We start from the raw sequence: 72,089 nt of genomic DNA, 5'->3' as shown, positions 1-72,089 counted from the left end.
GCGTGCGGGTGCATGTGTGTGTAAATCCAGTCAGTGCGTCATCTTCTTTATCCCTTTGTATTGGGGCTACAGAAGACCTTTCTGATCTAATAAACACCCATGGCCCTTTGTCTGTCTGTTGTTACATGACATTTACACTGGATTTGAAGGGAAAAGGTTGAGGGTATTAAAGATGAGGGGTATATGATGGGGTGTGGTGCAGTCATGTTTGGTATGAGTTTGAGTATAAATATATATATAGCTGGTGGGGTTGCAGTGGTGGAAGAAGTGCTCAGATTTTCAAAAACGATGACATAAGGACCTATAAGGATTATACTTCATCATATGATGGTGTCACACAGCAAAAAGAGACGATCTAGAAGCTCACAATGCGTCGCATTGTGACACATTATGAGCTTAAAGATCTGCTGTTTCTAAGCTTTTTTGCATATATCTAATGCTCATGCTCACAAAAGGTCACATAGTGGCGTAAAATAAAACTCTGGCAAGTCGCTGATTTCCCCCGTGGTAGAGACAAAACAAAAGTGTTTCTGTTGAGATGATGGAGTGCAGTGCTTAATGCATTCTGGCCTGAGTGTCACATGCATTGGTTCTCAGTGTCTGGGAGACAGTGGTTTTGCGTCGTAGTACAACTAATTGAGCTGGATAAGTGTTTGCGGATTGTGCTGCTGCCTGTGTCAGCAATGCCTTGACTGCAGAGCCATGAGAAGCCATTAGGTCCCACTGCTGGTGCACACTACACAGAGCCACAGTAACGCAATACAATGGTGATATACAAACAAACTAACTTGTTAGTTTGTAGATTAGTTGAGCGGTGCTAATCGCTAACTACATCTGGCTTTGTCTGTCTGTCCAATGTCTGTCCGAACTGTCATTGGTCAATTGATGTCTGTTTGTGTGGCCAAAGTCACATTGGCCAAGCTTCACGGGATGCTTAATGAAACTAGAAATGCAGTCCCTCCAGAAACTGAGTGGGCTTGCTGAAAACACGAGGGGGCAAGCTTAACCAATCCTCAGGCTCGCACCACTCCTCCATTGAACTCAATGGACTTTTGGGTTTACAAAAAAGGTTACAGGAAAAGGTCCATTGAACTCATGAAGAACTTTGTGGTATTGCTACTATTTATTAGCAATACAAGCAGTAATATAAATAGTAAGACAGTCACAGAATTGCATTTCCCATAGGAATTCACTGAGAAAAATACAAGCACACATAAGTGTGTAAAAGCCGAACAAGTTGAAGTTTGAACCAAATCTGTAGCTCTAAAAATGTGGAAGAAATAGGGTGGAGTAAAAGTATAATCTCTTCAAAAGTATAATATCTGCCTCTGAGATGTAGAAGTAAAAGTAAAAGTACAAAAAATGTAAAGTACTCCATTAAAGTAAAGTTAACTCGTAAGTACAGTACTTGAGTAAATGTTCTTAGTTACTTTACACCACTGCTTGCAGAGACAACAAGCAGCAGGGTCTGGGAGGATATGAAGTTTCAAAAATCACCCCAAATGAAATGTTGGCTCATTAACATAAATCAGTAGCAGATGACTTTCTGTGGCGAGTTCGACACAAACATCTTCAGAAATCTCCAAAAGGAACGTAAAGCTGCAATCTTAATGAATAAAACATGTTTTACCCAATCTGTATGGCAGAGTTATCTTGTTAATACAATATAATAAATAGCAGTCTCTCTATACTGCCTGAAGCTCAAAGCGAAATATCTCCCCAGGTGGGGACACTGTCCTGGAACAGTGGTTGAAAGTGATAGAGTGGGTTTTTACTGTAATTATGTTTTTATTGTTTACTGTAAATAAGTTTTATTGTTTACTGTAAATATGTTTTATTTCTGATTTCTGACTGTTTCTTTTTTTTTGCATAGTACGGGTATATATTTGTCTGTCATTTTATGTCTCTATGAATTGAGCTTTCTTGGGTTTAAATCCTATTAGTAGATCTCAACTGTACTGCTAATAAAGTATTCAATCAATCAGTCAAGGGTTTGAATTCCAGACACAGGCACAACATCAAAGGGGGCTTGAGCCCCTGCCCTTTTATCCATCTGTAAAAAGTGCCCTCTCCCAGACCATGAATGCAGTTTTTACTATGGTGAAAGAAATGCAAATATCCATGCCATACCTGGCAGCATTCAAGAGAATTGCCTTTTCCAAACTCTCCTGAACTTGAATGCAGCATCTTATGTTGCAAGAATTGCCCTTTCTGTGTAGAAATTCATACTGTACACTTGTACAGCCACATCTCCAGTATTGACTTGATTATAGTTCAGTGTGGTATCAAGCATCGAAAATAGCAGACCTCCAAGCTCACAACACGTCGCAGCGCGGCCCATTGTGAGCTTGGAGGTCTTCTATTTTCGATATTTTCACCAAAAAGCCCTTTTAGAAATTCCAGCCCCTGCCTCTCTAACATTCTCTGCACGTCAATGCCCATGCAGGACATGAAAGGGAGCAGCTTTTAAAAGTTCGTACATCTTATAGGGAGCTCTGACTTACTTCTCCCATTAAGTTATAAAGCTATGCATTCATTACACGCCAGAACCAGAGAGAATCAAATCTCCAGTTGACTGCTTTGTGCTTCATGTCAAACATCCATTCAGGTTTAAGGATAATGGTTTATAATGAACCACAGAGACCAACCGCACACTATACCATTAATCCCCTTCAAGTGCGCCTCAATATCAGGACAACAAACCTTTAAAACGGGTTGAGCTCTCCAAGTCTGGGGAGAAAAACACAGCAGGCTCCCCCTCGCCCTGCCTAGGGAAGAGGAAACCACACACCGGGGCCTGCTTACCACCAGAATATCTCAAGCCAAGAGTTTTTTATTATGTCTGACACGTCTCCAGAGCATGTACATTAGGCCTACTAGAGCTTTTCAAGGTCAGCTGTAGCTAGTATCAGAATCGGCAAGATTCGGCATTGAACATTAATTTGAAGTACAGCCACACAAGTAAAATCCTTTGATTTATCCATGTATAACTCTGACAGTGTTAGTCAGAGTTAAACTGATACTCAGAATGCTGACAAATGATGTATTACACTAGCAGCGGTGGAAGAAGTACTCAGATCTTTTACTTACAGTAAGTAAAAGCGGTAATGCCACAATAAATAAATACTACGGTAGATACAGTAAAAGGAAAGGTCCTGTATTTAAAATGCTACCAGGTACAAAGGTATTGCATCAAAATATGACTTATTTCACATCATATCATTAGATTGTAAAAAGTAATGCATAAATGTGTTCATCAATTAGGTTTCATTTTTATTACTTGGCGTGCTGTTGGTTGGCTTTATAAATATATCGTTTATCAGTTAGTGTACAGTATATTTTGTCATAACAATCTACATAAATCTGCAAAATAACTAGTAACCATAGCTGTTAAATACTTAAAGTTTACAGTTTAGGCCTTTAGCAGACGCTTTTAATCCAAAGCAACGTACAATAAGCAGGTAAAACATCACTATAATAAGCAAGATAATATGTCAGTACATCAACAACAATACAACAAATGCATAGGAATATCAATCTAGAAAAAATAATAACATAGGTAGACCACGCACCCAATCTTCTAAAAAGTTCTAAAAACCTAAAAAAAAAGAGAGAAAAGCTATCTAGCTTCATGTGTGGTCATGGAGGGAAGGGCAGTGTTACAGTAGTGCTACTTGAAGAAAGGTCAATATTTTTCTGAGCTCTAGCAGAGTAGAAATATAAACTATCGTATGAAAAGAATGGAATAATTGTACTCAATTACAGTACTTGAGTAAATGTACTTTGTTACTTTCCATCTATGAGGTAGTGAGGGGACTGGAACATCCTGCTGAACCTTTCACCCTTTCTAGGTTAAGGTTCATTTTTGTCTCACGCTCCCTGGCAAGCTTCTAGCTTCTGTTTCATGGCTGTGTGTTGAATGCTTGTGAAGATAACAATTACAAACACACACACGCACGCACGCACGCACGCACGCACGCACGCACGCACGCACGCACGCACGCACGCACGCACGCACGCACACACACACACACACACACACACACACACACACACACACACACACACACACACACACACACACACACACACACACACACACACACACACACACTCTCACGCAAGCGTGCGCTTGCACCCACACCCAGTGGTGGAAAAAGTACTCAAATGTTTTACTTAAGTAAAAGTATCAATACTGCAATGTAGATATACTCTGTTACAAGTAAAAAGTCCTGAATTGAAAATGTACTTGAGTAAAAGAATGAAAGTATTGGCATCAAAAGATACTTAATGTACCAAAAATAAAAGAACAAAATGTTTGAAAATAGCAGATCTACAAGCTCACAACGCGATGCGACACATTGTGAGCTTGTAGATCAGCTATTTATTTCAAATAGCCACGGTATAAAATAGGGCTAAAGTGGTTCATTTATGTTTTATAATATAATTTATACCTGCAAAGTAACTAGGAACTAAAGTTTTCACATAATTGTATTGTAGTAAAAATACAATATTTGTAGAATATTGTAGTACATTGTATATTGTAGTACAATAAAAGTACAGTATACTTAGTTACTTTACACCACTGCCCACCCCAAATAGGAACATAATTTTTGTTTTACGTTTGCACTGTCACGTTAATCAGGCTATCTCTATCTGTCGTCGTTGTCCTATTATACATCTCTCACTGTTCTGGTCCTCTGACAATTTGCTTGAAAATTCCCAGACCATTGGAATGTGTGTAGTGGTCCAAAATGGGTTGCCACTGTGGAGTGTTTTTACTGTGGGGGTCCCTAGCTGTTTGGGACTCTGAGGGACAAAGAGGAAGAAGAACTATAGGCTGCAGAGTTCCCACCAAGTGAAACATCCTAACGTGGGTCAAGGTTAGTCGAGGTCACGCCTTGGATTGGAGTTGTTGTTGAATTTCCAATGGCTACGCAGTCATTTTGTGGTAAAGCAATCCCATGGCACGGTTCAGCATAAGACCATATGTTTTGTGTTAGCGTAACTGGGTACATGTCTGTCTGTGTGTGTGTGTGTGTGTGTGCGTGTGCGTGTGTGTGTGTGCAGAGAGAGAGAGAGAGAGAGAGAGAGAGAGAGAGAGCAAGTGAAAGAAATAGAGACATATAGAGATATTTTTGGTAAAACAGTATAGTATACTTCTTTGTAAAATTGTAAATGACATTTTATTTAGTACTGTATAACAGTGGCACGTTTAATGTGATAGTTGTTATACTATAGTACATTATTTGTTAAATAATTTATATAATATAGTAAGTGTTTAACCACTTAAAATTGAGGGGCTCCTCACTGGTAGGTGAGTCAGTAGGATACAACAGCAATGACAACATAGGAATTTGTGTGGGCAGGAATTAATTTATATAATGACTAAATTGGGGAGAAAAAGGAGTAAAGGTAACAAAAGAACTTCTTCAATAACCAAAATACAATGATTACAATGTAGAATGACAAACATCTGGCAACACCTTTGAGGACATTCAAATTCAAAATAAGAAAGAAATGGAGAAACGGACTTGAGTTACAACTGCACTTGGACCACCTGAAGTATTGACCCCTGAGGGATTCAGTTCAACAACCTATATAGGTTTTAAGACGCTAAATGAGCAGATATGTCAAACAGCATGCAATAGAATGAAATCATAAAAGAAAGTCCTATTAAGACTGCTATGAGTGTACAGACCTCCACAGTGTGATGGAATGCTGGAGTGTGCCAGTAATGTATTAAAAGAGTGAGACACACCATAAAGAGATGTCCCCCTGACCTGCTGCTCACAAACACACGTACGTACGTACGCACGCACGCGCGCACACACACACACACACACACACACACACACACACACACACACACACACTCTCACTCTGGTACAGTACACTGATGAACACATGTTTGGAACTGAGTCTCTCTCTCTCTCTCTCTCTCTCTCTCTCTCTCTCTCTCTCTGGCTTACTTGAAAACAAGTATTCACAAATTATTATTATTTTGCCTATTAAAGGTAATTTTGTGGTTCTCTGGTTTAGAATAAGTTGATGTATTTTGTTTTGCAGAGAATTATATGGTCAGAAATTCTAAGTTGGCCTTGAATCAATTAAGCCTGTGGTTCACATTTTCATATAAAAAACCCAAAGTGTTATGTATTTGGTGCCAGGGCCCATAAGAGAAGATGTGTTCATAATGTTCAAAACTATTCAAAGTTTTCCACAATTGTTCTAGCTCATAAAGTAGTCGTAGAGGTTAAACTGTTCCTCGTTTTGCTGGGGACCTCCCGGGAAACCCCGCAAGGATCCCTGGGGGTCCACGGACCCCACTTTGAGAACCACTGAATTAGACCACAATTGAGTGTCAGAGTGAATGGAGGCATTCAGCAGCACCTCTTTCACCCTATTAGCCAGAGACAAACACACTTTGTGACACACATACTGACGGATCCAAAGGAATTCTGCTCATCCGACCCATTTACAACATGCAGCCTCAACAAACAGGCTCCCCCCTGGTCATTTTCAAAGACTCTGAGTGCATGGCATGTTTTCACCCAACGAGCAAGTATTTCTGTGGTTTTCACCACAGAAATAATTGGGCTAATGGCTTTTTCCTCACAAACAATTGATTGTTTTTGGGTTATAAATAATTATGTAGGATAAGAAACCATGAATCCACATAGGCCTGTCTACTGCCTAATGTGCCTACATACATTGCCATGCCAGTGTCCATGACCTAGTTTACATAATATATTGAAAAAATAAGTTATGCTGTAAATGTAAATGTACACAATTCAGAAAAAGAAATCAGAAAAAACACACAAGAACCTATCCACTCATCCTTGAACCTTTATCCACACACACCTACGCACGCGCGCGCGCGCGCGCGCGCACGCACGCACGCACGCACGCACGCACGCACGCACGCACGCACGCACGCACGCACGCACGCACGCACGCACGCACACACACACACACACACACACACACACACACACACACACACACACACACACACACACCTCAACATCCAAACATTCATTCATATACAGAACATTCTCGTTTCTATACCAGTATCTTAAAAATGTCTTAAGTCTTATCTATCTATAAATGCGAGAAGTCTCTGCGTGTCTGCGTGTATGTAATCCGCGTATCTCGAGAACCGTTCTTCCCACCGGCTTCAGATTCGGCACGCACGTTCTCCGTCGCGGCGCGGAGTGCAGTGCCCGGCCTCGACCCGACGCGCGTTTTTTCCGAAACGGCGCAAAACGTTCGGAATCTCCTTATGCGGAGCTGATTGTTGACATCAGGCTGTTCCGGAGGAAATCGGCGCAAGCGCTGACTCATTGTGACATCATTTCATAAAAGGCTCTGACATCGCGTACGCAACATGAGTCAACACAAAATGCCATGGTTATGTATCTCCATATATCTCCATATGGGCTACATATATGGGCATATGGGCACTCTACATATATGGGCATATGGGCACTGCTGACTCATATGGGCATAAAGGGGACACAGATATATGGGCATAAATGGACGTATCGGCACAAGGGCTGACTCATACAGAGATCTCCATATATGGGCATATGGGCAGATCTCCATATGGGCTACATATATGGGCATATGGGCAGGGCATATGGGCAATCTGACATCACTTCTGCTGACTCACGGCGCAAAACGTTCGGAATCTCCTTATGCGGAGCTGATTGTTGACATCAGGCTGTTCCGGAGGAAATCGACCCGACGCGCGTTTTTTCCGAAACGGCGCAAAACGTTCGGAATCTCCTTATGCGGAGCTGATTGTTGACATCAGGCTGTTCCGGAGGAAATCGGCGCAAGCGCTGACTCATTGTGACATCATTTCATAAAAGGCTCTGACATCGCGTACGCAACATGAGTCAACACAAAATGCCATGGTTATGTATCTCCATATATGGGCATTCTGACATCACTTCTGCTGACTCATTCTGACATCTCTGGCATTCTGACATCACTTCTGCTGACTCATTCTGACATCACTCCTGTATATAAGACAGGCATCAGTATGACATCACACTGCTGACCATTATAAGTAAGACAGGCATTATCTCAGAGATCAGATGCAAGCAGCTACAGAGGAGAGACCTCATCGCCTTCCCACCTTTGTTCAGGGTAACATGAGGAGAGACCTCATCGCCTTCCCACCTTTGTTCAGGGTAACATGCCTAAAGGAACAAGAGCCCACCGCAAACGCATGCGTGACACACTACAAAATGTACGGAAATGTGAATCACATGAAGCACGAGACGCACGCCTAGCTGCAAATAATGCACGGAACAAACGACATAAATGGACACAGGCAAACAGATGTTCAAAACGGGTCCTATGACAAGGGCGGCCCAGCTTCTAGTCTATCTATAAATGCGAGAAGTCTCTGCGTGTCTGCGTGTATGTAATCCGCGTATCTCGGGAACCGTTCGTCCCACCGGCTTCAGATTCGGCACGCGCGTTCTCCGCCGCGGCGCGGAGTGCAGTGCCCGGCCTCGACCCGACCCGACGCGCGTTTTTTCCGAAACGGCGCGAAACGTTCGGAATCTCCTTATGCGGAGCTGATTGTTGATTGTTGACATCAGGCTGTTCCGGAGGAAATCGGCGCAAGCGCTGACTCATTGTGACATCATTTCATAAAAGGCTCTGACATCGCGTACGCAACATGAGTCAACACAAAATGCCATGGTTATGTATCTCCATATATGGGCATATGGGCAGATCTCCATATGGGCTACATATATGGGCATATGGGCACTGCTGACTCATATGGGCATAAAGGGGACACAGATATATGGGCATAAATGGACGTATCGGCACAAGGGCTGACTCATACAGAGATCTCCATATATGGGCATATGGGCAGATCTCCATATGGGCTACATATATGGGCATATGGGCAGGGCATATGGGCAATCTGACATCACTTCTGCTGACTCACGGCGCAAAATGTTCGGAGGCTGTTCCGGAGGAAATCGACCCGACGCGCGTTTTTTCCGAAATGGCGCAAAACGTTCGGAATCTCCTTATGCGGAGCTGATTGTTGACATCAGGCTGTTCCGGAGGAAATCGGCGCAAGCGCTGACTCATTGTGACATCATTTCATAAAAGGCTCTGACATCGCGTACGCAACATGAGTCAACACAAAATGCCATGGTTATGTATCTCCATATATGGGCATATGGGCAGATCTCCATATGGGCTACACAGATATATGGGCATAAATGGACGTATCGGCACAAGGGCTGACTCATACAGAGATCTCCATATATGGGCATATGGGCAGATCTCCATATGGGCTACATATATGGGCATATGGGCAGGGCATATGGGCAATCTGACATCACTTCTGCTGACTCAAAGACAAACAGTTAAACAGATGGTCTACATATATGGGCATATGGGCATTCTGACATCACTTCTGCCGACTCAAAGACAAACAGGCAAACAGATGGTCGCTGACTCATTGTGACATAAAATGGACGCAATTTCCGTATATGGGCATAAAGGGGACACAGATACAGAGATCTCCATATATGGGCATATGGGCAGATCTCCATATATGGGCAAGAACCGTTCGTCCCACGGGCACGCGCGTTCTCCATATATGGGCATAAAATGAATGCCCCCATATATGGGCATAAAATGGATTGCAGACAGACCTGGCATCCCTAATTTGGGCATGAACTATAAAAATAAGCTACAAGCTTCACAATGTGTCACATTGCGACACTTTGTTAGCTAGTTACTGCTATTTTTGCTATTGGTCTCCCTGCTCAGTGCATGACCCTATCCTAATACTGGTATGGTAGGCTTTGACCATTACTGGGTGACAAATACTGCCTGAAGGTTCAAATGTAGCTTCTCCCGTGAGCAGCCAGGAGAGCTATATCACTGTAGGTCAGTGGTAAAATGACAGTACTTGCACAGGAGACCTGGGTTGGAATCTCAGGCAGGACATGCAAGTTTAATACAGAGTGCAGCTGTAAGTGTTTAAAACATGTATCACGTAGTAGTTCATATACTCTACTTGAAACCTTGTGATGGGGTGACAGTGTACTGTAAAGTGCACCCCCAAAGTCTCTTGCAGAGACAATCTGCTGACGTGAAAGGCACCCGACCAGGCTGACCTAGTGGTGAAATGTGACGCCATGCGGGTGAGAACAGGTTGCCTGCTTCCTCTGTCCGGGCCTGCAGCAGGGGAACATATTGGCTCCTTTAGCTCCATGTCCTATTCTGTCCTCCCCTCCCCTCTGCCTCTCCATGAGTTGCTACCATCAATATCCCCACATCCAGTGCTGATGTGTAGCTACGATTACAGATTAGAGGGAGGGAGAAAAGCTTTTCATTCCCCACTGAACCTAAATCTATCCCACTATCTGAACTGTGGTGCCTGGCAACCATAATGGACGGGTTTTTTAACCCCTGTTTACAAGGACTGAAGAGAGAGCACATCCAAAACAGCTTGTTAGTAGATCCAAACCGACCAAGGGCAGATTTTCTCATTTCCTTTGTGGATATGGGGTTTTGGAGTGAACTTACCGCATTCAGACCTTTGCCCCAGATGCAGGGAACCTCAAAGCGAACAAGAATAAATGCCAGTGGCTAAAGCTCCTCACAATTGCTGTTTAAGTTAATGCCTGGCGATCAATGTGGGATTTAGAATGTCAAGCTGCTGAAGCGTTCTGCTGATTCCCATTAACAGTGATGATGACAACAGCCCATGCATGTACACACATGTGACATGCACCCTGACATGCAATTCCTGGTGAATTCCTCACAATGTTCATGATATGACTTCAAATGCACATACTGTAGACACTATTTTTGCCGGGGGCAAGAAAACATGTAAGCTATAGCATTTCCTTCTCTTTTTTGTAATGGCCTAAGGGGGTAATTTTGGTTCTGATCCGTCATCCATTCCTTTTAGGCCCCAGAGTTGGCAAACAGTTCTGATTGGTTTCTTTATTGCAAGAGATTGTGCTTACTTCTGTTTAGGAATATTATAGGAAATGTATTTGTAATGGGATTGGGTCAGCGCTTGTGCCGGTTCCTCCGGAACAGTCTGATGTCAACAATCAGCTCCGCACACAGATAGGCCGGGCACTGCACTCCGCGCGGCGGCAGGGAGCACGCGTGCCGAATCTGAAGCCGGTGGGACGAACGGTTCTCGAGATACGCGGATTACATACATACACACACACACACGCAGAGACTTCTCGCATTTATTGTTAGATTAGCCTATACTGTATTTGGGACTGCAACATTCTTTTATTGATTGATTGAAGAATTTATTAGCAGTTTGCAATAGAAAAAAGTACATTTTCATTACAGTACAAATCACTGGTACAAGGTCAACTAAAAAGAGATCCTAGAAAGCCGAGGCTTATTTCCACAGGAACCACACTTTAAGTATCTCATATAACATTGAAAGACAGACGGATAGAACCTAGTACTTTATCTAGGATAATATCAGTTTCAAAAGCATAACATCAAATACAAAGGCAGAAAAAAAGGGTGGGGGAGCATGGGGGCTTAGGGTCGTTTCACACTCTAATAAAGAGCCTAACTAATTTCGGTTCGGGAGGGCTCCCCGACCCGAAATTATTTAGCTTCGGGGGGAGTTCATCCATACTTTCTTAACGGCTAGTGCCTTAGTCGCATGTAAATATTGGAGGTCCATGGCATGACGACGTTTGTGGCCGATACATGAGCGTTGCAGGGCGGAAACATATCTGACTGACCCTCGCGCTGCACGCTGAATGACTGGAGGTCCAGTGAGTAGCAGCTCCAGCAGGCAGCAGCACCAGTGACAGGGACACGGGGTCTCTTCTTCTCTCTCTCTCATTCACTCTCACAAACGCTTCGAAAACATTTAATCTACAAGCTCACATTATAGACGTGCCGCGGCCGCCTCATTTGCTGCATGCATATCATCACGCAGTCACAACTCGTCGTGGAAAACCTATCAACACGGAACATTAGCAAAGTTGTGTCTATGCTTTTCTTTTCTCTTTAAAACGGTCGGCGAGTAGCGAGACAGACATGCGCCAAAGCTGTGTGTGTGTGTGTGTGTGTGTGTGTGTGTGTGTGTGTGTGTGTGTGTGTGTGTGTGTGTGTGTGTGTCACGCGCGCGCCTGCCTGCCATCACTCAGAGCGAGACCCAGCTGCTGTCTGTATTCGCTATGAAACACTCAATATACGGCGTCCACAATCATTTGGAAGTCGGCGTGTCTCCCCCCCAAACGTCCGCTGTTTCCATGGAATCACAGCCGAGAATGTGCACTTGAAGCCGGGCTGAATGAATGAGAAGACACCGCTAAAAGTACCGAAATTAAGTCGGGAGGTCACAACATTTTGGCAGCACCGTGGAGCCGACTAAAGTCGGTTGACGCCCCCCCGAACCGGGAGGGGAAACCCATATTAGGGTCTGGACACTGCCGAACCGAAATTAGTTAGGCTCCTTATAACGGTGTGAATCGACCCTTAGTCTATTTACAAGTCACGGGTAGCAGCCGTCTGAAGGTGACTTTTCATACCAAGGAGGCTAGGGATTTGCTCTCCTTTAAAGGGCCAGTTCACCTCTGGGACAACCAGATATAATTTTATTGTTTTTGGGACACGATCAACACAATCCTTATTTTTTGTGTTCAAACTGTGCTTTGAGATATTTTAGTATTTCAGCATGAATGATGATGCATTTTGCATCATATGAGTCATCATGCTGCATCATATGATGCAAAATGCATCATCATTCATGCTGAAATACTAAAATATCTCAAAACACAGATTGAACACAAAAAATAACTCAGGATTGTGTTGATCGTGTCCCAAACAACAATAAAATAAGATCTGGTTGCCCCAGAGGTGAACTGGCCCTTTAAGGCTTGTGGAAGGGCGTTCCACAAGTTGATGGTATAGGAGAACGAGTTAGAGCCTTGTTTAGTGTTAAATCTACGTTGATGATGATTAGTGGAGCTGCCTCTGGTGTTGTGATCGTGAACATCCTTGACCTTTAAGAAGTAGTTTGTCAGGTACATGGGTATCTTGGAGGTGTAGTGTATCTTGTACACAAGGCCCATTGCAAGATGCTGTACTCTGTCAGCTACTTTGAGCCACCCCACGCTTTCGTGGTGATGATCGGTAAGGTGGGTCTGAGGAGGAAGACAAAGCACAACCCTAATTAGTTTGTTATGGGCTGTTTGGAGCTTTAACTTTAAGGCAGCTGGGGCGTCGTGATACCAGACAAGGACTCCGTAATCAATGAGGGGCCCAATAAGAGCACCTCCTAGTGTCTTTCGAGATTTAATATTGATCACCGGTTCAACCCTTTGCAAGAAACAAATTCGTTGGTTGACTTTATTGATTACATTCACAATATCAGCACCTTGACTGTGTCTGACCAGAATGGAAAAGGAATCTTTATTAAATCTGTTTAATAAAGAGTTAGAGATATGGAGACTCCTGATACTGAACGAACACTGTTAGTACAGTACACATAGCAATGAGAACTATCAGAGCTATTTAACACTTCTTTTAACAAAAGAAAAACACTTTACCTACATTTAACCACTTGAACCCCAAGTGTTTAAGGTGGAAATCTCGCTCTTTCGAACTACCGTCATTTCGACAAAGGAGCGCCGGGAGGGTTAGCGACTCACCCCACGGAGGTTAGGTTTAGGGTAAGGGTTAGAGTTGGGTGTCGAACAGATGACACGTAGTAACAGCGAAACGCTCCCGTGTTTAAGAGGGGCGGAACATTCTGGGGGAACACAGCAAGATTTGGTGCTAAAGGAAACATTTCAGACCAACTCCCTGTCCATTTCACTAAGAATAGAGGGTTTAAGTGGTCAACCTTCTTATCGTTTCCTCTCGTCCACCCTGTCCTTGTTTCTCCTGATGCCTGCTTTCCCTCTTCTTCCTGCAGGTCAGGGGCATTTAATCACTTCCAGATGAACTGCACTTGGCTCAAAGATAAATCAGATAAGATTCCCAAGTTGGTTTTGGTGATTATTGCAGTACCTAAGAGCTATTTCCTGGGAGGCGTGGAAGCCTTCTGTGGAAATATTTGTGCAGGCCAAGACTGCGATGCACTGACTCAGTGGGGGGGTATTTCCAGATGGATGGATCCAGGCACAGATAGGGATGGTGGCAGGGTCAGTGGTGGAAAGTAACTAAGTACATTTACTCAAATACTGTACTTAAAGGGGAAGACCACCCATTTTCAATATTGAACTGTGTCATTAATATACCTTAGAGGAGTTGTGTGGAAATAGAAAAAAAGTTCCCCCCCTTCTGTGTTGCCTAGAACTGGAGGATTGATTTTGGGGTTTGTATTGTAAAGTACAACTTGATGACATCACACATTGTACTTTACAATACAAACTAAGGTATATTAATGACATATTTCAATATTGAAAATGGGTGGTCGCCCCCTTTAAGTACTATTTTGAGGTACTTTTACTTTACTCAAGTATGTCTTTTAAAATACTCAATACTTGTACTCTGCTACAGTACATGTCAGAGGCAAATATTGTACATTTTTTACTCCACTGCAATTATTTGAAATCTTTAGGTACTGGTTACTGTATATTTAGATTATTATTAACATACATTAATCAGTGAAGCCCTATTGTATAGCCTAAGTCAAAACGTTTGCATCACAAAAAAGTGCTATTTTCAAATAAGGTTGCAATTGTAATTTTTTACTCTAGTATTAACTATAATTGTGGATGTTTATTTTGATGCCAATAGGCCTACTTTAGTTGCCTACTTTTACACAAGAAGAAGATTTGAATAAAGGACTCGTTTTTAAAACAGTATTTCCGGTATTGCTGGAGTACTTTTTGCCAGAGGATAAGAGAAGGGGACAGAGAGACACAGAGAGGCCTAGACACAGAGAGAGCAATATGCAGTAATAAGTACTGTTTCGTTACATTATGTCTTAACTTGATTCATGATGGGGCAAACAATTTGTTATTCCAATCCTTGATCATGCATTGGGACATTTTATAAAGTGACAGTGGAGTCAACGTTCTGAATTGTGCATGAGACTATCACTATATTGTCCTATTTTGAGCACCTCCTTAGCTGTAACTATTTTCTGGAATATAGTTAGCCTACTGTAAATAAGATTAATGGCAGATAGTAAGACGGAAGTAAAACATGTATTCTATTGATCTGAACCAGGAACATTACATATTGTATGTAATCTCATTTGTGCACTTCAGAGGCAGCCACAATCGTCCAGATACCCACTGATGAACATGATCCGGTTCTCAAGCAATATTTCTGCATTTCACAAAAACCTATGTTTGTTTACACATGCCAGTTGACAAGTGGTGGTGGTAAGAATACAAAACAAATCTCTTTTTTTATCAGGTACGAAATAGCTTACACATGTGCAGCATTTTCTCCTGCCTTATCTCATGACATTCCACTGAGCCCCTGGTTTACAGACCACTTTACAAAAACACAGGTACAGAAGTCAAGGGGCGCTTCTAGGAATTCTTGGCCCCCTGACAGGACATGACACTGGACACATCAATAATGTTTTCCTGGTCTTAGCTACTTCGCTGATTGAAAATAAATTCAAGGGCCATTTGGGGCACTGTTCCAATCTAAGAGAGTGTTATGTCTACCAAATATCAAACCATGTCAAACGTGCCTAGTGAATGCTTATATTTCAAACCTGCCCATAAAGTGGAGATCCTAGCCTAAATAATAATGCCTTAATAATGCCCTCCTCTTCCCAGAAAGCTTGTCAAATTAAACCATTAATTCATTTTCACAAACATAAGATAGGCTACATTATCACCATATTGGAACTGTACCTGACCTGGCAGCAAGCCAGCTTTTGTCACACTGATGGACGCTTCATTGTGCAACATCATTCCCTGTTAAAAGACAGGCAGCGACAGCAAATAAAGGCCTATCAGAATGGTGAGAATATATTATCTGGTTCTTGATTTTCTGACTTATCAACCCACAGTGTCACTCATCTGTCACCTTGTGGCTGTGAAATGCAAATACATGTAACAGCATACAGTAAAAGGGGGTGCTGACATTTACCTGCAGTCTGGCTCCCTCTACTGTCCACAACAGGAAGTAGGCATGGCAAGTCACCTCCAAGCTCCTGTAGATACAAGTCAGAGGAGTGATGATGGCTGATTTCTGGATATGGATTGTGGATAGTTGTAGTTTGGTGGAGCTGAACACGATACATTATGACTCCAATGGTTGAACTTGAACCCTCTGGAGAATGCTTATGTTTGGTGATAATTTGTATAATATTTCTTTTCCCACCTTCATCTCACAGAGGAGTAGTAGGCCTAGGATAATACTTCGTTCGCTTTAAAATGTATATTTAATTAACACCATGTAGGCAACCCCAAACTGTCCCAGCCAGCTAAGCCAGGAGTATTTAATTTCATTGTAAACAATTTGTTTACAAAACAAGTCTCTTTAACCCAAACTAAAGGGTCTCGAATTCCTTTTCAAAATAGACCTTTTTACTTTCATGGCAGCATTAGTGACATACATGTAAGATAAGCTACTATATACAGCTTATTGGTGTTACCAATGATTACTAATTAAGGCTCCCCTCGGCTCAGGGGCTCACTGGAAACTGGAAAGGCTTTGCTACACTAAATAGGATTCTGTATGTACTGGCACTTAGCAGCCTCTAGATGGCAGACAAGTCCCGCTCATGTTTAAGGCTTGTTTATGTTGTCTGTCTGTACATGTTAATACATCTTTAAACAAATTCAAACAAAGTTTCTAGCAGCGAGACGTTTTTTCTCCTGACTTTACAGCATCATACAGTATTCATACATTATGTGATGGACATACCTGAGTAATATGTATGGGAAAGAAATACACTGCCTTGTCTGCATATTACTGTTATGAGCCTGCTGACTTGTGACAGTGCTACAACTGAACTAAACCAGTAAGACTCCCTAATCGGGAGATAAGCGACCGTTGGTCGCTTATCTCTACAAATAGGCCAAAAATTTGTTGTACCAAAATCGTCCTGATGGTGGCGCTAGATGGGACAGATGCGTTTTGATTACATGACTGTAGAGATACTGTGCGATTTGCGTGATTTCAGGGCAAAATCTGTAGGTGTCCAAAAATGTGTTTTAAAAATCGGCCTGAAGGTGGCGCTAAATGGGACAGGTCCATGTTGATGAGATGAGTGTAGACATACTGTGTACCGATTTGTGTGATTTTAGGGCAAAATCTGTAGGAGCAGTGAACAAAAATGTGTTTGAAAAAATCGGCCTGATGGTGGCGCTATATGGGACAGGTCCATGTTGATGACATGAGTGTAGACATACTGTGTACCGATTTGTGTGATTTTAGGGCAAAATCTGTAGGAGCAGTGTCCAAAAATGTGTTTAATAAATCCGGCCTGAAGGTGGCGCTATATGGGACAGATCCATGTTGATGAGATGAGTGTAGACATACTGTGTAGCGATTTGCGTGATTTTAGGGCAAAGATTGTAGGAGCAGTGTCCAAAAATGTGTTTTAAAAAATCGGCCTGAAGGTGGCGCTATATGGGACAGATCCAAGTTGATGACATGAGTGTAGACATACTGTGTACCGATTTGCGTGATTTTAGGGCAAAAATTGTAGGAGCAGTGTCCCAAAATGTGTTTTGCAAGAATCGGCCTCATGGTGGCGCTAGAAGAGGGCCATGTGAGAAATGAGGGGTGGGGTCTCCGCGCCGCCGAGGCGGACGAATAGGTACCGGCCCGGCTCTCCCGGTCGCTCCTAGCCCGAGTTAAGGCATTTTATGTGAGCTGCAGTGGAGGGGGCGCCACCACTTTTGCATCCGTTCTGGAGCACCAGGAGTCGGTGGTCCCCGGGAATTCCCTGTGAGCAGCACCGTTGGGGTGGTCATTTTTGCACATTTGGTCATTTTTTACACCTGGGGGTCCCCCAGGGACTTGGGGGTCCCTGGAGCTCCGGGGGTCCTTGGAGGTTGTAGTTTGGCAGGCAAGGAGTGTGTGTGCAAAATCTGGCATGGATCGGGGCAACGGTTGCGGAGATATGAGCAGGGCAAAAGTGTGACGTGTGACGTGTGACTGACAGACTGACGGACTGACGGAGGGACTGACAGCCGGTGGAGGTTTGGATAGTATAGGAGTGCAAGTAACTGCGACCTACGGTCGCAATAAACTCAGTCATATTGATTTATATTCAGACTGTGACCTAAGTTCACTGTGACTGAACTTACCTTGAACTCTGAGATCGTCAGCAGCATCTGCTTTTTGCAGTCAAGGATGATGCTTGTGGGATGATGTGTGTTCAATAGAAAAGGAAAAAAAAATGAACCTCTCCTTTGCAAAGGATAACAATGGCTATTAAGATGTTGACAACATTTCCAATTTGGGTCAGAACATCAAAACATAATGACACTGCATATAGGCTACCTGTACTATCTGTATGCACTTGAGTAGTGTGCCTCCCATACAGTGTGCGTGAGACTCGGAATTCTTTATACTGCTGTTTATTACAATAAACACCGTAGAACTGGCATAGAAAACAAACAAAAAAAATACATTAACTTGGATAATAATTTCACAACAAAATATACTGTACATGAATGAATACAAAACTCACAAAATAATAGGCTACTGACCACTTTGCCTGCATACACAGGTATGGGGGGGGTTTGTCACGGGGTGACCTGGGTTCTTCAGTCTTCTTGACAAGACAAAACAAAATCAACTTCAGTATACATTCTCAATAATAATACTATTGTACATGACTGAAATCCAACACAAATACTGACCACTGGATGGACCAGGAATCTCCAGTCTTCTTGTAAAACTGTCTTTTCTCCTCTTTACTTTATTGTCCTTTACTTGAGTTCTCTTAACCTTCTTTCACTTGAGCTCCTAGCTTTCTTTCACTTGATTTCTCTTGCTTAACCTTTACTTGAATGCTCTTAGTTTTACTACATTTCTTCTCCTCCATTTACTGCATTTTACATTACTTTTCTTCTACTTCAACTCTCCTCCTGCACACACAGTGCTCTCAGTAGAAAAGTTTGCTGGTCTGCACTCTGCTACCTCAACAGGTGTAGTGAACAACCCTTGATTACAGTGAACTCAGATCAAAGAGGTGACTTAATTAGGAACTTGGAACACATAAAACACCCTTAGAGCGCCCCCAAAAGGACAAATACAGAAAATATGAAACCATGGCTTGGCTGCAGTTACACTCCCACCATCACACTTGTGTGATTCTTAATACAACTTAGCATGTTGCAGTAACAAAACAAAATAACTGTGTGTGAGTGTGTGTCAGTAAATCAGTGGTTGAGTCCTCGGACCACAATCTCCCACCCTCGGGTTATCGTGGCTATCCATGGATGGTCTTGATTTGGTTGACTTGTGGTGCACATCTTTCCCTTGATTTGGAGACGTAATTTCTTCACTGGATCTTGTTTCCATGCCCTTTGCACGACTCTTGTGCCTTTCTGTGACCCTTACTTTCTTCCAAACTGAAGACTTCTGTGGGCGATCTGATGGAGACCTTTCCTCCTTAGCTGTGGTATGAACATTGAGTTCTGGGTCTTCATTGATCCCTCCCACCATAAACTCCTTATCATCTTTAGGGAGCTCCTTTTGCTTTATGGAGCAATCTGACTCTACCACCTTCTTTGTGGTGAGCCTGTGAGACACATGGTGCTCGCTAACTGGCATAACTTTCTTTGTGATGATACGATGACTCATCACCAACTTATCCTCTTGGTGGACACTTTCTTTCTTATAGCCTACAATGCTCCAACCTAACACAGACTTCTGTGCAAAAGGCTGGTCTTCATTGCCACAAATGACATCTCTGGGAAGTAAGGCTTGAGGGCAGTCAAAGCCAATCAACAATCCTACTTTGCAGTTGAGCTCAGGACACATTTCTTCCGCCAGATGTTGCAAGTGGGGCCAGGACCTTGCCGTTTCACTTGTGGGTATATGTGATCTGTTTGATGGTATATAATCACTGATGTAGGTTGTTGGGAGTTTGATTTTAATGTCAGACTTGATGCCTCTTACTTGTAGACCATTCACCCTTTGGCTAAGTACAACCTTTGTCTTTGACGTCATTGTAGATACCTTGAGCTTTTCTGACTTCTTCTGACTTCTTCTTGACATTCAGTATCTCAGCTGTATCCTTAAGCATGAAGGTAGTGTCGCTCTGAGTGTCCAGCAAAGCATACACTAGAACTTCCTTGTCTGGTTCAGTGGTTGTGGAAACATACACTGGAACAATAGGTGAAGTACGAGTGCTGGTCCTATCTGTAATGACTCTGTTAGAAGTAACTGTCTCTATGGGTTCTGACTCTTCATCTGAGACTCCCCTGCTTTCCCTTGACTGTCCACGATCTTGATGCAAGCATGTTGGATGGGATTTCCCACATGACGTGCACACACTCCTGGATGTACATTCTTTAGAGTAATGGCCAGTCTTAAGACAGCCGAAACATAACCTCTCCAGTTGTACAAACTTCACTCTTTCTTCAATAGGCCTTTCCATTATCTTACAACATTCATCCAGAGTGTGGCCTTGCTTCTTACAAAACATGCACGTTTGTCTTCTCACTTGAGCTAGTGGTTAAAGTATTACAGTTGCGATTCTGTTGAGACTTAAATTCTCTTTCTGTTGGCTTTGATCTTCCTTGTTCTATTGACTTTATTGCTTGTAATGACGTAATGGGGTTGCATGCAATTCGAGCCTCAAGGTTGAGAAACTGTACGAAGTATCTGAAATCAGGGAACATTTCATGTTCGTCCAGAAACATTGTGACTGTGCAGAATTCCCCCCTCCGCCACTAGGTGGTGCTCCGTGATGGGTTGAGTCTAGGTCAGGTTATTTAAATCAGGCATTGTCCTAGGCACCTAGGGGGCCTTAGCCTTCCCTATAAAAGGCCCTGCAGCCATTTTGTCAACCTTTTTCCTTTGACCTTCAGAGTCAGTCAGAGATGCGTGAAAGCTCTTGTAAGTTGTTTTGACATGTGTTAGTTTTACTTGATATATTTGATTTATATGATACTACACTGTCAAGTTATGTTACCTTGTTTATGTATCTTGTATCTAAGAGATGAGAGCTATTTGATTGTAGACCGAATTTGATTGTAGATCGGCTATGTTTGTTACAGTATATGCTGGAATTGTTTGTTTGCCAATTGATGCCATGCTGTGATATTATTTTGAGTTTGATGTTACATTTACCAATTTGTGACATACTGTACATTATGTTTTGTGTTATTTCAGAAACCATCGACTTCTGTCTGACCTTTGAATGGTATATAAAGCCTTTTGAAACCTCCGATCTGCCTCTTATTCTCCCTGACCGGAGACCACCTCGGTTGAAGGGACCAGCCAATATTTTCACGATCCTCAATAGCTAACAGTGACCTTTCTATTCCAAAGTGAGCTTAACCAATCAGGTAATTTGGCAGCTATCTTTTGGTTCTCTACACAGTCATTGAGTGCTTGTAAACCTTGAACATAAGGCATGGCTGATCCAACGCTGCTCAAGAAATCCACAAACTCACGAAGGTCTTCGCCGTCTCTGGTGCCAATTTTGTGCCATGAGTGGATCTTGTCACGGTATGATTTACTGATTATAAATGGATTACCGAATCTGTCTTCAAGTGTGTTCCAAGCATCACGATAAGCAGCTTCGGTGCCTGCTAGAAAATGTCCTTCGATAGCTCTCTTAGCTGAGCCACCAACATACTTGCGCAGGAAAAATAATTTCTCTTCAGTTGGCAGGTTCTTGCGATCGATCAATGTTGAGAAAGAAAGCTTCCAGTCATTATATTGGAGGGGATCTCCTGTGAAGACAACCGGTTCCGGTATTGGAATCCGATTGGCTGTGATAGCTTCAGCAAGCGTTCTCACAAGGTTATTGGAAACTTCTTGAGAGGTAGTGGGTGTAGCTGATTGAGTGGTAAGAATTTGGTTAGGGGGTGATTGTAGTGTGGGAGAAGATTGAACAGGGGTAGCTTGATAACTTGTAGAAACTTGACTAATTGTGACTTGTGGGGTGGAAACTGAGGGGAACATTGGAAGGTAGGTATTGTGGTAACTTTAGATTGAAGTGGGAAATGGATTTTAGTGGCTGGTGCTTGTCGAGCAGAGGGTGCTTGAGAAAGCGGTACTTGGTGAAGGGAATGAAAGGGTTTAGTTAAGAGGTTCAGTGTGAGTGGTAGATGGGAAGATCCTGGGGGTCTTAGTTTGTCTTGGCCTTGTTTAAGGGTAGGAGCTGAAATGTGCTCTTCTTCATCACTTAGATCGCTGTCTGAATAAACTTGCAGTCTTGCTTTTGCTGCGTTGTACTTTTTTAGTTCCTCCAAGCGTTCCACTTCTTTCTTTTTCTCTTCAAGCTTTTTTCTTATAGCAGCACTTTCTGTAACAAATTGAACCTTTTTTCTAGCATTCTCCGTTTCAATTTCCCTTTCCAAGACTTCTCTTTCAGCCTTTAACCTCTCATCTTCTGCTTCAAGTCTTTGGATTTCTTCCTCTTGTTGGTGTTGTGTTTTCATTATTTTGAGTACCTCGTTTGAAGCTTGTTGCTTGTCTTGATTTGACCTTTTAGAAATTTTGGACCCACAAATTTTAATTGAGTGAACACTAGACTCTGTAGGATCAAATACAGACTCATGATCAGGCCAGTGTATGGCTTCATTGTTACTCCCAAAGTAGTGTTGGGCATTCAAATTTGCAACCTTAGTGAGTGCATGGCATGTGTCATTCATTCTCCGGACTTCAGGATCAGGAGTTGAAATGGACATCATCTGGAGATGAATACTGTCAACCTCAGATTGAAGGTCGTTGATGATTGCCTGACTGCTAGCGTCCGACTCAATCACACACTTCGTTTTGGGATTAGAGTCTGAAATTGAGGGCAGACATTCTATTTCGGCGGGGGGGGGCTAAAGCCTATTGACGTCACACACACACACACACACACACATACACACACACACACACACACGCGACGGCGACGTGGCGTGACATTGCAAAAATACGTTATTTCTCATAACATATTATATGTCTGCATGTTTACGTTAGTGCAAAATGGTATTAAAACGTGAAGAAACGGCACTATTTCATAGTTTATTAAAATAATACGAGTCGAGTCTGACTCCGCCATGACAGTTTTCACGGACCAATCAGAGTCCACTAGACTCTCACGTGGGCAGAGGACACCAATCAGAGTCCACGAGCGAGTCTCACGTGAGCTCAAGAGCTCTGTTTGGAGGGGGCTGGGACCGGAGCAGCCACACCACGTGCCCCAAGCATACAACTCTGATTGGCCCATTCAATGCGCCCGCTCTTTGGGCGCACTCGAAATAAAATAAAATATGTGCAGCTTCAGTCCACACTACACACCACCCACCAGCAGGGGGTGGTGATGTGCGGACTGAAGTGTCAGGCTACGTTGATGACACTCATCACTTCTTCAATGAGATCAGTCTCATTTTCCTTAAAGTGATCCCTGACTAATACGACAAATATGCCTTAATACATTATAATTGTCCTCTATAACTACAATGTAAAATTAAAAACACTTCAATATTTTATTTCTTCAAGAAATAGCTAATCTTTCACTCAATAGGGGAAATGCATGTCGCAAGTTGATGTCATAAATGTCATGTCTGATCTATCCCTATGGAATTTATGGAATGCATGTGCAAAAAACACATTTGAAATATTGAGTTGATGCTCATATTAACCATAGGAAGTATTAAGTTTGTTTTTATTTGCACATGCATGCCATAAATTCCATAGGGATAGATCACACATGACATTTATGACATCACCAACTTGCGACGGGCATTTCCCCTGTTGAGTGAAAGATTAGCTATTTCTAGAAGAAATAAAATAATTAAGGTGTTTTTAATTTTACATTGTAGTTATAGAGGACAATTATAATGTATTAAGGCATATTTGTCGTATTAGTCAGGGATCACTTTAATAGATCCTTTCAAACCATTCATGTAGAACCTCCATCTTTTAAATAACCTTACAAAATTAAATTCCAGATTATTCAATCTGTCATCTTGTAAGGCCTTTCCCTTTTCAGTGAGGGTTCTTGCACGCTGGCTTCTCCTTCTGTCTGGAAGCAGCTGCGTGCCATCTGCACCAGATAGAGGTGGTGTGTCTTCTGCACCAGACAGAGGTTGTGTGACTTGTGCTGTCATATTATCTTGTTCACCATCATTGATTTCCTTTGGCAATGTAATCTGCTTTGCTTCACCATCTTCTGCCAAGCGGACTTCTTCAGTGGGCAGTGCAGCACTTTCAATTGTGAATGACATGTTGGGTGCTTGTGAAGTGAAATGTTATATAGATAAAATAAAACAATAAATGTATTCTGATCTCCAGTTTAAGTGTAAATATGAAATGTAAATGTACACCTTTTTAGTATTATTCAAACCTTGCATAAATGCACATCAAAACAGAGCTGAATCAATCACTTAAATCCCATGAATTATAGAAAATAACAAAACTGTAGCAATCTTAGCACATTCTAAATATGCAGAACACACCTTTAAGACCCTAATAAAACTTAAAATATCTAATGCTGCATTCACACTGCAGATATATAGTTGAACGTTTAGCTTGCTTGGTCAATGTTATCTCAATGGAAACCAGCTTTAAAGCTTCCAAACCTTCGTTTGGTGTGTGTCCTGTATCTTTAAAGCTGGTTTCCATTGAGATAACATTGACCAAGCAAGCAAAACGTTCAACTATATATCTGCAGTGTGAATGCAGCATTAGACCTTTAGTCAACTTCAAAATAATGTTTTTCCTTTAGTCTCTAAATTCAGACCATATTCATTGTCCATTTCTTTTCTTAACTGGCAAGAAGAAAAGGTACACTGTTGCTTTAAGGATAACTACAGATCAAACTGGTGCGATAGAAACTGAAATGGCAGTGAGCCCTTGTGCTGCTTTTCAAGACGTTCTCTTCAACGTGCTTGCTTGTTAGGGGAAATCTCGCTTTTTCGACGTGTCAAATGTTCGACGGCCCGCAACTTCGACGCGCCGATAGTTCGACTTAGGGTTCGCGAGATTTCGGCGCCGCTGTTTCGACGGCACGTTTTTTAGAAAAAACTGACGCCGGTCTTTCGACAGGGCGGCACGGTCTTTCGACTGGCCGGCACGGTCTTTCGACAAGGCTGCACGTATTTCGACAAAAAAAGAAAAAAAAAAGTCTCTCTCACACACACGCTCACCGCTCCTAACCCAGCCTTACCTCCCCCGACCCTCCCTCCCTCTCTCTCTCTCTCTCTCTCTCTCTCTCTCTCTCTCTCTCTCTCTCTCTCTCTCTCTCTCTCTCTCTCAACATTACCTGAGGACGTGGGATAAAGTAATCTTTACGGGATAAGCAGGGCCGTGCTTAGGGCCTAGGAGGACCCAGGCAAACCCCAGTTTGAGGCCCCTGGGTCGGGACCCATGTGTGTGTGGGTTGCGGACCAATTTCTAGGAGTCGCAAGTAAATGCCTGTTTACATTTGGTTTCCTTTTAATTATTGTCTCCACCAGCCGAAGGCTGAGGGAGAGTATGTTTTCCCCTCCGTCCGTCCGTCCGTCCGTGCGTCCGTGCGTCCGTCCGTGCGTCCGTGCGTCCTCGCAGTTTGTGAACAGCTAATCTCAGTCACCGTTGGCCCGATCGCTGCCAAACTGAGCACACACACTCCTTGGATGCCAATCTAGAACCTCTGCCCCACATTTTTCAAATCAGCCTCATGGTGGCGCTATAACAGGCCGATTTGTGTGGCCTGGTTGTTACCAGCTAATCTCCGGCGCCGTTGGCCCCATCGCTGCCAAACTGAGCACACACACTCCCTGGATGCTAATTCAGAACCTCTGCCCCACATTTTTTAAATCAGCCTCATGGTGGCGCTATAACAGACCGATTTGTGTGGCCTGGTGGAGACCTGTGCTCGTTTGAAAATATTTTCAAATAATTAAGATATGAGAAAATAAATCATGAGTTTAATGCAAACTAGCATTTTTTCAAAAATAATTCCATATAAACAAAATAAGAAAAAGCAATTGTGCTTCACTCTCACATGAATTTTTATAGCTACAAGATAACATAATGGGAATATCAGAGTTATTACCTACAAATAACTAACTACCTTAATGATAATAAGAACAAGAATAACTTTTAAGTGCCTGTTTTGCAGTGGTTCTCAACCTTTGTCTCACAATAAATGCATGTAAATGGATGTGTGTCCACAGGCAGCCTGTTAATTATATTTCAATTCATAGCTACTTCAATTATTGCCTTTATGCAGACAAATACATTTACTGCACCCAGCATTTAGCTTGTCAGAGTGGTCTTGTTGGAGTGCCTCTGTGCGGCTGCAGAGTTCATGTGCAACTTCTTCCAGATAGATTGATTGATTGATTGATTGATTGATTGAAGACTATTAAAAGTACAGTTTCATGACAGTACAGTTCACTGGTACAAGCCAAGGTCAACTAAAAGGAGATCCTAGTAACCTTTTCGGCTTATTTACACAGGAAACCTTTATGTATCTCATATAACCTTGAATGACGGACGGATAGAACTCCATCATTTGCAAAAGGGGGACCCTGCGATTTTCACTTGCAGGGGGGGCCTGCGATTTTCAGGGACTATAGTCGATTAAATGGTTAATCGGTTATTCAATGAATTTATACATGCATATCAATACCTATTAGATATGTCACAGCAGGGCAGGTATGCATATCAATAGACCATTGTCTGAACCTGTTAACTCATGTAATGTATGTGTAAGTGCCGGCCACTTGACATCATTCAAATCCCCCCCCCCCCCCCCCCCCCCAAACACTGAATTACCAATGCAACTACTAGGTAGTCGATGGTTCCACAAGGTGCCCTTTTTTTCACTTGAGTACCCCCCCTTCAAAATGTCTCTGCACGCCCCTGCCTCTTAAAGTGATCCCTGACAAGTAAGCCATGTAGGCCTTAATATGTTATAATAACCCTCTTTAACCAAAATATACAATTTAAAACACTTACAATATATTCCTTTGAGAGAAAAAAAGTTATATTTTCAACCCATGGGGGGAGCCATTGCACTGTTCGTCGCATGCAGTGATGACGTAGAAGATACATTTTGGCTGGTCGGGCCCAGTAGGATGTTTTGCCGGGTTAGTAAAGTGTTTAATTCAACATCTAAAACTTGTTTACACCGCCATTTTAAATTGGCCCGTCCAGCCAAAATGTATCTTCTACGACCGTCATCACTACAATAATTGAGGTGTTTGCCAGACCCATGAAATGGGTAGGCCTACATAAGCAAATGTCGGTCTGTCTGTCTGTCCTGGTTTTCTATATAAAGGGTATATATGATGATGACATGCCTACAAAAGGCATGATGTCATAAATGATGATGACAGACAGGGGGTCTGGCACAACCAGGTTGACCTGGTCTAGTTTTAATTATACATTGTAGTTATAGAGGACAATTATAATGTATTAAGGCATATTTGTCGTATTAGTCAGGGATCACTTTAAAGAGGGTTATTATAACATATTAAGGCCTACATGGCTTACTAGTCAGGGATCACTTTAAAGATGTATGTGACATCACAGAACACACATGAAGGAACTGCTTGGGTGATTAGGGCCATTGTTATCTGGTCTGCACCTTTGAGAGCCAAGCTCTTTTCAGATTCTAATGAGCTAATATGTCCAAAGCAATTGTTTCATGTTAACCCTCACTTCAACTGTTCTCTGTTCAACAGCTCAACGGGGGCCCATGCCCATGTTGGTTAAAAAAATTATAATAATCTCATGAGGCCCCCAGCCTGTGTGGGGCTGCCTATTTTGCCTGTATGGACTGCACGGCCCTGTTTAAGAGTAGCCTAATGAATGGCCACAGTCAGTGCGCAGCAGGCTCCACCAATCACTTAACTTACTTGTTAAAAGCAACATATTATTAAGACATGACAGTAATATGGGTGCAAAATGTACTAGCCCCATATAAACGTAAAATATACTCTCCTCCCTAGCTGTGGGCATATGCCATAGGCCTATATGCACATATTATGAACCTGCCGGTCTGTGTCCAATAGAAAGCTGCAGAGCATGGAGTTTTTTTTAAACAAGTACATGGTTACATGCGCAAAAATAACAGATTTACAAGCTATCAACACCGTCGGATATACAGGATGTTAGCTTGCAGATTTTAAGCATGTGTCACCGCGCACACAGAGAGAGAGAGAGAGAGGAGAGAGAGAAAGCGAGGAGGCGAGAGACAGACAGACAGAGGATGCGCGAACACCCTGTGATAAGTTCTGTCGGGACAGTCTAGAGCATATTAAATAGGTTATTATAGGCCTAATCGGCGATCACTCACGTACTCCAGCTAATAAATCCACGGGGCTTCTAAATGGAGACCCTGCCTACAGTTCATGTTCATAGCCTTTTTACAAAATAATTCCCAATTTGGCATTGATTATATAGGCTACTTTCAGAGCGTTTGGTGTGTGTGTGTGTGTGTGTGTGTGTGTGTGTGTGTGTGTGTGTGTGTGTGTGTGTGTGTGTGTGTGTGCGCGCATTGCAACCCGGTCTCCACAGAAAATTGTGGTTTGTCTGTGCGTATGTGTGAGTGAGTGAGTGAGTGAGGGAGGGAGGGAGGGAGAGAGAGAGACGAGAGAGAAAGAAAGAGAGGGAGAGAGACAGAGACAGACAGACAGACAGACAGACGGACGGACGGACGGACGGACGGATAAAACACAGTAGGCCTATGTAGATAGGCAGAACAACAAATAGCCTAGAAACGATAGAAGGGTCGGGGGAGGGGAAGGCTGGGTTAGGAGCGGAGAGAGGGCGAGATCATTTAGCGACCTACAACCGGGTTGCTCGCTCCTACTGGAGGCTGGAGCGTTGGCACCATGAGTCTGTCGGGGGGAGCGTGTCGCTGAGAGACTTGTTTTTTCATTGTCGAAATACCGTGCTGCCTTGTCGAACTGTTGTTGTGTCGGACAGTTGTCGTGTCGAAACATTGCCGTCCTTTTTTTCGAAAAAGGGTGCCGTCGAAACAGCGGCGCCGAAATCTCGCGATCCCTAAGTCGAACTATCGGCGCGTCGAAATTGCGGGCCGTCGAACAAATGACACGTCGAAATAGCGACACGCTCCCGCTTGTTAAGCATTGTCCACTTGCACCGTGTAAAGGGCCTCACAGATGAGAGGCCGATGTTGGGTCAGATCAGATCTCGTGCCCGGGGTTTATCGGTGTTCATTTCAAACGACAGCGATCCTCTGTCTTGCGACCGGGCCCGGTATATCCCGCTGTGCCAAGTGAAATATCTCAGACCATTACAAATGAGACCGACGTCTCGCGATTCTAGCCACCCACGATCTCGGGGGGGTGGTGCCATGAGAGACGTGACTAGATGAAGATGAATTAAGCTACTACACGCAACCAGTCCAAATGATACCTCCTCATTGACCGTACGCGGTCTGTTCTGTTCACATCTTGAAGCATCCACGACCACGTCTGTCAGCTGTCAGTCGGTCCGCCTCGGAGCCTTCACCAACACAGTGTAGTGTTCTACTGTGCCTCCCATACAGTATGCGTGAGACTCGGAATTCTTTTTACTGCTGTTTATTACAATAAACACCGTAGAACTGGCATAGAAAACAAACAAAAAAAATACATTAACTTGGATAATAATTTCACAACAAAATATACTGTACATGAATGAATACAAAACTCACAAAATAATAGGCTACTGACCACTTTGCCTGCATACACAGGTATGGGGGGGGGGGTTTGTCACGGGGTGACCTGGGTTCTTCAGTCTTCTTGACAAGACAAAACAAAATCAACTTCAGTATACATTCTCAATAATAATACTATTGTACATGACTGAAATCCAACACAAATACTGACCACTGGATGGACCAGGAATATCCAGTCTTCTTGTAAAACTGTCTTTAGCTCCTCTTTACTTTATTTCTCTTACTTTATTGTCCTTTACTTGAGTTCTCTTAACCTTCTTTCACTTGAGCTCTTAGCTTTCTTTCACTTGATTTCTCTTGCTTAACCTTTACTTGAATGCTCTTAGTTTTACTACATTTCTTCTCCTCCATTTACTGCATTTTACATTACTTTTCTTCAACTTCAACTCTCCTCCTGCACACACAGTGCTCTCTCAGTAGAAAAGTTTGCTGGTCTGCACTCTGCTACCTCAACAGGTGTAGTGAACAACCCTTGATTACAGTGAACTCAGATCAAAGAGGTGACTTAATTAGGAACTTGGAACACATAAAACACCCTTAGAGCGCCCCCAAAAGGACAAATACAGAAAATATGAAACCATGGCTTGGCTGCAGTTACAAGTAGTGTGGGGTGCCTGACACTCAATAATTTCAAATTGATGTGAAAGTTTCATTTTCACCTTTAATTTGTAGATAAGGGTCTATAGAACAATTTTGGTTGAGTTTGAAGAAACCAGGTTGAAAAAAGGGGTGTTCTACATGTACCCTTACAGGTCTGTAACGCTGTAAAAGAGTTATGGGGGTCCTTTCAATTAAAATGTTTGAGAACCACTGACCTAGTGCATTCATCTCATAGCCTGCTCTAATGCATTTACTTAATACTGCACTATAGTAAATTTACATGAATGCCATTGACAAGAATAAACCAGAACCATTCACAATAAATATTTTATTTTGACCATGAAAAATAGACAAGATCTCATACAATAACAATATTCTGTATATATCAACCCTTCTTTCTTTTTTTTTCTTTTTTTGTCCATTTTTCTTCCACTGGTTTAAAATGTACATTCTTCAGTCTTGTGAAATACCATTCTAGAGTTTTCTATTGAAAATATCAAACACTGAAAAATAGACAGCACATTTCTCACGATATGTAACCAACATTTCAATTACAGTATAGCACAAAGAAAAAATAGACATCTGTATTTTTTAGTTTTTTGGTTGGCACGTTGGCTTGTGATGCTGATCTTTAAGTAGTCCTCCTCCACAACAGTAAAGTAAATGGGTGTTCAAAAAGCAGTACCCATTGATCTCTTCTTTTGGCTTTATGAAATGATCCACAATCCCAATCAGTCACGCCAATAGGACTGAAATGAATCGTCGCAGCTGCTCTAACTTCAAAGTCTAGTGTGCTCGGAGCCACAATGAGAAAGACAAACCCATACATATGGTAGATTTTCTCTCTCACTCCATTTATATCTTCTTCTTTTATTTTTACTCTCCTTCACATTCAGTCTAATGGTCCAAGAAGTGTCCAGCATCAATACATTTTCAGCTCTAAGCTGGAGTGGAGCAGTAGTGTAGTCAACGGTAAAAACAGCTGTACAGAATGTATCCACATTTAGCATAGGCCCAATTGGATTCTGAATTAGGCCCAATTTCAGCCTAATGCTACTGGGATATGTAGGACATTTAAAGCCACAATATACCTGCAATGAACAGTATCCACATCCTCATCTATATACATTATATCCATTGCATTGTCATCCATCCGGGCTATGGGACCACACAACAACAACTGCAGATCCCATAGAACAACAGAATTGCCATTCATTCAGACTATGGGACCGCAACCGCGACTTAATGCAAATGAACAGCTTAAATGTGGTAAAAGCTGAGAAATAACCTCCTCATTCACTGCATGTGTAAATGGGAAATGGCCATGTGCCATTTCAGATCAAATGATCAACCCACAGAGGAGAAAAATGCATGAGGACAAATGTACAGACAGACAGCCGGACTGAAAATAGTTTTGTTCATTTTATAGTAGAATGACCACTGAAAAACAAAGTGTAGGCTAATCCTGCAGTCTGGGTGCGTATTCTGCAGAAGTAACTGCTACTATAGACAAATCCACAGAGTGTTGCCGTGTAGTTGCGGTGTTGAGGTGCGAAGCGGAGCCGCTTGACACCGCAGTTATGCTTGCCTCTCCGTGGATTTGTCTATAGCACTGAGTAGAATTGTGCGTTTAAAGCTCAGTAAAGAAAGCCAATTGAAAAGCCTATACAGGCAATAGATCCACACCCTCCTCTATTACATTCAAGACACAATAGCAGCAATCAGTGAATAGCTAGAATTGTCTTCTGAGGTATTATGCATGCTGCTGCATGATGCTTCAATCATTGTGCCTGATGAAACAGCATGAAAACCTGCCCAGCTACCGGTATATGTTGGGATGGCACAACTTGTGTTTTCTTGTGATAGATCAATCATTTGCCTGGAGCAGCTCTGAACTGAGGCACGTACAATGGAGTAAAGCCATCCACTGACTCTGACCCCAGCACACTGGAGTCTGACTCCACAGGGCAGTCCTCTCTGCTTAAAGCTTTGTTTCTAAAGAGCACAATCTTGGCTTCCTCCTCCGCGTTTTCTCCGTCACTCTCCTCGCCCTCCTCTTCCTCTCTAGGATAGTCCATCCCTAGGTAATACAAGTCCTTCTCCTCTCTCATCCCTTCATCCTCCTCTTGCTCTGACCCTTCGGAAAAAGAGGCCACCGAGTTATACGAGCAGGAGAGCTGCGGTTCGTCCGCCTCCCCGCCCCGGGAACTCTCCAACTCCCACAGGCCTCCGTGGAATGATCCGGAAATGTCTGAGTTGTTTGCGGAGAAGTTCCCCTCGTCACTGGAGCTGCTGCCGCTGCCGTCTTTGTAGCTGTGGTGGGTGCCCTGCTGGTATTGCTCCGGGTTGCAGAGGAGCACAGTGGCATAGGTGACCGAGGACTGGGCGGAGCTGGTTGGCTGGAATCTGGCCACTGGGTTGACGGTGGGGTCTGAGAGGGAAACTTCAATCTGGACAGCATCCCTGTCGTTTTTGTTGGGCTGATCAAGCCCTGAAATCAACCTGGGTGCTAGAGAGAGAGATGCCACTTGGGCCATGGCTGTGGTTGGAGCAAGGAGATCAGTCTTTCCCACAATGACAGCTTCTGAAATGTTCTCAGAGGGCGACAGCAGCAGTGGCCAGGCTGACACACCCTCTGGGAGGGGGAACAAGTGGTCAATGGTGTCACCCTGAAGAGATAAGTGTGGCAAAGGGAGAAAGAAATAATCAATAATCAAAGAAATAATCAATGTACCTACAGTACATTGTATTGTGATGCACAAGAAATCTTCAGTACCAAGTGGGTAGGTGAAATGATGATTGTCAAGTTAAGACATTTTAGTCGCTATGAACAGAGGTTGAGAGACCTTGAGAAGAGCTGAAGATTCAAACTTTTACAATAAGGTTTGTATTTTTAATAATAAACCAAATGTAAAACTACCATTGATTGATTGCTCAAAGGCTAATATGAATTTGAATATGCATTTAAACATTTAAATTGCATTTCTTTCCTATTTGTTATCCAACACATACAATTCCTAATTCATTAAGATATTTGAGGACACCACCAGCGAGCCATGTGACCCATTCTGATCTTAAGAAGCCATTCACTTATCACTGGTTGCCTTTGTGTCCTTACCTTTTTGAAGTCCAGGCCTTTGGCCCAGGAGCAGTTGTTGGGGTTGGGTACGTCCTTCCACACAAACTTCTTCATCCTGGGAACAACACACCACATTTCTCAGTATCCCTCTTTTGCCCCTGTTATACAGAAATCCAGCAACACTGCTGTAGATCCTGAAGATCTTTCATTATGATTATTTCATTATAATTATGTTGCCTTTGCCTTTTTACACAGAAGATGGCATGATGTGTCCTGGAATCAGAGGTGTGATGTATAACATAACAGCAAGTTAAGTTTAAGTTAAAAAAAAAAGTAAAGAAAAGAAATTAGAAAATCTTGTACAACCCACTCAGTTGTGAAGTAATTGCTGTGCATTTATTTAACAAAAAACAGAAGTAGCTATTGTTTATTTAGATGAAGACTATTCACATAAGGTCATTGATTTAAATCTGTTGTTGCCGCTGCAAGGTCAGGAGTCAGGACTGACTCATGTCTCTGCCATTTTCACACAAAATAAAATCTGTATTTTCTTTTTCCCATTGAAAATATTGTGTCTGTCTTCAATGACAGAGGTGGTGAAAAGAGATTTGTTGCGGTTGAAATAATTGTAATATTATTTATTTTTTTGTTTTCTGTATGGGGACTATACGGATGGAAATTAGCATTCTTGCTAATTCTTCCCCTATTTACACAACATTGTACGTGTGGTGGTGTTCATTAATATGTGCTGTACCATCCGAATAAACATATAAATAAATAAAATAATTCGCTTGGGTAGGTAACAAACACAGACCTTGCACTGTGCACCGCACAGTATAAAACATGCCAACGTTACAATGGCAGATCCACGTAAGTGATGTGTTTTCCAGCCCTGCTCTCATTTCTCTCCTCTTATCTATCAGCAAAGGTCAAGAGTCATTACACCCTTCTTAACTGTTAAATGCCACACTTCAAATGTTGCATAATCAGGTTGTCTAATCCCCTAAATTAGATTGTAATAACCCACCCACAGAGATTAACATCATTTATCACCTCTTGACGGCATCTGAGTAAAGAGTAGTCTTTGCACTGTGTGCACTGCAGTTACAGTCACTTCTTTAGGGCTGTGCAATGCTTTGTGTTCGCTTCAATGAAATCCATTCAAACGATTCATTGTAATATTTGATGGTGAGGTGAGATGTGCTCTTACCGGTTTTGGGACAGGGCCAGAGTGACAAACAAAACAACAGAGAGGAAGGTGATTATCATCAGCAGCATGTAGGCGGCAGGGTTTCCTCTGCTGGCTACAAGAGGAAAAGAAACTGGTTTACTGAAGGAACGCTACACTCCAACACATGCACATTCTGTTCATTTAGTCAATATAAATTATACTTCATTGACCGGGGTCCCCCAGGGGTCTATCCGTGGCCCCCTGATATTTTCCCCTCTATAACAAATCTCTTTACTGAAATTAGCCGATCTACAAGCTCACAACGCTTCACGACCCACTGTTAGCTTGTAGATCTGCTATTTGGGCAGAATATTCGCCTATTATGACGTGCCCAGAATATGGAGGCTATGGTTGAAGTGGTTGAGACATCAGAAAGCCCACTCTCTGATGTTAACATAGTCATACCAACCAGAGGAAACAAAAGAAAATGTATTTCTAAATGTACAGCAAACAACAATATATACAATGTATAGGCCTGGCCATTATCCAGGATCCAGGAATGGAATCAGAGGGAAACCTTAGCCAAAAAAAAATATCTTTTGATGATTTATTTTCAAAGCTAAATTATTATGACTCTGAGGTTATCACTTAGTTAATTATGCAGTAGTTTGAAATGAATGGTTTAAAAAGACCTTTGCTGGAATATTGTTCAACTGTTGTAGTTTACCTGTAGTGAACACTGGCTCCCCCTCTCCATCAGCAAACACTGGATGTAAGGTGAAACCATACTCTTCTGAACCAAAGAAATCACCTGTGTAATGACAATACACATCTTTCTTGAAATCCTTTAAAAATGTTTGTGAATACGGTACGGTACAATTTGACTGGAAACATGGGGGACACATGGAATGACAATGACATTAACTGCTTAAGGCATATATAGCATTTGTTGTATGACAAATAGCGAATATAACAATAAGCTCACAACAATGCGATGTGTTATTATGAGCTTGTTGAATAGGGATGTCAGACTGAAAGCTTGTTGAATAGGGATGTCAGACTGAAAGTGCGTAAATCCATTGCACCCGTCAGACATTCACACAACATGGAACTCTTTCTAAAAATACATAAATAAAGCCCATTCATCATCATCTTCAATTAGTGCTTGGACACATGAACCAGTAAGACTCCCTAATCGGGAGATAAGCGACTGTCAGGTCGCAGCGTTGATGACATGAGTGTAGACGTATTGTGTACCGATTTGCATGATTTTAGGGCAAAGTCTGTAGGAGCAGTGTCCAAAAATGTGTTTGAAAAATGGGCCTGATGGTGGCGCTATATGGGATAGATCCATGTTGATGAGATGAGTGTAGACATACTGTGTACTGATTTGCGTGATTTTAGGGCAAAATCTTTAGGAGAAGTGTCCAAAAATTTGTTTGAAAAAAGTCGTCCTGATGGTGGCGCTATATGGGACAGATCCATGTTGAAGACATGAGTGTAGACCAAGTGTGTACCAATTTGTGTGATTTTAGGATCAAAATTTGTAGGAGTAGTGTCCAAAAATGTGTTTTGCAAGAATCGGCCTCATGGTGGCGCTAGAAGAGGGTCATGTGAGTATTGATGGCATGGATCAGGGCAACGGTTGCGGAGATATGAGCAGGGCAAAAGTGTGACGTGTGACAGACAGCTGAATTTAGAGTAGACTAGGTTATGATTTGAACATGAATGATGTTTGAGAGGAGAAGCTTTTCATGCTGCATTTGTACCTGTCTATTTGTATACAATGAGCCACACTTACCCCTTAGATACAGCGTACGACCAGTGTAGGGCAGTCTGACCCAGCTTTGGCTGTGCTGTCTGTCAGTGTCCTGTAGCCTCAGTGCTGACCACTGGACCACCATGGCTACTGGTACAGAGCTATTATCAATCAAGCTCCAAGACAGAGATGCACAGGTACTGTTGACAATCACCACACAGAAAAAACGCACACAATGGCCTGCAGAACACAAGGAAGGAGGATAATCAAACAGATTAGGTTGCATTAAATATTTTATGTTATGTATACACTATATTGTATATACTGTAGGTATGGAAGATGTGACTAGAATGATCCATGCAGTTGACCCATTATTGTAACACTACTAGTGTCCATTAATGGATGACACTCACATGGTGAAAACAGTACAAAAGGACAATTACAACGTCAAAAGGGTAATTGTAAGAGATCTGCACTTATTCTACAGCTTTGAAAAACTACTTCTGGGGTTTTTGGAGACATTTTGTTCAATTATAAATCGTATTTATTCATTTAAAATTTGAGATAAGCCCCTTGAGATGCATCATCTTGTTTTCAAGGGGGTCATATTAGCTATTTAATGAAAATATGACTAAATTAATTAGACAAACTCAGTAAACAAACATCCCAGCAGTGTACACAGATGTGGTGCTGTTATTAAGATGATCCCTCTTGCTTTTTCGATTAGAGCGCTACAAACAAACAAACTACTTCACCAAGGCTAATGGATGACTCTCCAATGCAGGGCTTTTAACTCCCATACACGCATTAGTGTCATGCCTTAATGTCTAGTTGTATTCTCATTTCTCAGTGCCAAATGCCAGGAAAGCATAACCTCTCTATTATGTGCATATTTTACTGCTCACTTCAATAGGCACTGTAGCACAAGGTTGTGGATAATAACTAATGAATGAACGAATGAAAAAAAAAAATATATATAGCTGCAACGCAGTGATTTGGGGGTTAAAAGCAACACTGAAATCTGCGAGGGGTCTAAGCCTTTGACAGTTTCCATCATCTGTATTAAAGATAATTAACAGGTTTTATGATGATTGAAAACTATGTTCATTCATTTACATCACCCCCTGTTGTTCAATTTGGGAGATGTTTCAACTGTTTACAAACTGTCATTGATTTATGGCCAAATGACGACAGATATGTGTAAACCTTTATTTTTATTTTTTATTGTTTAATATAAGTCTGATACACCCCGCAGTAAAGCAGGGACTCAATGTCCCATGATCCTTCGGGAGATGAGGCCACCCAGACATCCGGTTTTCCATTCAGAGTGGATTTATCTCGGATTCTAGTCCCAGATTGTGTTGATCGGCCAAAGACTTTTTTTTCTTCTTCCAACGGACCATAACTAAAGAACGGATCGTTGCAGTTGCAATTTTTCTTTACCGGGCAAAATAAGACAAACAGCGTGTAAACTCATCGTGGTCACGCCCTTGACTTCTGTGGGTCCTACAAAATAAGGTAAACCCGTGAAAATCGTGGCAGAGTTGCATTTCTGAATTATAAAAACTACCTGGCGGAAAATGTGTTAAAATCTAAAGTGACATGGTGACGGTGCACAGATGCGTTCCAGGTCTTAGACTGGGACAAATCAAAGCTCACGTTTGGGCTGTCTGTTCAGAGTCATCTTGATGTTGCTCTCTGAGCTCCCCAGGCTGTTGTAGGCCTTCACAGTCACAGCATGGACCTCCTCCTGGCTCCACTCGAAGCTGTAGGAGGCCACCTGCTCTATCTGCTCACTGGTCACAGCGCCCCCGGAGTCCTGGTGCTCAACTACAAGTCCATTGACACAGTAGGAGTGTCCACCTATGGGGGGATGCTGAAGCAGAAGACCTTTGAGTTATACGTTTTTAAATTGGCGGAACATATTATCAATGTTTTAAGGATGTTATACTGCCTTTTTTATTCTAATTAATCCCATATCTACCTTGAAGATTAGAGTGACGTTGGTTTGGTTTCTGTAAGGATCATCCACAAGAATTCTCCAGAAGTCAGGACCGTGCTCAGGAGCTGAAAACATGCAGTATAATAATACATGTCATACCGGGTGACAAAAATGTGTGGGAAATCATGGGATAAAAATGTACTACAAAATAACATTAATAAGGTCATATTATCCTCCTACACCATTTACCTTGCAGAAGAGATTGACACTGGAGCACCTTGGACAGTTAAAGAGTTTTATTTATGTGCTCTGGACATTTGTTGCGACCGTCAGGTCGCAGTTACTATCAAAACCTCCACCGTCAGTCAGTCAGTCTGTCAGTCACGTCACACGTCACACCTCCACTCAATTCTCACATGGCCCTCTTCTAGCACCACCATCAGGCAGATTCTTGCAAAACACATTTTTGGACACAGCTCCTACAATATTTGCCCTAAAATCACGCAAATCGGTACACAGTAGGTCTACACTCATGTCATCAACATGTTCTGTCCCATATAGCGCCACCATCTGGCCAGTTTTTGAAAAACATTTTTGGACACTGCTCTTACAGATTTTGCCCTAAAATCAAGCAAAGCGGCACACACAATCTCTAAAGTCATGTCATCAACATGGATCTGTCCCATTTCCCATATTCCCTCCTGATTGCCTACCATTGCCTTCTAAAGTTTGTGTATGCTACCTGGCGGTCGCTTATCTCCCGATTTAGGGAGTTACTTACTAATGTCGTAGTACAACTAATTGAGCTGGATATAAGTGTTTGCGGATTGTGCTGCTGCCTATGTCAGTACAACAAATTATGACTGACGTTTCGATCTTTCGATCTTCTTCGGAGTCATAAATGACAGCGACTAGGGAGGCATTCACGGAGGTAGGCGAGGCCTGTGTTCTCAATGAGCCAATGGTAGTTGGCTCTCTGGTAATTTAAATATATTTCCAATGGCCTAAATGAAGAGTTGAGCCTTTAATGTTTTCTGTAGACGGTCCCTGAGATTTTCTTTTTTACTCTGCGTGTGTTCCATTGCATTGTGTTCTTATTTAAATCCTTGCATTGGCCTAATAGTTTGTCCCCTGTTATTGTATGTACACTGTTGTTGTTAACCCTATTTTGTATGGCAATATATATGGATAAACCACAGTATTTTTGTACTCTATATTTACCTGTGTGTAACTGTTAAAAAAATATCCATATATTCAGAGCCAACCCTGTGTCAATCATTGATTGCTGTATTCCAGAGTGTGAATGTGACTGTGCAGAACAGCATACTTACCATATACTGTAACAGAGAAAGCACGGCCCTTGCCTACCTCTGTATATGAATACTTCCCTAATGGCTGCTATTTATGACTCTGAGGAAGTTCAAAAGATGGAAACGTCAGTCATTATTCTTTGTACTAGCACCTAAATAAAAGGCTTTAACTGCCCAAGCTGCTCCAGTGTCAATGCAACTGTGTGCCGGTAGAATCCCTTTGTACACCGTTTATCTTACTGTATGTGACCTGTTATGTTCAGAGACGGTGATGGAGATGATGTATAATGATGTTGTGGGTATAGTGTGTGTGTGTGTGTGTGTGTGTGTGTGTGTGTGTGTGTGTGTGTGTGTGCGTGCGTGCGTGCGTGCGTGCGTGCGTGCGTGTGTCCGTTAATGTCAGCTTACCTCTGCGATTCTGGGGAGTGGAGTAGACCGACTCCGTCCAGCCACTCCAGTGGCCTGTGCCGCTAGCGGGCTTGCAGCGTACCTGCACCACATATACCCTGCACATGTCAGGAACCGCTACCTCCGCCTGCTTATCACGTGTTGGACTCTGGATCTGCAAGCGGCACATTTTGTTTACTCAGAACTTCATGTTGTTAATATAGAGAGGACCACTTCACTGTAATACCCATTTCCTCAATCAATTCATCCAATTGCGCTTCTCAAATGAGAAATTGCTTCCAGGAGAATGATTCAAGGAAAGGTTTCAGAGAATGTTAGCTGCTAAGGTCAGGCTGAACATTAGATGCCATATTTAGGAACTACGTGGATTGTCATTTCGCAGAACCAGCTGGGTACCTGTACTGTCTACTTACTTACTATTTTGTTTGTTTGCTTCTTTCTGGAAGGCTCAATTAAATCATTATTAATTGCTTGGTTTCATCCTGTTTTTTTGAACATTGGCCAAATTCACTTCTTAGTATTTAATTAGCTGTTTAGACAGTAGAATGAGACAGAGAATAGTCCCAGGGAAGGAGAGCTAACTGTGACAGACGTCATGTCTCACATTGCAGGTTGGTGAATTAACTCTTGAACAGCTTTTAGTCGCTACCATGTTGGCAACTTACAGAATCTATTGTTGCATATGTGTAGCTATACATGACATTCATAGTACAACCTGGCCACGGTGGTGCACGTTAACAGTCTAATAAAAAGCTCTATACCTGGCCCGGACCGTGGCTTAGCGATCTGGGCACCTAGGCTCTAAAGTAGCCTGACAGTGCATCGTGGAGTCGAGTCCTGTTCCCGACGGTCTTTACTGCATGTCTCTCCCCATCTCTCTCCCTGTTTCCTGTCCATATACACTTTCCACTATAAATAAGGGCAGAAAAGCCCAAAAGATATCTTTAAAAAAACAGGGGGGAAAAACACTATACCTTCCACTCTGGCTGGGCCCTCACAGAGGAGGGGGAGTGATACCGGAACTGGCACTGGACACCTTCCACGGGCAGAGATGGAGGCTCCCATGTTACCAACAGTGCCCCACTAGCCTGCGTCACTGCCGTCACATTAGATGGAATGTGAGGTTTCACTGCAGCGGAGACAGAGATAAAAGAACCAGTAAGACTCCCTAATCGGGAGATAAGCGACCGTTGGTCGCTTATCTCCACAAATAGGCCAAAAGTTTGTTTTACCAATTATTACACTCTATGTGAACATTTACATCAACAAATCCCAAGTACTATGCAGAACGACCCATTTCAAGTTTTTAATGTACAACAATATTTAGAAAATAGGTCTACAAGCTGACAGTCCTCGTCCCTTATATTCCCATAGGTTATATGGAGATCTCAGTGTTTGTCAGTCCTTGTTCATTTATGCCCATATATGGACATCTCTATATCTACTGTAACAGTCCTTGTCCCTTTATGCCCATATATGGAGATCTCTTAACTGTAAGTCCTTGTCCCTTTTATGCCCATATATGGATATTCCTGATGTCATCAGTATATGAACATATATGGGCTTTCTGATATGCCCATATATGGAGATCTCTTAACTGTAAGCCCTTGTCCCTTTTTTGCCCATATATGGATATCCCTGATGTCATCCGTATATGCCCATATATGGGCTTTCTAATATGCCCATATATGGAGATCTCTGTATCTCCATATATGGGTATAAAAGGATACTTCAGGTCTGACATCAGGTTTGTTTATATTGGGTTGCTAGGTTTGACATCACAAACTCTATGGGCCATCTGACCTAGAAATCTATATTTGGGCATAGATGACTCATCGTGACCTCATCACACGTCGACCGCACGTGTGACGTGCGGTCGACCGCACGTGTGACCGACGGACGGCCGGTGGAGGTTTTCATACTAAACTGCGACCTTACGGTCGCAACTAAACTGCGACCTTACGGTCGCAATAAGAACTGGTAGAACTGGTATGTGCTTTTAATCTAATATAGAACTCTGAATAGTCCTTTGGTGCAGTAAGTAACAGAATATCGGTGGTTTATGTGGCCCTGAGACTTTATCCTTGCTCGTCTGGAGTGTGCTTGGAATTCACCCACAAGACTTCCTTTCAGCTATTCATGAATAGTTTCTATTCACCACCTGGATTGGAGTTGTCACCATGTGAACTCTAAACGAGGGCATTCAGAAAAAAATGTGTTCTTTGAACAGAATATATATTTTTTTAAACAAGGACATTTTGTTTGCTGCTTTATTTTTAATTCTGGTGAGTGATTTGGCAGATCACATCTGATGAAAGCATCCACTTGTATTTCTTTCTATCTCATTGTCAAATACGTCCAAATAAGTCCAGACAGCATCCTTGGGGGTGCGTGCTTCTCACCGTGGTCTGTGGGTGTGACGTAGATGGCCCTGGACCTGACGGGGCCCAGTGGAGAGTGCAGCTCCAACCACAACTTATAGCAGTTCATCCTCAGAGGCTGAATAGTGCAGCTGCGTACCCTCTCCTCCAGCCTGCCTGGATGGCACACTGACTTGCCCATTTCTCCCATTTCCTCCCCGGCTCTCTCCCGCTCCTCCATTACATCACATGGCAGGTCTGCCCATCTGCAATGGAAGGAATGTGGAAGTGAATGAACGCAGAGTAAACTTAAACTGAGGTAAGCTGGTGACTCAGTGCCGTGAGGTACAGGACACACCCTTTCCTTGCACTGCTGTAGCAAGGTTTGGATACAGTTCAAAACCACTTGGCACATGCAATAGTCCTATTAAAATTGTCTCCCACACACGCACACATGCGGGTGGATAAACACACACACACTCACGCACGCACGCACGCACGCACGCGCACACACACACACACACACACACACACACACACACACACACACACACACAAGCACGATTACGAGCAAAATAAACACATGTAAATAACCATTTGTGTTTAGTGTGTACCATATGATCATCCCATTAAGCAAGCACCTGGGAACCGGGAAGGTTCTCGGTCAAAGTGCCCTTGAGAAAAACACTCAAATCTTAATTGCTCCTGATGAGCAGGATGGTGCCTCCAGTTGTCTCTTCCATCTGTGAGTGAATGTGTGTGTGAATGAGTAAGTGTGAGGCATTCTTAAAAGGAACGGGTCACACTCAGAAAAGGTCAGTTTACTAATAGTAATAATCCATCATGCGATTCCATTAAAAATGTTTTTCCTTTGTCCAGCCTTAATCAGCAGTGTGCATTATGTGAGGCATACAATGTGAAGTGTTTGAGCTGTTGGAAGACTAGATACTGTAAGATGTATTATAAAACAATGTGTCATTCATTCCTTTCCTGCCTTCCCGATAGGGAGTTCAGGTCAGTATCTTTCTGCTTAAATACTGTAGATTTGCCTGAGGAGAGGTTTGAGATCTCAGAAGATCAGAGGGAATTGTGAATGAGAATGACTATACATCGGTGCCTATGTTTTTTGATTAATTATAATAATAATATAGGCCCCACGCCTTGGGGTATTTTTGTCACAGTACATTTGCACATACGTGAAATTTCTCCTCTGCAATTTAGCCATCCTATAACAACTAGGAGCCATTGTGCTGCACTCGGGGAGCAATTAGGGGTTAAGAATCTTGCTCAGAGACACATCCACACAACTGGCCTGGCTGGGAATCATACTGGGACCACCAGGAACTCTGGCTCCCCAGGCAGACTCACTAACCACTCAGCTATGGATGCCCCTAATTGATTGATATGCTAATTAACAAAATGCATAAACATTTAAGGCGATGAACATTTGATTTGTATATCTGTCAAAAGGATACAACACAATGAAGCTCGAGAGCTTATTTCCAATGTGGTACATTGAGTGTAAGTGTGTGTAAACTGAGTGCCAAGAGTAGTAGCGCTAGTAAGTAAAACATATTCTTACTTTTCAATTATGAAAAGGGAAAAAGTTGATAGTATATGCACATCACTTGTTGGGGTTAAGAAGATAAAATCATGAAAAAGAATACGGTAGAACCTGCACACTCATATGCTCCAATACATTTTAATAAAAAATAAAAAAAAAGTCAGTGAGGACAGCTGTATGAATAAAAGATATTCAGAGCACACAGCTGCGGACTTCATCCTGCACCAGCTCCTTCTTGGATGTGCATAACAATTGTTTGAACCAATACATTTTAATGAAAACGTTCAAGCATGGGCTCTTCAAATCAATAACTTCCCTTTGCCCTCCACATCGCTGCAGTGATTCAGTAACTGAAAAACACCAGTGAAGTCCTTGTATTACTCTTGCTTTCACTCCATACAGTCTTTCTTCTGCCAAAATGTTGCTATTAAAACCTATTGGAGCTTGTGAGTGTGCAGTCTCTATTCTTTTTCAAAATACTGTATATAGTGGTAACATTACTTATTACGACTGTGTAAAAACAAAAACTGTCGCAGGCAGGTGACAATGCCCTAACCCTAACCCTACACCTAACCCTGACTGTAGCACCAGCTATATGTTGGGATGGGACGATCATCGTTATTATCGTTTATCGTGATAAAAAAACACTCATGATAATCGTATTGTGGAGATTTAAATTTATTGTGGAATTATCCTCCGTCATTTGCTGATCTGCATATCCGGTACATTTAAACCCTCTATGATTGGTCAAAACGGACCTGGAAATAACGTACTTGATACAGTCTTTTTTCACTCTCTACCAAATTTCTATGCCCTTATGCCCTTGTAGAGCTTGATGTTGGAGATATTTTGATTATCGTGATAATATCATAAATTGCTAATCGTGATATGACATTTTCATATCGTCCCAATCCCTACTACTGTATATGTGTGAGTTTACACTGTCTTTACCTGGAAAGGAAAGTAAGCTTAGTCCACTGTGTGTTTTCCCAGCTGCAGGTCATAGCATCAATGTCGCCGTTGGTCTGACAGCTGATATCAATGGCTGCACCTGAGACGCAGAGGGAGAGACACCCTGTGAGCAGCAGCAGCAACATGTGGTGTCTCAGTTGACGTCCTTAGAAAAACATTTGTGTTTGGCTACTTTGGTTCAGAGTTCAACTGCTACTTTGCTGTCGTGAGTCTCTCTTATCTCCTTCCTGTCACAAGTCCACATAAAAGATCTTGAGCGCTAACTACTTAAAAATTACAAATTAAACATTGGTGCTTCACTAGAACTAGATGTTTATTGATATTTGTTGATCTATGTATGCATGCTATGTATAGATATGATACAATACATTACAAGATATTGTGCAAGGGACACGATATTATGATCTAACTGCACAAAATGGAATACTGCACAATATACAAATGTGCGGTTCCAAACAAGTTGAGCAATGCAGCTGCAATTTAACGTGAAATCATATTACAGCTTTAATTGATCAATTCAGCCACTACCTTATATTATACATACAATGCTTTCACACTGCATTAGCTGACCTTTAACCTTTCTCCTCAGAGTGACATGTAAACAACCAGTTACTACTATTATTATAACCAATATAGCATTTAGCATTCAAACGTTGTGAGCTTGTAGATCGGCTTGTAGACACTGTTATGTTAAAGGTTGAAATGTGGAGGTTTATTCACGACAGCAACGATATTCTATATCATCACTGGTTCATCAGCACTCACCTTCCACATAGATCTGGCTGTAAGGGATGTTCCATTCCTGGGTACACTGCAGGAGATCATACATCCTCTTCTCTGATGGACGCATGGTGACCTGGCTTACCTGGGTGAGATGGACAGAGATTACTTCAGATGAGTGCTGCCTGCATGCAGAGTTCAATTTGCTTTGGGCGATGGGGGGGAATGCATGTCTCTGCTCATATTTTATTTTGTCGGCGGGGTTTGTTTTATCCCTGCTTCTGTTCAGACTGAATTAATAAGCATTCATGTTGGGAAATGTAGACTGTCTGATACACATTAAACCTGGCATCCTGATCAGGGGTGTCCAAAGTGCGGCCCAAGGGCCAAATGTGGCCCGATGACAAATTGTATACGGCCCTCTGCTTCATTCCTAAATTGTATTATAACACGGCCCACCAGCACCATCAAACAAGAACATTTTCCCAGAGTATAACTTGTTTCCTGTTGTCTCATTCTGAAGGGGTCAAAGAAAGGCTATTTTATTGTATTATTCTACTTTAATGTGAAATAAGGCTTAGTTATTTGTGTTTTGTTCGGAGCAGACGCCTGACAAAAGACCATTGATATTAAATAGTGATGATGATGATAGTTAAATAAAATCGTTTTAATGCGATGCATATGTATTATGTATGTGACTTTGTTATGGTCCGAATAAAAGTACATTTTGTCAGGAGATATAGTCGGCACCCTTGGGTGTTTTAATATTTTCTAATGTGGACCCTTTTGAAAAAGGTTTGGACACCCCTGCTGTACATCTTTTAATTTAGTTAATAGCAGATCTCTATAAGCTCACTACAGGTCACAATGCAAAACATTGTAAGCTCTGCTTACATTTAAGATCTGCTACTATCACAATTTGCCATATGAAGTAGTAAATACTAATACTAAGAAAATAAGACCTTTGTTGAAATACAAATAAAAGCCTGCATATATTGTACTGGCTAAATGTATGTTGCTAAAGAAAATAAGTTGTTGCTACCCGTCGGTTGTGCAGACTAGACTGGCTGTGGGGAAGCTGATGATATAAGTTGAGAATCCACACGGCCATGCTGGCGTTGGTGCCAAGGTCGTTGAACACACAATACACTGTCACGTTCTCCCCTGCCCTCACCACCATCTTCTCTGGGATGTAGCTCACAGCTGAGGGGAAAAAAGAAATGTTTCTTATGTTCCTTGACCATTGAGTAAACAGTACAATGTACAATACTATGTTTCTTCTGTATATGGATGCTTTCGATGTAATGCCTCACACACACACGCGTGACGCAGTCAATCACGGTTTAGTACAGGGGTTCTGATTCTGAAACTGTTTTATATTACGACAATTCTCGATTATTTGATTAATTGAAAAGTAATGGATAGAAAAATCACTAAGACAATAAGTCCAAACCATGCTGGAGTTTCAAAATAGACAAAGTCTTGACATAATGCAAAGCCATATTGGCACAGATCCTACTGGTGTTTAAACAATCTAATTTGCTATTGTTTATGCTGCCATTTTGAATATTGTCAGACTGCCAGATGATTTGAGCTTCAAGGCTGCTGTCTAACCGCTCTTCATGAAACCAGCAACCCACTAATTAGTCACCATAGAAACCACCATCTACATAGTGCAGAGGAGCATGACTAATATGCACAACAAAGAGAACCTTGCTGTTTTTCTTTGAATCCTTGAAGAGGACATTGCTGTTCTTCTTTGAATCCTTTATTAATTGACCTTTTATCTTGTGTCAGTAGCCTATACTGCTTCTCTTGGATTATGTACATGTATACATGCCTGCTAACTGCTTTAGGTAACTGGGTAACTGTAAGGTCGCTTGAAATGCAAAGGCTCTGTAGGCGGTTTTCTTGGATTGCTTCATACTGAGAAAACCTTGTGTGTTGAAGAGAAAGTGAGTGGGTGTTAAACAGTGTTAATACTTCATAATCCTCAGAGCTGTTACCTCAACCTCCGCTATCAAGGTATGGTAGTACATTTGGGTGACTTGGTTTGCTTATGAAGCTACGTGTGTAAGGTGTGACGTCCTGTCTACCAGCATGTTTGTCTGACATGTCTGACGCTCTTACTTGCGTTCATCAGGTAGCTGAAGAGTTCATAGTCTGCAACTGGGTGGAGGCCTTTAAAAGGGACAAGGCTGTGGTTCTCCTTGGGCAGCATGCCCTTTTGGTTTGGTTGGTTGTTTCACACCGACATTTCTATCTCTCGAATTGCTCAGTCATCTACTACACATCATTGACCATTCAATAGTTATGATTTGTTTTCTTTAAAGGTAAACTAGGTAAGTCTGTGTGTGTACAAACACACTCCTCCCTCCCCTCTTTGACAGGCATCAAACAGGTATCTGTCTTTGATTATTTTATTGATTAGAGCACTAATGAGCACATAACAGGTTTGACACTTTTATGGCCCAATCAATCAACTTGCAATTAAGAGCTCTGGCTGAGGTCTTTATTGCGACCGTAGGTCGCACTTTACTATCAAAACCACCACAAAGTGTAAGTAACTCCGTCTGTCTGTCAGTCTGTCTGTCACACCTCACACGTCACACTTTTTCCCTGCTTATATCTCCGCAACCGTTGCCCCGATCCATGCCAAATTTTGCACACACGTTCCTTGGCTGCCAAACTACAACCTCCAAGGACCCCCGGAGCTCCAGGGACCCCCAGATGTAAAAAATGACCAAATGCGCAAACATGACCAAATGACCACCCCAACGGGGCTGCTCACGGGGAATTCCCGGGGACCACCCACTCCTGGTGCTCCAGAACGGATGCAAAAGTGGTGGCGCCCCCAGTGGAAGACCCCCTACACTGCAGCTCACATAAAATGCCGTAACTCCGGCTAGGAGCGACCGGGACAGCCGGGGCCGGTACCTATTCGTCCGCCTTGCCGGCGCGGAGACTCCACCCCTCATTTCTCACATGGCCCTCTTCTAGCGCCACCATGAGGCCGATTCTTGCAAAACACATTTTTGGACACTGCTCCTACAATTTTCGCCCTAACATCACGCAAATCGGTACACAGTATGTCTACACTCATCCCATCAACATGAATCTGTCCCATATAGCGCCACCTCCAGGCCGATTTTTAAAAACACATTTTTGGACACTGCTCCTACAGATTTTGCCCTAAAATCACGAAAATCACTACACAGTATGTCTACACTCATGTCATCAACATGGATCAGGAAGATTTTGGCAAAACACATTTTTGCCCTATTTGTGGAGATAAGTGACCTACGGTCGCTTATCTCCCGATTAGGGAGCCTTACTGGTACTGTACTTTTGATATACGTATTGTACTTTTACTTTGGATACTTAAATACATTTTAACACCAGATACCATGTGAACTGCAACACTTTGACCCAAGGTATTTTCTTATGGAAGATTTTAACTTTTACAAAAGTGAAATATCTGTAAGATATCTGTACTTTTACTCTAGTAATGTTTAACGTGTAAGAAATCATGAAGCAGTTGCACCTTTGTTACATGGCGGCTGGACAGCTAACTTCGCACCATAAAAGTAATGAAATATTAAATATTAAATATGTAATATTTCATTGGGGCCACAAGAAATCTCCACGGGGGCCGGATTTGGCCCACGGGCTGCCAGTTGAATATCACTGCACTAGAGTATAGACAACGTTTTGAGACATGGTCCAGTTGATTGGGGTTGGTTAGTGTTTGGTTGACATTTGTTTGTGTTTACAACAGATTGGAAGAGGCTTTTTTGCTCCCCTGGACAGGGAGTTACCAATCATCCAAAAGGGATGATTGATAAGTGCTTTCCCCATGTGATGTACAATCGTGGGTATGATTACGGCCTAGTGGTTAAGCCAGCTTGGCAGAAGCAATGCTTCCTCATCAGGGGGACTTGTTGATTTGTTATTTTTTAGGTGGTTTCTTACTTTTGTATGTATTGGTTAGTAGTAGCGGTTGTCGGGGGCACCAGCCATAGCATTAGCTTGGGCCTTTAGCCATCCCCCATTCAAGCGGGAATCGGATATACAGTAGGTGTGCAAAGTACCCACCCTTTGACAACATTTATAAAACATATTTACTGTTTGTAAAAATGACAAATAATAACGTCAGTACGTCAACCACTCCAACATAAGTCAATCAAACTACACACCAGAAAAACGGCACTGCCCACAACCCACAAGACAACATGGGATAATATTGACACGTCTGATGCCATGGCATGTGTTGGCTACAATGCTTCTGATGCGATGCGTACAGATGTAGAGAACCCCTCAAAGACACCTGACCCAGGGTGTCCTTGAGGGGGTCCCAGGGGGGTCCCCAGCTAAATTAGCTTTTAACATACGGTAGTTTGAGGTTATGCTTGATGTTGTTGTTTTGTTTGTAATGTATTGGTTTGGTTTGGTTTGTTTTCTTACTATATTATATGCATGTATTATTGATTTGTAAATTAAAGCTATACTGTGTAAGATGCTCAACTAGTGGTCAGTAGCCCTATAGCAAACCGCGGTCGCGTCCGCGTCTTTCGGCCGTGTTTCGTACCTTCACACCCCCGCGTCTGCCTCCACCTCGCCGAGATCTATCTTAAGAGGGGTCCCTGGTTCCTGTGCGTTCAGGCATTCCGGAGAAACGGACTACTTCACCCTGCCTGGTAGGCGAGATTACCTTTTGAGTATAGAGACACACAGGCGACTACAAATATGGCCGCCATAGCGACCCCACTTCAAGATGCGCTGTGATTGGCCGGCAGTGTATAACCCTCGCTGTGATTGGCCGGTAGTGTGATGACGTAATTTTTCCGCGAAAACCGGGGCCCGGTCAGGATCATAGAAAACATATAAAGAGAAGGCTTTAGAAGCTGAAAATAACGGAGTGGGTGTTCTAAAACTTTAGCGATTTAACAGTTAGGACAATTTTAAGATTTGTTTTATAAAAAAAGTTACATGGTATAACTTTAAGGTCTACTTTTTTTGGTCTCTGGAAAGCACTTTGGGACAACTGCTGTTATTTTTAAATGTGCTAAATAAATAAATTTGACTTGACTTGACTTAGTTTGGTTCTTTGTTTCTCATTATACATTTCTAGATCACTGTTGCTCACTCATCCAACACTCTCCCTCATCACACTGGCTGATTATTTGTCTTATTTCCTATTTCTTATAAAGTCTGGACAAAACTATTCTTTAAGACATGGACTCTACTCTTTATTGCAACTCTTGATAATGAGCAGTCGTAACACAGGCAATGCACTGTCTGTCCGTCCTATCTCTGGAAAGCTCACCTCCATCAAATGAGTCAAACTCATCTCTCATCTCAGTGTGTGCGTTGCTGTCTCACCTCATGAAATTCTTAACCTCTGCATCATTTAGTCATCATGAGAAACATACACAAAGGTGCTTGCTGCATCACAATGACTCAAACGGACAACAGCACTCTCAGGAGTAACTTGGTGCAGATCCAAAGAATAGTAAAACACACAATTTGACAGCACACAAACGCGAATCATGGTAAGATGCCAGTCAAGGCTACATCAGAGCCTGAGGCACATAGACCGGGATACTCCCTTTTTTGACTGACAGCCCAAATGTCCTAATGTCTGGTCTGGTGATAAACAAGCAAAAAGGGCGCACACCAATGTGGCGGCTGTCTTGCAGAGGTGCTGACCATGCATGCTTTATTTAAATAAGGCTAATTATGACTGACCTCTGATTCAGACCTTATTGATCTTTGCCCTACTGGAATGAGTTATTTTTTGAATGGCTAAGGCAAATGAGTGCTGGCTGGCTGGGGCCAGTTTTATCGTTTAGCATTGACATGCCATTAAATCTACCTGAGAGATAATGAAGGTCAATGGGGTGAATCCTCCACAGTCATAAATAGTGGAACGCCTGGTCTCTGGACATAGTGTCCCCTCCGCATTTGTATTCAAATTTGGGTGCAATTGGATGTTGCATTCAAGATATACAGTATTTTTTGAAAGAAATAGGCCCCACCCACACATTTGTGAGGCAATTACAGGCAAACAGTGTGGAGAATCAAAACCCTGTTTGACACACTATTTGTGCCTATTTTGCCTAATATAAATCACGTTTCAGTAACAAACTGTGACATGTGTATCTTTTGGCTTTGCATTGTTTAGAGGCCCCTGATTAAAATTTAGGGTAGAACGAACTATTCACTATTCATGATTTATGTGAAAGGAATCTGAAAAATCTGAATGCTATACAGTACTTCTTGATCACATGACTACATAGATAATGTGTACTGAATTTTGGAAATAATGTGTAGTAGGAAAAAACATTAGTTTAGTTAGTTTGAAAAAATGTCAATCTTGACAGGTGGAAATGAGTGTGTCCTATATGGGAAGCTGCATCAGGAATACAGGGAAACATTTTTAGTTGCACAACCCACTGTTCAAGAGTTATAGGCCAAAACGTGAAGCGGCCTGTTTGAAACATTATGGGTGGAGGAGGTAGTTCCATGGCTTACTGGGAGTGTGTATGCCAGGTTTCACACTGTACTGATCAGTCTAGCAGTGTCTGAGATTAGCTGCTCAAAGTCTCACCGAAAGACGCACGGACTGGGTCAAAAACATAATGGGTCTTTATTCTTTTTTCTCTAAATTTTTATCCCACGATTTTTGTAACCCATTTTTTCACCCGGTGCCAATTGCCTAAGCTGTGATCCTGGGCTCTACTCTCCCTCTGCCAACCCCATAATGGGTCTTTAAATCAGCCCCCGGGACGTTCCGTCCTAAAAAGACGCTACAGTGTACACAGATGGATGTTTTTTAAGATTCATTTTTTGGCTTTTATACCCTTATTGACAGGATAGTAGTCTGACAGTAAATGGGGTGTGAAATGCAGCAAAGGATGTCGGGATCAGGACTCGAACCCTCAGCTCGCTGTCAGGCCTAGGTGCCTGGGCGGCTACACTAGCGGTCCTGGCCACCGATAGCATGTTGACTGTAAACGATTTCAAGTATAATGCCCAAAGCCGTTGACATATTTTTAAGAACGCCTGTAATTTTAAGGGGATCCAGCTGTGACTCATTCCATTGTGTCAGTCTACTATGTCGGTTGAGTGCAAAGGTCATGAAGGGTTGCTGATTATGAAAGGTCTCTGTTGAAAAGAACAGAATTTTTGCTAGAATTATGTTTGGAGTGATTTTCTACAGTTTTTTTGAAGAATGAAAGTCAACTCAGGTAAAGTAGATTAATAAGATGATTAGTATCTGAGAAGTATTGTTTTATAATCTGTTATCAAGTGCAAAGAGAGCCACAACATACAGTAGCCCATGGAACAAGACATGACAAGACAAGACACAATGCATCCACGCTTTGTCTTAATAATCAACTTACATACTTAACAGATGACATACTATTAGTTAAATAATCTTCTGTCAACTGAAATATGTATCACAGTGGGTGTAAATTGATGTGCTTCTTTTAATTCTATTTATTTTCACTATTAATTAACAGCTAATTCTAATACCGTAATTTCCCAGGATATGGATATACAGTACAATGGACTAGGTTAAAACTGGCCCTGGACAAAACATTATAATGTAGCATATAATCATAGTATTACTCCACTTAAAATGGTGCAAAGAGAGAGCTAAGTGGAGATACGAAGAGACTGTCAAAATAGTCTTGTCCAGAGGAAAACAAAACTTCAGTTACAACCTTGTTGTAAAGAAATTGTAAAACTATTTGTAATTGCACAAATCCATCTCTCCATGCTTGCCCCCAGAAAGAGGAGCAGCCTAGTAGCAACAAACATGGAATGGGTATTGATGTAAGCACAGGAAGGCAGATGTTCTTCTTACTGTCAAGGTAGATATGATAGGGTTGGCTCCAGTCGCTCCAGACGTGGGGCTGACCAGGACCTGAGCAGCGAGCCTGAAGGGTGTAGTTGAGCCTGGGCTTCAGGTCCAGAGGCACGCTGGATTCTCCCGACACATACACAAACTGTGGAAAGCAGAGAAATAATCACACACACAAGACAGTTTTATTTACTAAGGCAGTTAAAGCTATGCTGTGTAAGTTGCTCAACTAGTGGTCTGTAGCAGTATAGCAAACCGCGGTCGCGTCTGCTTTTTTCGGCAGTTTTTCGCCGCGGACCGGGCCTTCAGACCACCGCGTCCGCCTCGCCTCGCCGAGACGCATCCATAGAGGTCTCTCGTGTCCCTCTACGAGCAGCGGTTGGGGAGTTACATGCTAGACTTCTAGACCAGTGTAAACAAAGCTGTTGAAGCAAGCTATTTACTGAAGAGACGCAAGATGCACTGTGATTGGCTGGTAGTGTATCATGTGTGTATGATCCGCAATGTGATTGGCCAACGTATACACAACGTATATGGATGATGCAGATGACGTCATTTTTCCGCGAAATCCGGACCCCGGCAAGGATCATAGAAAACATATAAAGAGAAGGCTTTAGAAGCTGAAAATAACGGAGTGGGTGTTATAAAACTTTAGCGATTTAACAGTTAGGACAATTTTAAGATTTGTTTTATAAAAAAAGTTACATGGTATAACTTTAAGCAAGTTTCCAAGATCTTTGAAAAGATGAGGGCAGGTTCACACAAAGCATTTCTTCCACAACTGCCAGGTACAATTCTATGGGATCCAGCCACACTGAGAAGGCCGCCGTTCTTTTAAAAGCGATGCATTCGGCTGCATATTTGGCAGAGTGGAGAGCTTTCAAAAGTTGAAAACGGGGATTATTTTCAGATAAGCTCAAATGCCCTTAATCGCTTTTTAACAGATGACCAATCATGACGAAGAAAATACTGCTCAGGAGGAGGACAATTTCCCAAAACACCACCAGAAATGGAGACAGAGGAAGTGGAATTACCTGTTGATAAATAAGTACTGACCACGGCCAGAAGCACTCCCTACATCGCTATTGCCCGTCTCCAAAGCCAAAGCTAAGTAGCCTCCTCCTCACCGTAGTTTAAAATAACAATGTGTGGCTAGTGGTTACGGATTGAGTCGCAGGGACCGCAATTAAAATCAGTGGAGCTGTCTGTTGCAATGTGTGTGGACTGTGGAACATGTTTTTCATGGCAGGAAATGCACTCCAGGCAGCATTTTTCCAGCGCTACTGGGGAAGAATCAATATTCATCACTGAACATTTGCGATTAATGGAGTTCTAATGAATAGTTCTGATAGCAATCTGGCAACTGCTATTACAGTCTTCTTACTCCTATAGTGACATAACACAGCGAACTGTGAGAAAGCCTTGCTGAATGAACAAATCCTGCATGGCAAATACGTCAGCTGGTAGTGGGAAAGCAAATATTGAACATTTGCCCACACAGGCAAAAGGCTGGCGTCACAAGGGATTGTACAGGCCATGTCAGGCCAATAAATCTTGCAGTGCGTGTCAAACTAAAGGTAACAGGGTGGGATCTCTCAATACCAGATAATTATAGTTTTTCCAAAAACATGCAGCCCTTTGCAGCTTAAGTTTATTCTGCCAGTATTTTTCTCTGTACACCTGCTATGTTACTCAAAGTCAGAAGCAGGGCTGCTGTGATTAGCCTCAGTGCTCCTTGTTCCTAAAATATTGATTAATATTGAAATAATAAAGACATCAAACAGGTGAATGAAATCAACATTGATTTATATTCTATCTATGTCATCACGCATTACATTTGCGTTTACAGGAAGTGATTAACAATAGATTTTTAGGGGCTTTGACGTAAGAATAAAAAAAGATATGTCCTCATTATGAGCATAGGTATGCTCCTAAAGTGTAAAAAACATGTTTTTCATTTCACCACGTCTTTAAATGTAAAATTATTGTGGAAACATTATTACAATATACTGTACAATAATATGCAATAAAAGGTGCAACCCTAATAGACCCAAGGAGTAAGCATCCAGCATAATGTACAGTATTGAATTACTGCATTACCCTCCCCACAGCTTTTAATGGATATCTGTAGCTTACAAGTCCACACAAAAGGACTTGTTGTCAAGTTGAACATGACTGAAACATGTAAGAATGAAAGAATAAAGAATGCGAGAAGCCGGTAGTTTTATAACTCATTTCCATGGGCCACTTATGAGAGTGAATCCTATACCATTAAGTGCGTGGTGTTGTGTTTGCCCAGAGGCCTGTAAGTGGTTACCTGCCAGACTGGAGTGCTGTTGGAATTGTATCGGACCTCACAGCTCAGTGGGCCGGAGCCAAACTGTGTGAGGTCAGTCCAGCTCAAAATCAGCTGGCCTTCAATCGTCTGAGCATGTGTCAAATTGACAGGAGGACTTGGTTTCACTGTAAAATGCAAGCATACACACAGACAAAATACACAGAGAATTAACCCTCAGACAATATAAATTAAAAAAACACTAATTACTATCCAACAACTCAAGGGCAAACCAGTTGACAACAACACTAATTAACACTGGCTTTCAAGAAGGCAAGAAGTCATATGGAATATTACAATATACACAAAAATAACAGTGGACAAGGTTTGTATCTAAGAGTATGTGGGATTTGAAGATCCATTTTGTAGCCTCACTGTTGGTTCACCAACTCTATATTCTCTTTTAGGATCTAGGACAGGTAATTTCCTATCTGTGATGTGAGGTAGTTTTTTCGTGATATAATGAAGATTGATATCTGGTTAGTCCTCATGCCTGGAATGTCCATACTTAATATCTGAATGAATCATTCCAGCCCGGAGGCAGAGTTGATGGAAAGAAATATACTTTAATGTATAATTCAGTTTCTGTGCTTGCCAATTTATCTCAATTGCTTTGGTCCTTTGAGCTTTTAATTTATATCAAAATCCTGCACTGATAAGACAAGGCCACAAATCCACAAATGTAAGTACTACTACCAATAATAAGAGTGACATAAGTGATTATGGAGACAGTGAAAGGGAAAGTGAAGTGATTCTTATACCTGAAGCCAGTGAATCAGGGCCCACTTGAAAATCTCTAAAGCCCTCACAGGTGACCCATCTGAACACTTCACATCAGATGGGGCGGGCTGCATGCATTTTCAGAGCTTTATTTTAATGATCCATGTTCCATAGGGGTGTAACGATATAGTAACTGAACTGAATTTCACACAGATTTAATGTCTTTGCTAAATAGTTACTATATCGATTTTAAATCTTTGAATCGAATCATACCGCCATGAAAGAACCAATATCATCCTTGTATCATATCGTCAACCATGTATCGTGATGCGTATCGTATCGCTATTAAATGTATCGTTACACCCCTAATGTTCCAGCTTGGAGCATAGTAGACTATATATTATACAGTATCTCTGTATCACAAGTATAACTTGTTTTTTTAAGGTTTTAAAGAAAAGAACTTAATTTTTTTTTTTTTGCTAATGTTATATTATAAGTCAAATCTACGTGTTTTGCCAATTATTTGGCAGCCCACTTGCAACATCCTGGGCCCCGGCTGCCTGCAATCACTGACTCATTCCTTCTGGCATTAAAGGATACTCCTGCACCAGGGAAAATCCTTTGGATTGCATTTAGGGAGTGTAAGTAATACACTAGAAAAGTCTCATAAGAAGAATCAATCCATTGCCACATACAGTATAGCAAAAGGCTACCCTGACATCCAATAGTGGTCAACATTTCTGAAGAAAGAAAACAAACAAACATTGGAATCGTTGTAAAAGCAAAAGGCCAGGTCGAGCAAACAAGGAATCTCTGTGGAGAGATCAAAGTATGAAAGATAAAAGAGGAATTTAGGCATTTAGCAGACACTCTAATCAGGAGCGGACCAATCCCGCAAACTTTGGATGTCAATCTTAGCCAACCAGGAAGGAATATGGAAAATAGGACAGATGCGTGTTGATCACATGACTATAGAGATACTGTGTACCAATTCACGTGATGTTTGGACAAAATCTTCAGGAGTAATATAAAAAAAATGCTGTCCTTTCGGCCTGACAATCAGAGTTACATCAACCCTAACAACAAACAACAGGGTAAATAGTGTATAGTCAAATACGTACAGTAAGTAGAGTGCAAAGAGACATATGTAGTGCTTCAAAGAAACTACAGTAGGATACCAGGTAAACAGCACACATACTGTATTTGGTCCAGCACCTGCCTAAAACGGTCTTTGGATGTTTGTGACTCCTATGTACTGTTTGATGTGAAAGCATGGACGCACACACACACACACACACACACACACACACACACACACACACACACACACACACACACACACACACACACACACACACACACACACACACACACACACACAAACACACACACACACTGTTCTCTTTGCAGTACTCTGATCAAGTCTCCACTTGACAACTGAATGAGACGTTAGAGAATTCATGAGGCTGTGATGCCTGTAACTGAGGAACTTTAAATGAAAAGGTGAGTGCCAGTAACTTGCAGACTGTAGTGTAAAATAACTGATAAATAAATCCTTAATGTTTTCTGTGATGGTGTGTTGTGCCTAGGAAAAGGATTTGTGATTGCATATTTTGTGTTGTAGATGTGCTATTAATCTGTTTTGATTATGCTAACAGCCTGACGGTCTGACAAAGATTAATAGGACACTTGGCAGAGGTAAATTGACCTATTACATCTAGATGTGTGGAGACCTTTGGAAGTCATCAAATCCATGACAAGCAGGCAACAGAAGAAACATAAATAGATCTTTTTTTTTTTTTTTTTTTATGGAATGGAATAAAGTAATATGTCAAAGGCTTAATTTTGGATGATGACAGTCATGAAAACCTTATCTTCCTTTTATGTTACGTTTTTTGTCAGGCCACGGTCACACCGAACTTTAATTCTACCTATTAGGGCGCATTCTTCCAATGATTTTCAATGGGAACGAGAGTGGTTTGTTGCCATCGGCGGATTTCTGCAAACAAAACGCTCTGTTCCCATTGAAAAGTCAGGTAGAATTAAACTTCGGTGTGACCGTGACCTTACAGTATATTGCAGGGGGTTTCAAGTGTTTTTTTCCCAAGAGAACACACATTTCTCAGAAATAAAAGCCCTCTACTGATTTAGCAAACAACTGTAGATACTACACGGGCAATTTAACCTCCCCTGAAGTAATCTCGGCTGTTTCTACAATGTGTTTGAAAAGATAAAGAATTAACGCAATAGCTCTCTCTGTCTGTCTGTCTCTCTGTCTCTCTCTCTCTCTTACCAGGATTGGGAGGAACATGGAGCAGGATTGGAGGAACCATGACATCGGAGATGTTGACATTCAGCTCAGCGATGAAGCCTGTTGCACCGCTGAGAGTGATGGAGCACACCACAGCATCCTCTCCCACACAGACTACAGGAATATCAGACCAACCTTCTCCAGCCTTCATTTCTGGGTTCTCCTCATGGGACCTGGGGAGAGCACACGTAGTATAGGGTTGTCACGATGATGACATTTTACTTGACGATCAATTGTCACACAAATAATTGTGATTAATGGTTTAATTATGGAGATAAACATGAATTTACCGTACATTAGATCATACTTGTTGCACAGGCAAAATAATCAAATAATTAAATACATCAAACATGTCATGACTCGAAGTGACATTTAGCAAATATCTAATGCTCGAGAAGACAAACCACCGCGTGTGACTGAATGTCTGTTATCAAATGTCTGTTAGATCAGCTGTGAACAGATAGGCTTATCTACTGTTAACCTGTAACGTTTACAGTGTAAACATATGCTTAGTCTCTTTGTACAAAATGAAAAGGCACGCACGCACGCACGCACGCACGCACGCACGCACGCACGCACGCACGCACGCACGCACGCACACACACACACACACACACACACACACACACACACACACACGTATACTTTAATACATATGAATCCTCTCAGAAACGACCGACCACTATTTACTCTCTGAGGGAAAGCAAGCGGGGCATAACAGGCAGGATGAAAGGAGAGACTCTTGAAAAACAAACCAGAGCTTCATACTCACACCAAGCGCTGTAAGCTCACTGCCAACCAGTGCACATTCGACGTGCCTGTCGGTCGGGTGTGAGACTTGAGATCACATATTAAATTTTCCCACTTTTCATCAATTTGGCACAGGCTGTCCAAGCAGACGTCTGAAAACAAAATCATAATTGCATGAATAGTTAGTACCAACAGCAGTAGATGCATCATCCAATTATGCAGGAACAGAATTATTGCAACGACAACGCCTCATGAGCTGTCTGCTAAAGAAATGCCCTACTCTTCTTTTAAATCCGTTTTTAAAACGTGCTTGTATCCAAAGGCATCACAATGTATTTTTAACTCCATTTTATATTTTATATGATCGTCATTGTTTTTATTCTGTTGCTGACTTTAATTAAAGCCCTTTGTAACTTTGTTTTTAAGTAAATTGTTATTACTGTATTATTGTTATTATTAGTATTACTAGAAGCTGGGCCGCCCGAATGTAAATAGGGAATGAATGCCCCGCCCTTTAATGCAAACCCCATTATACCTGTTTTCATAGGACCCGTTTTGACCATCTGTCTGCCTGTGTCCATTTATGCCCATATATGGAGATATCTGTATCTGTCTGTCTGTCGGCGTCCATTTTATGTCCATTTATGGAGATCACTGCAGTTATAGTTCTGGGTCCATTTTATGCCCATATATGCCCATATATGGAGATATCTGTCTATCTGCGTCCATTTTATGCCCATATATGGAGATCTCTGTATCTTTCTGTCTGTGTCCCTTTTATGCCCGTATATGGTGATCTTTGTGATTCTGCGTCCATTGTATGCCCATATATGCCATATATGGAGATATCTGTTTATCTGCGTCCATTTTATGCCCATATATGAGATCTTTGTCGCTTTTTCAAACAGATGGTCAAAACGGGTCCTATGACAACAGGTATAATGGGGTTTGCATTAAAGGGGGAACCGGCACTGTGTCTGCAACACAGTCGGAGGCACAGACAGATACAGAGATCTCCATAATGGGAATAAAGGGACACAGACAAACAGATGGAAGAGGAGACAAACTTAATGCAAACCCCATTATACCTGTTGTCATAGGACCCGTTTTGACCATCTGTTTGCCTGTGTCCATTTATGCCCATATATGGAGATATCTGTATCTGTCTGTCTGCGTCCACTTTATGCCCATATATGGAGATCTTTGACCATCTGTTTGCCTGTGTCCATTTATGCCCATATATGGAGATATCTGTATCTGTCTGTCTGCATCCATTTTATGCCCATATATGGAGATCTATGCAGACACCGAGCAATGCACTACCTGCTGCGGTGGGGAACGCGCGTGCCGAATTTGAAATAGGGAATGAATGGCCCACCCTTTAATGCAAACCCCATGAATGCCCCACCCTTTAATGCAAACCCCAATATACCTGTTGTCATAGGACCCGTTTTGACCATCTGTTTGTCTTTGTCCACTTATGCCCATATATGAAGATCTCTGCACACACAGTACCGGTTGCGGAAAACTCTGATGTCAGACATCAGCTCCGCATACGGGCATTCATTTTATTCCCATATATGGAGAACGCGCGTGCCGGTGGGACGAATTTTTTGTTGACTCATGTGGCGTACGTGATGTCAGAGCCTTTTATGAGTGATGTCACAATGAGTCAGCGCTTGCGCCGATTTCCTCCGGAACAGCCTGATGTCAACAATCAACCCTGCATAAGGAGATTCCCAACGTTTCGCGCCGGTTCGGGAAAACCGCGCGTCGGTTCGGGTCGAGACCCGGCACTGCACTCCGTGCCGCGGCGGGGAACGCGCGTGCCGAATCTGAAGCCGGTGGGATGAACGGTTCTCGAGATACGCGGATTACAGACAGACACACAGACAGACAGACAGACACGCAGAGACTTCTCGCATTTATAGATAGATTATTATTAGTAGGAGTAGTAGGAGTAGTAGTAGTAGTATTATGGTGATGACTGAACCTCGAATAAATCGGTCTGAGTGACATGAAATAAACTGAAAACACAACTTTTAATTATACGTCCACTCCATACAAGCTTCCAATTAAAATAAAGAGCAAATTAGGCTCCCTCCTCCTATACTTACACTATAAGCTGTAGTCTTGAGCAAGTTTAAAAAATATACTCAGTTACTGATGGTAACGAGAAAAACTAAGGGCATTTTGTCTATAATTTCAGTTTGTTTTAGATAGATTTGTAAACACACAATACAGTTTCAGTTAGTTAACATTTTTCTTTTATTATTATAGTTTTTATTTAGTTCAGTTAACTTCAGTAACTGTTTTTACATTTTTAGTTACTTTCGTTAACTAAAGTTTTAGTTAACTATAATAACCTTGGTCTTGAGTCATCCACCATACACAATGCAGCAAAAAGAGAGGAAGGAGCACATCTGTTTAGAAGGCATTGTTTGCCGCAGCGCGTAGGCGTTTTTTATTCTAGCTATGCATTAGCCAACAAATAAAGGCTTTTAAACGTATTTACCGGTACCACAATAGTGCTTTGGTCTCAACTTGCAAACATAATGCAGCATTTATAATTAGTTTAATTAAGCTCCATGCCTGCCTATGCTGAATCAAATTAACCCCTTGTCATTCTTAGAAGCTTAGATCATGTGTGGGCCCTGGTGTGGACAAAGAGCTGAAGGCTCACCTCCATCTAAATGCCAGAGAAAGCCATCAGCAGGGACAGAACAGCCCTTTACCTTTACAAGTTAATTATCATTGCCTAGACTTGGACCCGGAGGGCTTCAAGTAACGACATCGATTAGGATCTCAAAAAATCGATCCAACAACAAACCAATCTCCCACACCACCATAACCACTACCAGTCTCAATTCTGTCACCTCCATCACTGCCCTCATGCTAACTGAGAATGAACAAGCAGTTTAAAACAATGCCTTGCTTTAAACAACCTCAATTTTGTGTTTCAAATTTAACACTTGAATCACTGTTCTGAGAGGAACATTCAACAAAAATGGTATAGACGGGAAAAAGCGTTCAGAGTACAGTGACTCACTCAAGTCTATTTCTTTAAGACTGGATGGTTTAAGTGGTTAAACAACTCTCTCTTGTGTATGTTTCCCTCTTTCCAGCTTTACTTTCAGACAAATCAAACACAGTGATCCTTCCTACAGAGGGAGCAGAAGTAAGATTCGTGACCGGTCTTGGATTTTAGTGATAAACAGAACGGGACAGCCTCATTAGTCACAGCTGGAGACATGACATATGGGTCCAAAGGAATTGGTCCAAATATATTCAGTGGTGTCTCTGATGGAGAAAATGTATGTTACCTTGACAGACAGAACAATTGCTCAGGGTTGTTTTCCTTCCTTCAGACAAATCAAAAACATTCACCTTTTCTCCCTAGGGAGCAGAAGTAATTTTTGACTGGTCTTAGATTTTAGTGATGAACAGAATGGGAGAGTCTCATTAGTTGGTCAGAGCTGGAGAAGAGACTAGAAATGGCTTATATGGGTCCAAAGGATTTGGTCCCAATATATTCAGTGGTGTGTCTCTGGTGATCAAAATGTATGTTACCTTATTATTATTTAAGATTTATTTCAAGGGTATACATAATCTCAAATATTAATATCTAATGAGAGCAGACAAACAGAAGTCATTGATTGGACTTACCTCCACTGGACTCATTTATATGAAGTTGGGATGCACTTGTTGAGCTGCTAAACCCGCAGTGGTGGAAGAGTGGGTGGTCTGGTTCAGACTCATTTATCACAGACCCCATTCTGGATCTGCCCGGTTCCTCCTCCTTGATGGGGTGGGCTGTTGATGAGTCACAGCACAGCACATCATGCCATGGGAGGTCCAGGGAGCCCACCTTCTTTGGCACCAAAGACAATGCACCTGAGACGAAAAAAGATTGTCTCACAGGAATCACAAAGTAACAAAACAAACCAAAACAAGTAGATGGATGAAGGACTCCCTGACAATTTGAATTTATTTGGCATCTTCAGCCCTCGTCCTGCAGCAAGGCTGGCGTGCCAATAACCACGATAAAGCACGACCCTTGAGTGTAATATTGCGATTATACAACAGTTACCATTAATAAACACGTCAACTTAATTTCATTGTAATTAAGATATTCGATTATTTTATTTTTTATTTTGCCACTATGTCCCAGAACTAGCATAGCCGCTTAGCATAGGGCTAGGACAGGACCGGCACAGCTGATGTTTCGCTATTTCAACCAATCAGATTGCTTTGTCGGAAATACCTGTTGTATAATGTACAATACACAATGTGATAGCTCATATAGAAATATTTGGCTTTTCTGAGTCTGTTTCTCACTTTTTATATTCATGTAATGTGTGTACTTTGGGTGGGGTAAAGGAGTGGGAATGTCAGACAGGTAGGCAATGCCATGGAGCCATGTTATGTGTGGGTGATGTTTATTGACTCAAGTGCCACTCAAGAATCTTCATCTAGGTTTGCCAGGATGTACTGTGTGATTGAACCTTGCATGACTTCCCATACACGTGTGTGTGTGTGTGTGTGTGTGTGTGTGTGTGTGTGTGTGTGTGTGTGTGTGTGTGTGTGTGTGTGTGTGTGTGTGTGTGTGTGTGTGTGTGTGTGTGTGTGTGTGTGTGCGTGTGTGCAGCCCAGGGGGAAATATGTGTCATGGTCATGTGTCAGTTCTATCTCAAACAATCAACTGGAGTCTTCAATGTAATGGAATCAAAAAGATTATGTGGACTTATAGGAGCAATATTACCAGCTCAGTTGGCTTGTCATTAGAGTGTTGGCCTTGAGCCTGGGAGGTCAGGGTTCAATCCCCAGGCAAGACTGTTTTTAAGAAAAAGGACAAAAAAGGGTGCCCAATGGCTCTCTGCTTGTCACTCAAGGGTTGGCAACTTGTCATCAAGGGTTTGATTGGGGGTAAGTCATACTAGCGTCATGTCCAGGAGGTGTACTGCCTCACACTAAGGAAACCGGAGATAGGCTGTCCTGATGTGTGGGGCCACATGGCTCAGGAACCACATATTTTCCCTCAGTGTTACATAATGAATGCCATTTCATTGTATTTGACAAAATTTGATGTGCTATTTAGGTATTTTGAATTAGGGGTTTCTAATCCCTGAGCTCATCGTATGATGAGTATTGCACCATGTGTATATACTGTACTGTAAGTATATAAGTATAGACATAATATACACATTACTATAAACGCTACACACGCGCACGCACACACGCACACACACACACGCACACACACACACACACACGCACACACGCACGCACGCACGCGCGCACACACACACACACACACACACACACACACACACACACACACACACACACACACACACACACACACACACAGAAGCCAATACAGAAGCTGAGAGATCTTTGGTTGGAACTCACCATGGGAGACTAGTAAAATATGTACTAGGGAAGCCAACATTGCAGTCCAAACCCTGTATAGAATGAGATGATAGAGTGCGCCATAAGAGGTTGTGAGGGAGAGAATATGAGGGGGGATAAGAGAGAAATAGAAAGAGGAGGTTGAAGCAGATGGTGATGTAAGTTGAGTGAACACAAATCTACCGCATCATGGTACATCACAAGGGAACGCAGTAGAGTATTATTCAGTAGGCAACGTGTGCCACTGCCACAGCACTACAGTGCCAGCTAATTTAGTCATTGTTCCACAGCACAGTGGAGGAACAGGTAGACCGACTTATCTGCCAGGTTGATACATGTTAAACAGAACTTCACCCATGCAAAGTTACAACACAAGGGACACCGCTTTTGCATTGAAACCCGTCAGCAGTGTGGCACAAAGTGAGTGAGAACTTTTAGAGAAGATGATGGCCGACACAAATCTACTTGTATTCAAGTATATAAACAGTAAACACACAAACTGAAACTACACACAAAAATACATTTTACATTTGAAATTAAAATGTGCATCAACCAATCTTGAAGTACCTGACCACTGACCAGAACAGTCATATTGTATGAACAAAATATGACGGCTATTTATATCCTATCAGTGATGTCCATCCAAAATGCTTTAATAAGGCTCATGCCTTATTGATCCTGCTTCATGCCCCTGAGCAAATATAGTACTTACATTGTATTCACTGCTTAGTGAGCATGGCCTTGGCTTCGGCTGCGATGAATGTCACTGAGAAGGGAGAACACAAAGACGTTAAGACTTTGCTTAAGGTCACGTATACAAACGAGTGTTAAAGCAAAACATTTAAGTAAGGAAGGAACAGGAACATTGTTTAATGGTGGAGAAAAACTGGTCAGGTTTCAAGAAGATGTATTTGTCACATGCTCATTTCATGGGCGGTGAAATATTGGTGCAGTCATCATCACTGGTCATTAATTCTTGGAAGAATCTAACAAGCTGTTACTTCCTGGGTACATCCTGTGTCATTTTCTTTAAGAAACCATTTGGGAACCAGGCAGCACAATCTGGGAGAAAGAGACAATCTTCCACCAATAGCATTATCATACAGACTACCACATTGTTTGTTGGATAAATCATATTTAATAGGCAGGAACCGATATAGGAGTATCCAGCTTTCACATCTTCACTTTACTGATTAAAAAAAGTAATCAGAGCAGTTGTTCAGTCGCTGCACAGGAGGCCACATACACATGTCTGCCTGCCCGTGGAACATCCAACACACACCATCTTGGCCTTCAATCCCCAGCAAGCTGGCTGGAGACGACCAAGAGGCGCTCCCTGCACCCGCTGGCTGGATGTGATAGCCCAGGAACTTAATGCATGCATTGCAATATGACTTTGGCACAAGCTCAACACCTTGCCCACGACAGACCCAGATGGAGAGACCTGGTTGCCATGGTTGGCTCTACGTAAGTAAGTAAGTAAGTAAGTAAGTAAGTAGATAACAAGAAGCTATTGGCTTTGTTTGTTTGTTTGTATTTTTTCCACTGTGTGAGCAGGTTACTGTTACAGTACTATCTGGGCAACTAACCCTAACTTATTGACACTATAATTAATGCCCAAATTATTCTGCACCCTGTTTCTCACATTTGACACATGTAAGTGGATAGAATGGAACATAGCACACGCTCAGTGAGGACCACTGCATTTATTGATCCACATCGTGCTGTAAAAACAGAAAGAAAAACAGCACCATGGACAGCAGCCATGTAGGCACCTGCACAACATGTGCACCAGCAGGTGTTAATGCATGTGCATGTATGTGTATGTGGTGCACTGTGTGTGTGTGTGTGTGTGTGTGTGTGTGTGTGTGTGTGTGTGTGTGTGTGTGTGTGTGTGTGTGTGTGTGTGTGTGCACGCGTGTGTGCGTTCGTGTGTGCATTTATGTGCACAAATACATGATACAATATTCAATGAGAGGCAATAAGTGGTGGAGCAGAAAAGACAGTGTGCCTCATATACACCTGACCTGTCTGTCACAAAGCACATTTGCACAAAATAAGCCTTACTGATGGTGCACTATTATAGACTAGAACATCAAGACAGGCTCCTGGGAGAGATAACAAGACACATTGTTTATGGTGAACCAGGGTTCACCATAAACCTATCTGCACCCATGAAGGATTACATAAACACATAGCCTATTATTGAATATCAATATATCTGTATATCAAGATAATAGGCTACTGCAATGTTGTGAGGGCTCTGATATCAATGTCTGGAGCCTACTTTAAGTACCACACAGCATGTGTCAGTGTGACTTCTTGGCCTCTGCCAATTTTCCCTCTCTTGGGGAAAAAAAGACATATGAAAAAATAAATATGCCCTTGATTATCTGAACTAAATGAAGGCCTATTGTTTTCCGATAGGTTCTAAATGCGAGACAGACTCAGTTGTGTCTTGTGTGCCTCAAGGGATCCAAAACGTCCGCCAAAGCAGCTATTATTCATTTATGTCTGACTCACACCGTCTCTGCCAGCCGGTCTACACCCGGCGCGCCGGGGCTTGTTTCCATCAGCAGCAGCTCAGCAGAGGAAACCCTGAGTTTCTCTGTTGTCTGTTATTTCTTTATGTTATTTTCAGGTCGTTTCTTGGGAGACGGCAATTATATGACTAAATGACTTGGCCTACAGTGCGTCGTTCACACACATGGTCTCGTTTAATGTCTGACCTAACATTGATTGATTGATTGAATACTTTATTAGAAGTTTGTTTGCATAGGAAAAGGTACAAGACAGTATAGCCTACAGTTCACACTCACACGGTCAACTAAAAGGATAAAGACCACAAGAAAAGCTTTTGGGAATTTGGGCTTGTTTAAATTGGGGACCGGGGTCCCTTTTGTACTTAAATGACAGACAAATACACAATAGTCTGCAATGCAAAAATATCACCATAGCCTAAGTCGGAAAAAGATAACAAAAAAAAAGTGAGCATTGAAATATGCCTATAACCTATATCCTACAAATGTAGATTGCAAATGTGTGACATAACTGCTCTCAAATACAAGGGCACTTAGGGCAGTAATTAGTCTTTCACAGAAAAACATGAAGACAAAAAATATAAAACTGCCAAACTACATGATGAATCAGTTCGCACCTGTGCAAGAAATATCTGAGGAATGCAGTTCTGCCTAACAGCAGCAGCAGCAGCGCCTGGACGTGACGGTAACTTTTAAATAGAAGAACTAATGAAGCTGCTGCTCTACTGTGTTATTTAATGAAGTCCTTACTTGGCTTATAGATGATCTCCCGGGGTGTTTGTGGCACAACTCCAGTCGTCCCAAGTCGCACAATAGTCACGTCCAGTTGGGCTTTCCAGTCCTCAGTCTCAAAGTAGGCTACAACCTGTTTTTTGGCGTTCTAATACTATAATAATTTCGGACTTTCCCCAAGTAATGATTATAAATGTGGGTTTCTCTCCCACTTTTACCGTAGGCTACTATGTACGTTCCTCCAGTTCCCCTGACATTACAGTGAGTGTCTGGGCTGTAGCAGAGTGTGATCATAGAGGCAGCCAGGAGAGGGAGGAGGAGGAGGAGGCAGTGACGTCAACAACACTGAACAGTGACACCGGCCGTAACTTCTCTTTGTACAATAAACACTCGGCTATAAAATATTATTTCCCCTTATTTTCACGATGTACTTTCATCCTACGATTGTATTCCCTTATATATAATAATAATAATAATCGTGTAAATTGAAGTTTCTAATAAGACATTTTTTACATGTAATGTTATAATAATGTTGTAGGCCTAATTGTGATGTTGAAAACTCAATTGATTGATTAATTGGCTATTGATTGATTGATTAATATTAATATCCACTTAGTTGTGTGTGTGTGTGTGTGTGTGTGTGTGTGTGTGTGTGTGTGTGTGTGTGTGTGTGTGTGTGTGTGTGTGTGTGGGGGGGGGGGGGGGTCTATGTCCTGTATTTTAAATGGGAAACTCAATTTAAAAAAATAAGGAAAATCACTCTTTTGGTATTTCCCCCTCCAGGTTCACTTCTAATCTCTAGTAGTCTCACTGGACTTGTAATATATTGATTATAAAATAATGTAATTATTCTAATGTTACTGATGAACACACAAGGCTGTGTGAGTGACCTCATGCAGGATGATGTCATACTGTATAATGCAACATGAGGCTGGCTTTACAGAGACTCCATTATACACTGTCACTTAAATACACTGATATATATTTTATAAAACTACACATGTCCCTCAGGGATTACATTTTGTGGATTTATATTTTTGGAGAGCTTGATCTGCCCGATTTACGGGGCCCACACTCCCTCGAGTCACTGATACATACATCATAAGCCAATCTATGACGTCGGTACTATGACGTGGTGTTGATGATATTAGGGATCTCCATAATATGGGCATAACAGTCAGGGACACAGACTGACAGGAAGGCCCACGAGTTCCCTCTAAGCTAAGGCCTAAGGGATGTTCTGTCCCATAAGGTCCTTACATCTTCGGAACATGACGAATAAACAATCCTCTCCTATGTCCCTAATGTATGCAGTACAGCTCACACAATACTAACATCATATTTAATTAATGTAAATGAATCCAAGAACTAAAAGAACTAAGACCATTACACCCAAACAGACTAAGGACCAATTTATAATAGCTAAGGGGTGTTCTGTTACGTAAGGTCCTTACATCTTCGGAGCATGACAAATAAACAATTCGCCCCTATGTCCCTAATGTATGCAGTACAGCTCACATCATATTATAATGTAAATGAATCCAAGAACTAAGCTCCTGGTCTGTAGGACCATTACACCCAAACAGACTAAAGACCAATTTATAATAGTGCCGTGTTCAATGTCATGTCACACGTAATTTAGTACAGCCTATTACAGACTATAAATTAAGTTATGGGGGGTTCACACTGCAGAGCCTACAAAAAGCCATGGTTGTTTTCAAGTTCAAGCCCTCATCTCTTGAAAAACATGGGTTGCTGAGTTTGCTGCTATACTAAAAAAAAAAACTAGATAAAGTCATAAACTTTTTTTGATCTCCTTCCACAAACTTCTGTGGAGAAATGGACTGCCTGATTTCCAGTAAGGTTCATCTAGCCGAGAGATTTAATGTGCAAAGCAATTTCCATGGCAATCCAGCCAGCAGTTTTTGAGATGTTGTTTGGAACCAAAATGTTGGACGGACGGATGGACAGACGGATTAACATCACGGCGCTAGTGTGGCACTATCTGAATCCAAAATGTTGGTGTGATGTTTCTGCTGGGTACAACAAGTGACATTTATGTGGATCACTCACACTGCCAACTGGAGTTAGGGGTATGTGTCAGGCAGAGCGGAGCCTGGAAGACAGTTTTCATGTGTTTTTCCTCCCAGAATGTGTTCTTGGCAGAATGGGCAGTACTCAGTCATGTGACTCTGAAATCCTTTTATATGTTTTGAAACCAACAAAGGGGGGGACTCTGCTGATGGCAAAATACATAAAGTGTGAAATAGTACTTTATTAAAAACAACATAAATAAATGTGCCATTTACCATCATTGCCTTTACATTACCCCTGGGTGTTAGGCCTCACATTAACTGTCTGTAGATGATAAATTGAAGGCTGGTAAGAATGCTGAATCGGGAAAATATAGTAAGGAATGCCTTGGTCTTTGCTGTTCTTCCCCTCTCTCTCTCTCTGCGTGTGCACGCACCTGTGTGTGCGCGTGAGTGTGTGAGGCTACTGTAAGATTGACCAAAATGTGGTTATAGAACTGAATAGGCTATTACTGTAAGCTCATTGAATGGAGCGGGCACACAGCAAGGACACAGTGTAGGACAGCGGTGCGCTCGAATTACTGTTATTCACTGCACAATGCAGCCTAAAGCAATGATGTGGGAAATCTGTGATCCTTATTGTAGTCAATAATCATTTCTATCAACTTCAGTATAGCAAGTAATGTTCATCCTTCTTCACTCAAGGCTGACATTATTTCCAGGCTGTGCTCTTAGAGCAAATGCCTTTCTCCCTTTTTGAAACCAAGACACATCTGCAGGCAACAATAGTTTCCCATATAGGTGTTTCTGTTAGTGTGTGTACTGGGGACCACATTACTGCACCCACGCCTGTTGTTACACTTTTGTCTAGATATGTTCAAAATATCTAACCATAACTAAGTGCTGTTTAACTTCTTAGTGCTTATGTATACATTATTTTGTATTCTTGTTTGTTTGAACACAGTACTTGTATCACATAAATGTAGTGTGTATGTAGTGTGTGTGTGTGTGTGTGTGTGTGTGTGTGTGTGTGTGTGTGTGTGTGTGTGTGTGTGTGTGTGTGTGTGTGTGTGTGTGTGTGTGTGTGTGTGTGTGTGTTTGTCTGAGAGAGAGAGAGAGAGAGAGAGAGAGAGAGAGAGAGAGAAAGAAAGAGAGAGATTGGGAGAGAGATAGAATTCCATGTCAACATAAATTCTATCACTATTGATGGGAATTGATATGACTTAGAAACGTTGTGGTTGTGTGTGAGTGACTGAATGCCAGTGCTTGCCCACTAACACATTATGAAGATAATGACGTATAATGCAAATATTTTACTGTATGAAGGAGGAGTTATATTTTCATAAAGATTTCCCTAATCTGCGTCATCGTGAAGCTACATTACTTTACTCATCACCTTTCTGTTACAGCTCAATGGATTTATAGAGATATACCGGTATTATGCTCCTCTGCCAGCTGGCATACTTTCCTCAGTGTATGCTGCAGTGGTTATTTGACGTTATCCAGCATCTGGGCATGAGCATCATTTACACCCAAACACGCACGCGCATACACGCACACACCCACACACACACACACACACACACACACACGCACGCACTAAAATCTCTTGATATGAGTCACCTTTAGGCACATTTTGTTTCAAATGGACAATAAACCAATGCAAGATTGACATTATCA

The 72,089-nt window shown here is 42.0% G+C and overlaps 1 protein-coding gene across 1 annotated transcript; it reads right to left on the bottom strand.

Annotated features, from left to right (window-relative positions):
• Positions 1-30,734: 30,734 nt before the first annotated feature.
• On the bottom strand, positions 30,735-68,609 carry lepr (leptin receptor). The gene is made up of 21 exons (XM_080721014.1): positions 68,395-68,609; positions 65,817-65,870; positions 65,105-65,157; positions 63,359-63,586; positions 59,715-59,844; positions 58,925-59,115; positions 55,894-56,039; positions 53,580-53,721; positions 46,749-46,909; positions 45,752-45,851; positions 44,966-45,065; positions 42,493-42,716; positions 41,065-41,219; positions 40,091-40,244; positions 38,415-38,497; positions 38,090-38,306; positions 36,473-36,670; positions 35,399-35,482; positions 34,711-34,804; positions 33,540-33,615; positions 30,735-33,090 (listed from the first exon to the last, which is right to left on the bottom strand). Coding segments are annotated over exons 2-21 (3,336 nt in total). The 5' UTR covers positions 65,819-65,870; positions 68,395-68,609; the 3' UTR covers positions 30,735-32,292.
• Positions 68,610-72,089: the final 3,480 nt, after the last annotated feature.

The sequence above is a fragment of the Nannobrachium achirus genome, assembly GCF_963921795.1.
Source record: "Nannobrachium achirus genome assembly, chromosome: 1".
In the NCBI taxonomy this organism is placed as follows: domain Eukaryota; kingdom Metazoa; phylum Chordata; class Actinopteri; order Myctophiformes; family Myctophidae; genus Nannobrachium; species Nannobrachium achirus.
The sequence above is the reverse complement of the archived record's forward strand: the minus strand, read 5'-3'. Positions and strand labels throughout refer to the sequence as shown.

Bases quoted from the DNA above. Each gene is read 5' to 3' on its own strand.
- lepr (XM_080721014.1), bottom strand. The intron at 40,245-41,064 runs GTATAGTGTTTT...TGCCGCTTGCAG, and splicing joins GGGCCCAGCCAGAGTGGAAG to ATCCAGAGTCCAACACGTGA. The intron at 38,498-40,090 runs GTAAGCTGACAT...GCATGTTTTCAG, and splicing joins CACTCCCCAGAATCGCAGAG to CTCCTGAGCACGGTCCTGAC.